Source organism: Dermacentor variabilis, chromosome 7 (assembly GCF_050947875.1).
Source record: "Dermacentor variabilis isolate Ectoservices chromosome 7, ASM5094787v1, whole genome shotgun sequence".
Classification (NCBI taxonomy): domain Eukaryota; kingdom Metazoa; phylum Arthropoda; class Arachnida; order Ixodida; family Ixodidae; genus Dermacentor; species Dermacentor variabilis.
Window position 1 is genome coordinate 102364666 of NC_134574.1, and position 64960 is coordinate 102429625.

At 48.6% G+C, this 64960-nt stretch overlaps 1 protein-coding gene across 1 annotated transcript; it reads right to left on the reverse strand.

The window, feature by feature from the left end:
- Positions 1–31705: 31705 nt before the first annotated feature.
- On the reverse strand, positions 31706–59447 carry LOC142586989 (prolyl 4-hydroxylase subunit alpha-2-like). Its single transcript, XM_075697858.1, has 7 exons — positions 59179–59447; positions 45493–45726; positions 43495–43743; positions 41023–41182; positions 39715–39906; positions 38107–38382; positions 31706–31981 (listed from the first exon to the last, which is right to left on the reverse strand). Exons 1-7 carry the CDS (start codon positions 59436–59438, stop codon positions 31748–31750), a joined length of 1605 nt encoding a protein of 534 aa, XP_075553973.1. The 5' UTR covers positions 59439–59447; the 3' UTR covers positions 31706–31747.
- Positions 59448–64960: the final 5513 nt, after the last annotated feature.

The window sequence follows — 64960 nt, forward strand, 5'->3', positions numbered from 1 at the left end:
GGTTCTTCGGAGGATACGCCATCTTTCGAAAGGACCATGGCGAGGCTCAAGGCTCATACGGTGGTGTAGCGATCATGCCAGGCAAGTGTGTTGCTTGTCATCATGTAGTCCTTCGGACAGCCCTTGAAAGCAGTGTCAGTGCGGGTAGTTATTTATAATCATTCGGTTACTGTCTGTTCCATATGCACACCATTTAATTATCAACTCATGAAAACACACTTCTGTGACCTCATAGATCAACTGCCAGAGCACTACATACTCATGGGTGAATTTAACGCTCAGAACACTTTGTGCAGAGACCCCGTTGTGACGCAAGAGGCCGGCACATTGAACATTTTCTCCTTACCCTGTGTGCATGCCTGTTTTATAAAAAGTATATCAATCCTTACAACTTCCAACATAACTTGTATTCGTCGATATAGATCAAGCAATCGGTTCTGCCTCTCTTTTGCCTGACCTCGATATGAATGTCCTCTACAATACCTTTGTAACTGACCACATTCCTATCACATCAAACTTAATAACACAGCACGAAACTCCTCCCCATATTCGCCGGTAGAAGTCGGTATCGGCTGACTGGGAGAATTTTAGAAAATCAACTTGGCTACGACGAGATTTTACAAACAATTTTAGTAGAGATGATGCTGTAGAATATTTTACCGCTTTAATTATTGATAAAGCTGAGCAGTTTATCCCACAAACGAATGGTGTTTGATTTAAAGTACATGTTCGCTGGTGGATCGAAGACTCCAGAGATACGCGAAAGAGGTACAAAAAGCTTGGAGCGCACTGCGTTGATCGCCAAATGCAGAAAATTTTATCGCATTTAAACACACTAAAACGCAGGCAAAGTGAACATCACGTCAGGCAAAGTGATAAAGCTGGGTGAGGTTTCTCTCGGGTATAATTTCATGCACACAGAACGTGAAAGTGTGGAATGGCGTAAGAAATTTAAACGGGCAACAAAGCCATGGTTGCCCCCGGCGAACGACTAAGGGAATACTTTACAAGACCAGGCATACTCTCTTGGGGAGCACTTCGGACGTGTGTCAAGTTTGATACATTATTCAAAATCCTTCCAGAAACACAAAGAAAGAGGAATGTAAGCCATTTGTACGTAAATAACCGGCAGAACGAACGACATCAGCGTTCTTTCGGTATTACCGAGTTGAGAGCTGCCTTGACCAGATGCAAGAGCTCTGGTACTGGACCTGACAGAGTAATGTATGACAGGATTAAAAACGTGCACACTTACACAACTGACACTATTCGAACTTTCCAACACTATGTGGGCTGCTCGATGCCTTCCAGTCCCATGGGAGGAAGCTATTGTTATTCCAGTTTTCAAGCGGGGTTAAGAACCTTATTCAGCGGAGAGTCCTCACCCATTAGCTCTCACAAGGTGCATTTGTAAGCGTTCTGAAAAAAAAATTAATCGTCGTTTTCATTATTTCCTTGATGCAACAAAATGCTACGTCATTATCAATGAGGTTTCAGAGAAGGGCGGTCTACAACTCACCATCTCGTGCACATCTAAGCGAACATTCGACACGCGTTCGTAGATAAATAACTCTTTTTATCCTAATTTATCGATATGGAATAAAGCGTACTGCACAACGCGGCGTTAAGGAATCCTGCTCAACGCTCAAGCATGCTCAACGTACGAGAAAGCTACTTGGCCGATCGTACTTTTCGCGTCAAAATCGGCAATGTGTATGCGTCTCTTCACGCAAGAAACTGGTGTATCCTAGGAAGGCGTGCTGAGCTGTACGCTTTCATCGGGAATATGAACACGCTCCCAGCTTCCCTACCATCAGCCATTTTTTATTCCGTCTATGTCGGCGATGCACAAATAGGGTTCAAGTCCTGTAACCTCAGTGTGCGAGAGGCTGGTGCAGCATGACTTGAACAAGTTGTATATGTAGGCAGGTCGTGATCGACCTGCAGAGAGAGAGAGAGAGAGCCTTTCTGCTTACGTTTGCGAATTCTCAGCGATAAAGTGGGGGTGCCACTCCTTGAACATCGTCTGATGCCTGCAGCGAAGCTGTTACCACCATGGCAGTGGCAGCACATTGGATGTGACACATCATTTGTTCAGGTCAGTAAGCACACTCCAGATGAACATATTAAGATGCATTTCCTTGAACTTCAGGCGAAATACTCGGGCCCCGAGTATTACACTGACGTATCGAGATCACATGCCGGCGTGTCTTATGCAGCACTAGGTACATCCTTCTCGCAGTCTGATGTTCCGAATCCGCAAATAAATATCTTTACTGCTGAGGCCTATGCACCATTGTCGGCTGTAGAGCACATCAAGCAAATAATTATACCAAAGGCAATTATATTTACAGACTCGCTATTCTTGTCAAAGCTTTAATGTCTATGCGAAGACATAGCAATCCTGTATTCAATGGTCTATTCTCGTTTTTGTGCACGATGTATGCGTCTAACCAGCATGTCGTTTTGTGCTGAGTGTACGGCCATATAGGCATGGCGGGTAATATAGTTGCAGACAAACTTGCTACGTCCGTAACAAAGGAAGCCTATGAATCTTCTGTAGATATTCTTGCTACAGATTTGCAGTCATTTTTATAGAAAAAGTTCAGACGCTTTTGCCAATTCATCTGGGACAAGGATACCGTGAATAGGCTCTATTAGGTCGCATTTAGGTAATTGGCCGTGCATAGAAAAAGCGCGACGAACAGATGTCCCATTTTGTTGATTGAGAATAGGGTACACATATAGGAGACTGACAGTGAACCTCCCATTTGTTGTGGATGTACTCCATGTCTTGCTGGAATGGTGGGAGGCAGGAGCTGAGTGAAGAAAGCATTTTCCTGCAGCTTATCAACAGCATACTCCTCTCCATCCAGCAATGTTCCTTAGTGCGGAACCGTCTTTCAGTGCCAACGCTGCTTTAAATATTCTAAATGAAGTTGTGTTGCATGTAATTAGCCCACGAGATTCTTACCGCATCCTCTCACCAGAGGCTTCTGTTGCGATAGCAGAGATAGCCGAATTTGGTGGAGTATACGCGCCTCCAGGTACATGCACCTTGACGAGGCATCAGTGCTATTGACAGAGATTTTTTTCAGAATTTCAACAAATTCAAACAATATCTATCTTGCCAATAGCACACTTTACCAGGCATTGGCCGTATTTTAACGCGTATATAGTTTACCCACTTTACAACAGCACTTTTTTGGCCTCTAAACAGTCAAGCTACATCTAGGAGATAGAATGGTGAATAGCAGGCGGTGACCTGACGCGCTGAATTGTACGCGAGCGTCACATACGGTAAGTGAAGATCCCAGTCATGGTGGTCGGTCGCAACGTATTTCGAAAGCATGTCGGTGATGGTCCGGCTGAGGCACTCCGTGAGGCCGTTGGTCTGTGGGTGGTAGGATGTGCTGAACTTGTGCTTTGTCGAGCAGGAGAGGTAGATGTCCTCAATGACTGCCGAGAAAAAGCTGCGGCCACGGTCAGTGAGTAATTGGCGCGGAGCACCGTGCGCTAAAATGATGTCGTAGAGAAGAATGTCAGCAACGTCAGTAGCCCAACTTGTCGGGAGGGCTCTGGTGATTGCGTACCGCGTAGCATAATCAGCAGCGACGGCGACTACTTATTTGCGGAGCCCGAGATAGGAAATGGTCCAAGAAGATATAGACAAACACGGAAAAAGGGTTCGGGCGGGATGTCGATCGGCTGGAGACAAGCAGCTGGAAGTATGGAGGGCTTCTTCCGGCGCTGAAAGGGCTCACAAGCGGCAACGTAGCGCCGCGCGGAGCGGGCGAGTCCCGGCCAAAAGAATGGACGGCGTACACGGTCGTATGTGCGCGAGACGCCCAAGTGTCCAGCCAAGGGAGCGTCGTAAAGTTGGTGGAGGACAGTCGAACGCAGGTGTGATGGAATGACGAGCGGAAGGTCAAGGCCATGTGGATCGATGTTGCGGTGATATAATGTCCCCTCCTTGAGGGAAAACATCCGGAGAGAGGCGTCGCCAGGCGTTGACTCCAGACGGTCGATGAGGGCTCGTAGTGGAGGATCGCGGCGTTGCTCGTTGCCGATTTGAAGCAACTGGGAGACAGAGAAAGCGCAAGCGATGGCGTCCGCATCTGCCGGTTCGTCGCTGGGGTAGTGGGACAAACAATCGGCATCCTGGTGCAAGCGTCCCGTCTTATATACCACGGAGAAGGTATATCCTTGCAGGCGTAAAGTCCTGCGAGAGAGTCGTCCCGTGGGGTCCTTAAGCGAGGATAGCCAGCAGAGAGCGGGGTGATCAGTGATCACACGAAATGGGCGTCCGTACAAGTATGGACGAAACTTCGCAACAGCCCACACAAGAGCGAGGCACTCGCACTGTGTGATTGAATAATTGCGCTCGGCTGGTGATACAAGTCGGCTGGCATAGGCTATAACGCGATCATGTCCACGCTGTCATTGTACTAACACTGCTCCTATGTCGTGACCACTGGCATCAGTTCGAACTTCCGTTGAGGCAGACGGGTCAAAGTGGGCCAAAATTGGAGGCGTGGTAAGGAGAGTAGTGAGCTGCGAAAATGAAGCGGTATGGTGAGGTCTCCAAGAAGAAGGGGCGCCTTTCTACAAGAGGTCGGTAAGGGGACGTGCGATGGTCGCAAAATCCTTCACAAAGCGTCGGAAATAAGAGCACAGTCCTACCAAACTACGAACGTCCTTGGCAGACTTTGGAACAGGAAAGTTCGTAACGGGGCGAATTTTGTCCGGATCAGGTCGCACGCCTCTGGCATCCACGAGGTGTCCAAGGACGCCGAGTGAAGTGACATTCTGACGAGTTCAACTGGAGACCGGCGCGGTGGAACACGTCATGAATAGCTGAAAGACGGTCTAGATGCATGCCGAATGTGGGCGAATAAACGATGACGTGTCCAGATAGCACAAACAGGTGGACAACTTTAACCCCTGAAGCAGAGAGCCCATCATTCGTTCGAAGGTGGCGGGCGCGTTACAGACACCGAAAGGCATCGCCTTTAACTGCTAAAGACCGTCAGGGGTGACAAATGCAGTCTTCTTTCGGTCCATGTCGTCGACGGATATCTTCCAGTATATAGCCGGACCGTAATTCGATAAAAGAAAAATAGGTGGCACCGTACAGGCAGTCTAGAGCGTCATCAATACGTGGCAAAGGGTACACGTCCTTTTTGTGATTTTATTCAGGCAGCGATAATCTACAGAAAAGCGCCACGTTCCATCCTTCTTTTTGACAAGTACGACGGCAGAAGCCCAGGGACTACAGGAAGGCTCCATAATGTCGTTTTCAAGCATTTTTTTACTTCCTGCTGGATAACAGCTCGTTCCGACGCAGAAACACGATATGGACGTCGGCGAATAGGGTTCGCATCGCCAGTATTTATGCGATGGGGGACGACGGACGTTTGATCGAAGGGTTCGATCGACTAAGTAAAAAATTTCGCAATCGCCTTCAACAACGCGGCAAAGGACTTCAGCTTGAGCAGGTGCAAGGTCAGAGGAAGCCATCTTTTCAATGTCGACGTCAGTATCGTGCGATGACGTCACGGTATGGGCTGAGCTGTAACGATCTGTGAATGGTTCAACCTCATCATCCTGCAAAGCGCTAATTATAGCCAATGAGATCCCCTGAGGCAGAGCTTGCGCGGTTAGCGCGAGATTAACGAGGGGAAGGCAGGCGCGGTTGTCAGAAATTGTCAGCACAGTGTGTGGCACGGTAACACCATGTGTAAGTATAACGGCCGGAATCGGTGCAACCACGTAATTGCCGTCAGGTATAGCTGGGGAGGACAATAAGTCGACGTGTGTCACAGATTGAGGCGGTACACGAATAAAATCCAAGCAGGTAAAATGGCTTGGAGGTGGGTCCACAGGGTCGGCAAGAAGATGCAAGTCAAGGCAAAGTGAGCCGGCCGAAGAGTCAATGAGGGCTGCGGAATGATTGGCAAGGAAATCCAGACCGAGAATGAGTTCGTGAGGGCAATGCTCGATGACGGCGAAGAGGACGACGGTGTGTCTCTCAGCAATGCTCAGTCTGGCAGAGCACATGCCAACAATAGCGGCAGTGCCTGCGTCGGCGACTTGTACAACTCGGTTCGAGGCGGGCGTCAGAACTTTCTTGAGCCGACGGCGAAGAACAGCACTCATAATGGACACATGCGCCCCGGTGTCAATAAACGCGCACACAGGAACATTGTCGACGAGAACGTCCAAAAGATTCTCCGTGGATAAGGTGAAGTGAGGATTTCGTTCCAATGTCGGTCATTGCAGCTTCACCTCCAGAAGCTGCACTGTCTAGTGCAGCGTCTGGAGCGGCGAATAAGTCGGAGTAGGAGCACGGCGTGACGGGGGCGAACGAGATTGACGGCGGGAGGGAAAAGGCGAGCGGGTGTAGTGGGTTCGTGTCAAAGGTGTCGCAGGGTCCGATTATGGGTTGGGGGCATAGAAGGGGCGAAGGAAAAGGACGCGCTGGAGTGACGAGGGTGGTAATCAGGAGAATGTCGCGTCGGAGAAGTCCAGCGGCTGTGGCAGAGGCGAGCGACATGTCCAATGCGCCGGCAGTTAAAACAGATCGGCTTGTCGTCCATGGTTCGCCATTCGGAGGGCTTGCGCTGTCCATAAGAGGAGTAAGAAGAGCGGACTGGGGACGTGCGTACAAAAGAGGTTCCGAGCGTACGGAACGAATGGATTGTAGGCCGACGTTGGACAACCCTTGACAGACGACGGCCTGGATCAAGGAGATTGTCACCGGAGAAGGATCAGGTGACGGGAATGAAGGGGCCGCCAGTTGTGCTGCTTCAATCTCACGAGGAATGATGCGGGTCAAGTTGTCACATCACGACGGCAGGTGGAAGAGGTCGTTACAAGATGACGTAGCAGCTGTGTTGGGAGGTCGCGTGATGTGCTGGCATACCCGGCGCCTTTTAGCATGCTCGAGACGACGGCACTCCTTGAGGATCGTGTCGTTACTGGTGACGTTCGTAAACACCAGTAAATTGAAGGCGTCGTCAGAAATGCCTTTGAGGGCGTGATTAACCTTATCGTCCTCAGACATGTTTGGGCCAGTCTTGGCACAAAGGCCCAAGACATCGAGAATGTACGACACGTAGGGCTCGGTCGACGTCTGTACACATGTGGCAAGGGCTTTCTTGGCATTGACTTGGTGACCGAACGAATTTTTCCAAGCAGGTCGCGAAGCTTCACTTTGAAGAGATCCCAGCTCGAGATCTCCTCTTCGTGAGTCTGGAACTATACCAGTGGAGCTCCGTCGAGGTAGAGGAGAACGTTGGCAAGCATAATAGTCCGATTCCACCTGTGACTGGTGCTGAGACGTTCGTATAAGCGGAGCCAGTCATCAACATCAGGACTGCCGACTCTGGTGAAAACACCAGGATACCGAGGGGGAGAAACGGCGACGTAGGGGGGGGGAGGGCTGCAGGCAAAGACGCTTGCCTAGATGAAGTGCCGCCAACAGGAGCCGAAATTACACTGTCGTCATTGCGACCGCTGCGGAGGTCCTTGACGGGTACGGGGAACGTTCGCTTCCACCAAATTAATGTTACATGTAGCTGATGTACAAGTCTATTTACAATATATTTACACGTAGACCAACGGTGGCAAAGATTATGATGATGATGATGACGATGAAGCTTCAATGAATGGCACAAATGGCGACGCTAAATCAAGCGGGGTACACGTCGTCTTCTTCTTCCTCGGTGCAGCCACGCTGTGGCGGCATTTCCGTATCAATATACACCCTTATGTCAGTCCGATTCCACAGAATTTTTATAATTACTAGACACCTTTATGTTGGAGACTTACCTGGCGTCCACCGTCAGACCCTTCCTTAAACGAACGCCAAGACGCTCGGAGACCCGGACGCTCCCTTCGAGGAACACGGGCGTTACGTCGCCTCGCTCAGCGGTTCCGTGTTTTCAATGTGGGGATACGGCTGAACGATGACGTATTGAGGCCAACTTTGGAAAGATGCTGGTCAGCAAATAGACTGGATAAATTCCTTTTTCTCGCAGAATTAAGTTGTAACTTTGAAAGTGGCGAATCCCATACCAAGACTCGGGTACCGCCCGCATCTCCAACCATCGTACTTAGAGGATGATGATTGGAGTGGCCAAAGAGCGCCAACCATCGTACTTTGTCGGGACGCCTTGATCGCGGCGAAACTGCATCGAGAAGCGATTTATGGCGAATGGACTTCAGTCTTCTCACAAATTCTGAAAGCATCACAGCGATGTGGGTGCTTCATTAGAATCCTTGTGCGAGCGTGAAGTGCACTACTACTTCTGTTAGGATGATTTCAAGGCTGCGTGGCACCCGTTACTCACTGGAACTCGACGCGATAGAAAAACGCGGATCATGCAACCACGAAATAAATGAAATATTAGACGCATACAGATTGTCCGCAACGCAGACATGCTCACGTTTGCAAAGCAAGTTTAGTTGGGCTTGTTGAAAGCTAAGTACAAAACCTTGCTCATACGGCCTTCCAGAGCTAACGATAACGCTTCCTCCCAGGGAATACCTATGTCTGATATAGCCGTGCTCCTGTACATACGAACGGGTCGGTGGAGGCGAACGGCTCTGCTCGAATCTCATATGTCATGCTTCCTTATGGCACTCACTGTGACTTATCGTCAGACATCAGCGCTGTCTTTAGCGAGGTGTTCACTGCCGAAGAAAGTGGCTGGGCCAGGAATGATTACTAGGAAGGACTGAGGGAATTTTACAGAAACTTGCCCACGTATCAGATAACATCCTACAGCAGCTATGTGAGCCATCGACGCTCGAGGAACCGGATGTAGTGATTAAAGATATGAATACCTCTTCTGCGCCCGGCCCAGATCGCATAGCGTGCGCTTTTTGGATACTGTCAACGAAGCTCTTTCGTCCAGTATTGGTAAGTTCACAGTAGATGGCGCTCGGCCAGATTACTTCCGCGATAGCCGTATTGTCCTCTTCCCAAGGCCAGGCGGCCAGGCCTGAAACCCACTTTCGTGGCGGCCGATACAGTGTTAAATGTGGATTACAAGATAGTCTCGTCAATTCTAGAAAAAAAAATCCAGAAAAATAAGGAGTGTCCTTCTAGACATAATCGACAAAAGGCAAATGTGTAGCATGCCAAGGCGATCAAGCTTTTCATATTTAGCATTGACAAAGGATCGTTTTACCTTCGCTTCTAGGACACTAATTTCAGACTGTTTCCTATTGCTCGACCAAGTGAAGGCTGTTGATCCTGTCGGGTATCGTTACATGTTTAGCTTCATTAATAAACGTAAAACGAGACATCCACCCAATCAGAGGAATCGCTACATTGGAAACCCGTTCCTCGAAATAATAGCCTCGCAGTTGAAGGGAAATTCGTCCTGGTCTGGGACTCGAACCCGGGACCACCGCCTTTCCGGGTCAGTCGCGCGATCGAACACACCCATAACGACGGACGCCTTGAATGCATCGTGCTTTCAGAGGCAGCATGCGCCTGCGCAAGTAGTGAAATTCGAGTGCGTCTTATGCGCAAGAAAATTTACTTCCTCGTTACCCTGTAGCCGCGGATGGTCGAAGGCTGCCGGTGCAGCAGGCAACCCAGCGGAGCGCGAGGTGTGCGTGTTCCCTACAGATCTTTGGCCTCTTTATTCAAGGAAGAAGCCAGGCCGTATCCATGGTCACGAAACCCGCCGATATGCGCAAGGAAAAGCGTCGCTTTTAAAAGAAAGACATGGTTGGTGGCAGCAGCTGGTGCCACTAAGAAAAAATAAGGCAAGAAAACAAGGTATTAAAGAAACAAAAAATTGAGCGAGCAAGCAATAGGAGCCTCCCTGTCAGAAGTACGAAAGGTCATAATATAAACAAATGATTCAAGCTGTTTAAATAAAAGTCTCTTTGAGAGCTCTTACATAAAAGACTACTTCGCCGCACCAAATTCTTTCACAACTTCTCTCTACATTTAAGGCTGCAAAGCATCATTAAAATTACATTGCAAGATACCACTGAGAAACCCAGTACGAGAACGGTGTTTGCTCAAGATAGCATGCGCGCGAAACAGTGAAGCCTTGGCTCCAACAGCAGTCGAATGATCCTGCGCCCTAGTGTATTGCGTTCCTAATATACGCCTTCATGAACTGTTCCAAACCTTTGTAATGCCATTCTGCAATCAGCCTTCCATGATTAGTTCGTTGTTCCAGCGGCCGAGTGTATTGCGTTCCTAATATACGCCTTCATGAACTGTTCCAAACCTTTGTATTGCCATTCTGCAATCAGCCTTCCATGATTGCTCAAAAAATTTTCGGACCAGCCCCGCTTCGCCTGTCTGTTTCGCGACGTCACGAAAACGCCCATCGATATCATGTGTGTACACTTATTATGCATGATTAACCGAACGAGAGAGAGAGAGAGTGAGCTTTAATAAGAACCAGCAGTTTAGTCGGCTGGGCTTAGGCGTCCCAAGATGGGACGTCGAGGTCTTGCCTCTTCGCCGCTTCGTAAGCCTGCTGGGTAGCCCAGTCTTTGGTCATCCAGATGGGAGATGCGCAGGGCGCCGTGCCATCTCGACGAGAGGGTCACGAGATTAATGTCTGGGTATTGATGTTTGCACTCCCATAGCATGTGGGGTAGTGTGGCTGATTGTATTTTACAGACCTTGCACGTGTGGCTTGGGTAGATGTCGGGGTATATGATGTGATAGCGTGTGAGGGAGGGGTATGTATTCGTCTGTAACCGGCGAAGGGTGGTTGCCTGTGCTCTGTACAATTTGCGGTGAGGGGTGGGGAAGGTTTTTCTTTCGAGATAATATGACTTCACAAGGCCGTTGTATCGTGCTACGGAGTGCGTAACCTCGTTGAGGTTGCTGAGACGCGGGTGGACATCACCGGCGTGTGCTGCGATCCAGGCGAGGGTGATTTGATTTTCAGATGAATGCGGGGCTTGTTGTAAGTTACCGAGTGATTGTTGAGAAATACGACCCTTGATGTAGTAGTTGATTGCTGTGAGAGAATCGCTCAGTATGGTGTAATAGGCTGGGTCAAGAGTGGCCAGGGTGATGGCCACTTCCTCGGCCGCCTCGGCATTATGGGCAACGATGCTGGCAGCATCTCGGAGCAAGCCGCTTGCTGAGTTAACCGCCGCAAAGCGACGTCAATCTTGGTATTCAGCTGCGTCGACGAATGTGGCGCCCGCGCTGTTGGCATAAGCTTTGATGAGGGAGGTAGGTCGTGCCTTCGTGCATTCTTTGTTGTGGTCCGCGTGCATGTTTTTGAGAATAGGATCGGCGTGTATCTATTGTTGAATGTCACGTGGTATCGGGTGTCTTTCTCCGTGTTGGCGGTGGTAGGTGATATCAAGCTCGGCTGGAATGATGCGGCCCGTTTCCGTGAAGGTAAGCCGCTCCAGATGGGATCGACGTTGCGCTTCGATTAACTCGTCCAGCGTGTTGCGGATACCTAATTGTAGTAGAAGTTCCGTCCTGGTGTGGGTGGGTAGTCCTAAGGCCTGATTATAGGCTCCTTTGATGATTATGTGCAGTTTAGTCTTTTCAACTTTGTACCAGTTGAGAAAGGGCGCAACATAAGTAATGTGACAGATGATAAAAGATTGGACAAGGCGGATGAGGCTTTCTTCCTTCATACCCCCTCGTTGGTTGGTCACTCGTTTCAGCAGTCTGGATGTATTAGCGGTCTGTCGAAGGATCTTGGAGACAGCCGTAAAGTTGGATCCATTGGCTTCTATGGTCATACCAAGAACGTGGATGCTAGGGACCACAGGTATGGGTCTGCCATCCCACAGGTGGAGTTTGATTTCTTCGTATTGGCGTTTATTCGTGGAGCCCCGTGGGGGGCGTCCACGGAGTGTGGGGTGGTATAGGAGGAGCTCCGCATTTTCAGGGGAACTGCGGAGTCCCATTCCTTGAAGGTAATTTTCTAGTTTAGATTTGGCCGTCACTGCACTTTGCAGCTCAGATTGTAATGTCGTCGGCGTGTATGGTGTATTCAATGCCGTCGAGTTTTTGTAGTTCTTGTGCTAATCCGAGCATTACCAGATTAAACAGTGTTGGAGAAATGACAGAGCCTTGCGGTGTGCCCCTGCTGCCGCGGGAGAGTTCCTCCGACCTAATGTCTCCGACCAAGAGTAAGGCCTTCCGATGGAATAGAAAGTCTCTTACGTAGTTGTAAGCGCATTTTCCAAGGTTGAGCAAGGAGATGCGTTCGAGGATGGTGGAGTGCCTCATGTTATCGAAGGCGCGCTCGAGGTTGCGGCCCAAGATCGCCTTCGTGTGACGGGATTTTCCATCTAGGATGTGATGCTGAAGTTGGAGCATAGCGTCTTGGGTGGAAAGATGCTGTCTAAAGCCAATTATTGAGTGCGGGTAAACAGATGTGTCCTCGAGGTGAGTGTTTACACGGGTTAGGAGTGCGTGCTCTATGACCTTTCCTACACATGAAGTTAGCGAGAGGGGCCCGAGATTGGCGAGGTAGATGGCTTAGCGCGTTTGGGGATGAGAATTACTTTGGCTGTTTTCTATGTCGGAGGAATGGATTCTTGCCGCCAACAGTTGGTGATGTATTCGGAGGCTTGTTTCACCGAGGGGTGATCTAGATTTCTTAGTGTTTTATTCGTAACACTATGTGGGCCTGGCGTCGAACGGCTCTTAAGCTTGTGCAGGGCAGCATGAATCTCTGCCACGCTGAAATCTTCATCAAGGGTAGGGTTGGAGGTCCTCGTGTATGGCCCATGAAGTTGAGTGGGCCCAGATGGGATGTACTTCTGGCATAAGGTATTCTTAACATGGTCCTGGCCATGCGTCTTGCTTTCTGTGAATAAAAGCTTGGTGAGGCAATGTTGTTGATATGAGCGGGTGGTGGTGCTATCAAGCAAATGTTTGAGGATTTTCCACGAGCGGGGGTGGTGGAGTTGCCCGTCTAGAGAGTGACCGAGCTCTGTTCATTGCTTTTGACTTAGAACGCAGCAGTGTGCTTCAATTTCCTTGTTGAGAAGTGCGACCTTTCGTCTGAGTCTTCTATTGAGCCGTTGTCCCTTCCATCTAGAGAGGATGGATGGTTTGGCCTCGATAAGGTGGGCGAGTCTGCTGTCCATGTGCTGGTGACTGATTTAGTATCAGACTCTAGATCGCATGACCATGATTCTATGTCAGTAATGGGAGTGTCCGTTGTTGCTGTTACACGGCGTTTACGGAACGCATCCCAGTCCGTCCAAGTAAAGTCCCTTGTTCTTATCGTAATGGCTGTTAGGTGTGAGAGAGTAATCACGATGATAGAGTGATCATTCCCGAGGTCGTGTTGGGTGTTGTGCCAATGGGCGTTGTCTGCGTTTTTGGTGAAAGTGAGGTCTGGTGTCGTGTCTCGTTCAGGGGAAGTGCCGAGGCGAGTGGGGAAAGCTAGGTAAGTAATGAGTGCAAGCGCGAGATCATGGGAGTCTTGCCATAAGTTACAACCTGCAGCAGAGTTGTGTCTGTAACCCCCTCCTGTATGCGGAAGATTGAAGTAGCCTCCGATGATGAGGGGGCTGCTGCCTGCGATGTTCAGGGCATTCTTGAAGAGGGTTAAAAATCGGCTATGGCGTTGAGATGGGGTATTGTATATATTGAGGATAAAGATTCCTTCTTTTCGTTTTCTGTTCGAGATGAGCTCAATAAAGAGGTGTTCGATGTGCCGGTCGTGGAGATCGTGTTCGATTGCGGTAACTCTTTTTCGGACGAGTGTGGAGACTCCGTGTGGAGCGTTGTTCGCGGTGAAAGGCTGATATCTGGGAAGGTTGACCGGAGTGTCGTGTGTTTCCTGGAGTAAAATTACGTCGGGTTGACGTGAAGTAGTACGGAGGTGTTGACGGAGATCGGATTGTTTGTGGAGGTAGCCTCGGCAGTTCCACTGCCAGAACGTTGTATCAGTTTTAGTGTGGGGCCATGATGAAGGATAGGGGATGCCACAGGTGGCAGGGTGGCGGCGACGGTTCCAGTTGTGTCCATGGCTTCGGCTTGAGCGGTGGAAGCGGTTTGTGTGAAAAGGGTTTGAGTATTAGCTTACATGGCGGGGACTCTGAGCATAAGGGCGATTAGAGAATTGTGTAAAGTTTCTACCGTACTTTTGAGTGTTACGAGCATGTCCTTGATTTCGGAGCGTACTTGGCCCTGAGCCCCTTCTTGGAGGGCTCGCTTTTCATGGGCTAGTCTTGAGACTTCGGGATGGCTGTTGCTAGCGGGTTCTGGGGTTTTGGGTGTGGGTTGGGTTTTGGGATGTTTAAGGCTAAGAACCTCCTGAGTAAGCTTTTGGATTAAATCACGCTTACCTTCGTTTTCTTTCTTAAGGTGTTCGATGGCTGTGTTGTATGTGTTGGGTTTAGGCAGTGGGGGGATTTTACGTGACGCTTTCGCGAGACTCCCGTCAGGGCCTCTGCGAAGCTCACCTTTTCTGAGGTATGTCTGGCTCCTGGAGTCGATGTTGATCTTGATCTGGAACGGCCCACTCTCGGTTTGGAGAGGGAGCGGGGCCGGGACCGATGCTTGGTCTCCAGGGACGGGAAATCTGATTGAAGGGCTGATTGCTGTGCTGTTCGGCGTTCTCCGAGGCATCTTCATATATCATACGGCTTTTTGTATCTGGCAGTACAAGCTTTGTCCGCTGTGCGGTGGGGTCCCCCACACAACGTGCACTTGGGTGTGCACTGAGGATTTTGATCGGGGTTGCGAGCTCCGCAGTCCCAGCTGATCCCTTTATTAGGGAACGGGCAAACGTTTTGGGGTTGCGCCCATTTCGCCTGCCTGTCACGCGACGTCACCAAACCGCGAAAATTCATAGCGTCAACGTGATATGTACGCGTTAAAGACGCATTAATATGCCGAGCAGAACTGAATTTTTTTCTGAATAGACGGAGGCTGCCCTGTTCTGACAGGAATAAAAGATGCCTGCCAACCGATTGCTCTGGCACTAACTATACTGGGAGCGGCCGCAGAGCACGTATTTATTCGCGTATAATAAAAACATTTTCAATGGCACTATAACGTTATTGATCCCTTTCGGCACGTATATGACATCACATTACAAACTCTTCTTTGCTGAGAGTCCATTCTGGTGGCATTTTTGACATTCCGTTGCACGCCGCCGTGAATTCAGCTAGCGCCTGCAAGATAAATAAGAGGAAGAGGATCAAACACAGACGGACGCTGCCACTTCCCTCTTCAGCCGGTTATTCACCGTCACTGTGATGCTTCGGCCCCATTGAATCCCTCTCCACTTGAGCGTGCTCCTCGCCTCTTCTCAGCAAATTAGATAAGACAAGCCGCTTAGTGTAGCCAATGTTATTCGTTTTTCAAGCAGACAAAAGTCTACTCCTAGGAACGAGGAGGTCACGTTTCATTGGTCTGTTCGGACAACCCTACAGATGACCGCCCGATGCTTGCGCCGGCGTTTACGCAAATTTCACGTCAGCAGATTGGAATAAACACATATTGGAATAGTTTTACGTTATAGGGTCCCAGAGCACTTCAGCGTTTGTAAGATTCCGGCCCCCAAAATTTGTTCAGTGACTCAGCAATGAAATGGAAATAGGTGTAGCCACGCTGCAGCCTCTCCGCTCGAAAAACCCGGTAAACTTCTAGTACCAGCTGGACTGCAGTACGTTACAAGGCAGAATTTTATGGCCGTACTTCGTGCACCCCTTTTTGTTGTCAAAGCAATATTACGGACACTTCAGGGTCATTTCCGCCATCGGCATCATCAACAGGAGCCGTATAAGATCCAAAGGCAATAAAATCGTCTCCGAGTGCCGTGTGCTGTGAGTGAAAGCGTGTGAGGGTTAGCAGCATATCGTGGCTCAATCTGACGCACTTAAGTGAGGAGAGAGGGGAGGAAGTGCACCGTCTTCCGTCACGCGTTAATCTCCCGGGGAGGGAGGGCGCGTTCTACTTCCATCGGCCCAGGGGCATATTTACAATTGCTAGAAGGTACAGCGGGGCGCCGCGTTTCTTGAGTCGCTCGCCGTTTTTGCGCAGGCGCGACTAAGAGCGGATGCGAGAGAGAAAATCTGTTAGCATTTGCACCTTGAATATTGGACTCTGCCTAGGAACTAAGGTGGAGAAGTTTCCTTGCGCGTGTAGCGTGCGTTTGTCCCTTGGCCTTTGTCCTTAGGAGTGAGGTCGAGTTTGTTTACGCTCGCACGCTGGCTGCCGGCGCGGTAAAACAGGCGAACCAGCGTCCACTGACGCCCCATTTGGGGATCGCTTTGTACGTCGGACAGACTTTCTCGCGCCTGCGGCCCTGGTGTTGAACCAGTCATGCCGGATTATAACTTTGTCGTGCCTTACGGCACTCTAACTTAAAGAAAGAAAACACTGATTTTTTGGGGGAGCAATAGGGGCCGAAGTATAGGCCAGGCCTGCTCTCCTGGACTTTTCACGAGCATTTTTGAGCGATCCCCTTGAGCGAAATGAACTCACAGCGTCTTAGGAACCACGCTTGGGCGCGAGTGCCTAGTATCACGCATTGAGAATTATTGCCTTTGCGTCTCGTCCACTTTAGGCTAGGTTAGCTTAGGTTGAGATTACGTTAATGTTAGCTTAGGTTACGTTAGGTTAGCGTTAAATGCGTTAGGTAGGCGCGGCGTATTCTCACAGCGCTTACGCTGTGCTGATTATTGTCTTTGCGTCTCGGCCACGTTATGTTCTGTAAGGTTGGGATAACGTTACCTTAGGTTGGATTAGTTTCGATTAGATTTGGTTAGGCTAGTTTAGCGTGAAAGCCGTCAGGGTGGCGCGGCGTATTCTCACAATATTTACGTCGTGAACATTGCCTTTCTGTCTCGGCCTCGTTAAGTTAGGTTAACGTTAGGTTAGCCTAAAACACGATAGGGGGCGCGGGGTATTCTCATAGTGGTTGCAGGGGCGTCGAGCATCACCGGCGCCCTTTCTATCACTCGAGTTCAACCGCGATTGCTAAAGCTCTCTGCCTCCTAGATTTTCAATATATGCGGACCGGCCTCTTCCACGGTCCCTACCTTTCCCACGATAACATCGCAGATGTTATCGTGGGTTATATTACCTCTTTCACCGCACCGGCAGCCAGCGTCGGAGCGTAAACAACCTCGACCCCACTCCGCAATTCCGCGACGCCTAGAGACAAACGCATAGGAGACGCGTTAAGAAACTCCTCCGTAGCGTTTAGGCAAAGTGCAAGGATCAAAAGACACCACATTTTCTGTATCGTGCCCGCTCTTACTCGCGAAAAGGTCCGGTGCCTCCGCAAGTGCCACGTCCCGTTGTACTTACTAGCAATTGTAAAGTCGCGGAATGGCTCAGGGAGGTAGTGGGCGTGAGGCCGCTGCTGGTGAGCGACCAATGTTGGCGGCTAGCTCGCGCCGCTGAAGTCGCTGCCCGGCCAGCCACGCTCACCCACCCGGGCCGCTCTATCTTGCAAGCCATGTGCGACGGGCACAGACTTGTCCGCCGTGCAATGTGTTTTCAAGACTTAGTTCGCGTTGATGTTAGACGCAGCACGAAGGTCAATTCGCTCGCTGCTGCTGCCACGCTTCCTCACTCCGGCGTTTGACAGCGACATCCGGCGGTCATCGTGCGATGTGTGTTTATCATGCGTGTGAGCGCGTGATAACGAGCATATTAATTTAGTTTGGCGTACTAAATTTACAAGTTCATACGGCCGATAAAACTCATATTCTTGCTTCGTATAGCGCTCCGCTAATTTTCTATCGCAATGGATGCTTCGTCTTTCGGGAGGAACTGCTACTTTCTTTAGTTTCATGTCGAAATGGACAGTGACGAACAGTCGACAACTAGTCCAGTGCGAAGATTGAAACATGTCGATGGTGTGCATGTGTTCTCTTGTGTTCAGTGACCGCCGAATGGCTGTTTGAATTATATCAGAGGCATCTGGTTTGATAAAGTCGTCTACTCACCGAATTTTGAGAGAAGTCTTGGAAATAAAAAAAGCACTTCCGCCAAAATGGTGCCGAAACTGCTGAAGCAAAAGGCTGCGACGAAAATATTGTTGCATTGACTGGAAAACTTCCTACGAAAATGATAAATTCTTGTAAGGGTTGGTCATCGGGAGTTCCTCGTGAGCTGCCTTCGATGCATCCCGGGTTGCGCGGAGAGCAGGCAACTGAGCACATCGATGGAGCTCATCGACACGTGTGTGTTTCGGCAGCCCTGCGATGACGCGTGGAGGTGTTCTGTGAAGTACCTAGCAGCGTCCAGGACCGAGCAAGCAGATCCTAACAGCGCGCTCCATATATACCGCTCGGGATGTCACCAAAGCATTAACCAGTTTTCGGCATACGTCGGTACTTGCACGACTCCTGCGGAAGCAGATCGGTTTTATGCGGTGCATAGTCTTGTGCGAGGTCCGACGAAGCTGAGTGAGCCCCGCACGCAGTGTGCCTGTGTGGTCAATAGGTATCCCGAGTATGCGCTCTGGCTTTTCCACTACTTTTCACTTCCACTTTTCCATTCCACTACTTTTCCACTTCCGATAGCAGAGATAGCAGAATTTGGTGATGTACGCGCCTCCAAGTGCTTGCTCATTTACGAGGCAACAGGGCTATCGACATTGATTCTTTTCAGAATTTCAATCATTTCAAACCATATCTCTGATGTCAATAGCGCACTTCACCAGGAATTGTCATTGTTTTAACACGCATATACTTTACCCACTTTAACACAACAATTTTTGGCCTGTATACCGCCGCGCTACATCTATAGATTTACCATTTGTTATTGGACGAAACCATCTACTACATTAGACCATTGATTGGCTCTCTTTCGCCATTATTGTCCGTGGCGCCATAAAACCACCTATATCATCATAAATTACAGAAATGTAAATATTTTAGAAAAAAAGGTTTCGCAACCCCACTCGCGGTTTATTCGAGCGCAAGGAAGTTTATATGTACCCTTACGCGACGCGCTCCGATCAGTGACGCCTGTCTCAGAAGTTCATGAAGTGAGTCATCAGCAAAAGTGGGACAATGAAACCGAAAAGTGAATCGCAACAGATACTACGAGTTGGAATTCATATACAGCGAATCTGTGTCTGAGTGCACATGGGTACATACGCACAAACTCACGCACACACAATCACACGAGCGCGCACACAAGCGCGGGGTAACACGCCTTCAACGACGGACGTCCTGAGCGCATCATGGTCTCAGAGGCAGCATTCGCGTACTACGTACGTCGCGAAATTCGAATCCATTCTATCCGCAAGAAGCGTCTACTTAGTCATTGCAATGCAGCCGCGGATGCGGAGAGGCTGTTGGTGCTGCAAAGAAGCCAGCGGACGGCGCGGCGTGCTTGCTCCGTTGCGATTGGTTGGCCTTTTCATCAAGGAAAAAAATCGCCTGTGGTTTAGCTCTGGTTAACTCTTGTTGACTTGCGAAAGCAAGAGCAGCATGGCTGCGCTTGTGGTGTTAGCTTGTGGTTAATGTTTTGTTTTAGCTCTATTGTGTAGACACGACAAGACACACTGTTCACCTAACGACTAGGCTAGGTAACAACTAGGTAACATCTACGCAGCGTCGCATTCCGACGCTCTCGAGAACTGAAAGCGATCTCTTCCGTTGTTGAGGAGTCACTCCAGGACGTGGCACGACTTCTTCTAGCCTCATCTTCGTTACGACGCTTCTCGAGTCGTGCGGAGCGGTCTTCTGGCGGGTCTTGAGAGCGTTGTCTCTTCCTCGCTTCGTTCTGTCGTTATTGCATCTCTTTGGCGCTCTCCATAACGACTAAACACACTGAGGCGAAACGCATATATATATATATATATATATATATATATATATATATATATATATATATATATATATATATATATATATATATATATATATATAATATCCCCCGCGGAGCGACACCTTCTTTCCCTCTACCCCAGCGGAACACATCTGGTGGAGCGAGCGGCGACGGCGGCATCCGTTGGAGCGTGGCTGCGGCGTTGCTAGGAAACGGTGGCTCAAGGTCGTTCGTCAGCCACGGCATATGGCATACGGCATACGGCTGCCTGCATACGGCCTGCGGCACGACGAGCCGAAATGGCTCGCTGGCTCGCGTAGTAAAGCTTTCGCTTTACTACGCCCCCCCAGGCCGCTTATCTTGGAAGCCATCTGCGACGGGGACAGGTCCATCACACACTGTGTTTTCACGGCTTAGTTCGCGTTCATGCGAGACGCAGCACGAAGATTAATTCACTCGCTGCTGCTTCTTCTTTTGGAGCCGCAGGTCACCGGCGATGACAAAAAATTCTTGATCTACGCATATGTATGTGGAAGAAGCTCGGCAGTGTCGGGACCCCCCAGGGCTCGGTAATCTCGCCATTACTTTTCAACCTTGTAATGATAGGGGTGGCCGAGCACCTCTCGCAAGTCCCGCGGGTCCGACACACCATCTATGCCGACGACATAACGCTCTGGGTCCCAGGAGGAAGCGACGGACACATCGAGAGTACACTGCAAGAGGTTGTTGACGCTATCGAGGAGTAGCTGGACGGGTCTGGGTTCGTCTGCTCCCCAATCCAGTCCGAGCTTTTGGTCTTTCCTCCGAATAGAGCAGCTAGGAAGACGAAATGCAACGAACCTGAGAGAGAGCAAGAGACAATAAAGATCAAGACTAGCGGCGGTCACACGATCCTGGTTTTCAAGAAGATCCGAGTGCTGGGGATGCTGATTGAGCGCAAACGAGTTCTAAACGAGAGGACTAACCAACCGTGCCGCTGCTACTGCCGTCGACCCGTTGTGGTGGTGGGAAACCAAGGACAAAATGACTTCCTACACGAAATTGTGAAGTGGTACAGACTAGAGCGAAGGACTATGCCGCCACCTCAACCGGGCTTGACCCGCAAGCAAGGGGTTCTATACCGACAACTTCGAACGGGGTCGTTATTCACCCCGGTGCTGATGAGGCACGTGTGTCCAAGTGTTTATGTAAGTGACCTGTGTTGTGTGTGCCAAAAGGAAAGAGCCACTGCAGCTCACATGCTTTGGGACTGTGCTAAGGATCCGCACGAAGCTGCAACGATAACAACGGTCCCGCCGCGGCTCGAGACGGCAACGAGGTGCTATGATCAAGATGTCCAAGCCCAGGCCGTTCAGCAGATCTCGGCGGCCCTCGAAAGGCAACGACCGAGTGAAACCAGAGGGAGGCTGCCACCCCAAAAGAGGGGCAAGCGCGGTCGACCAAAGGGAGTAATGCGGCCGCGGCCAAAGTAGAGGCGCCACACGTCGCGAAGACGTCATGGCCGCGTCACGGTGACGCCTCCCTAACAGGGGAAGGCTAGCCGTTCTGCAACCACTCATAAAAAAGTTTTTTCACTCAGTCACTCGCTGCTGCTGCCGCGCTTCCTCCCTCCAGCGTTTGACAGCTAGTTTCCGCGGTCATCGAGTCACAAGTGCTCAGATTTGCGTGTGCACGCGTAATACCATGCATGTTAATTTAGTTAGGCATACTATGTTTACAAGTTTACATGGCCTATAACACTACTGCCCTTACTTCGTATAGCTCTCCACTAATTTGGTACCGCAATGAATGCTTCGCCTTTTGGGCGAAACTCCTACTTTTCTATTATTTTCATGTCGAAATGGAGATCGACGAACAGTCGCCGACCAGCCTCGTGCGGAAATAAACAAATGTCAATGGCGTGTATCTGTTCTCTTGTGTTCAGTGACCGCCTAATTGCTGTTAGAATTTTATAAGATGCATTTGGTTTGTTGAAATTGACGATTCACCGAATTTTGAGAGACGTTTGGGAAATGAAAAAAATTTTTGCCACAATGGTGCCCGAACTACTGTAGGAGAGGAAGCGACGAAAATATTGTTGGATTGATGGGAAAAGTTCCTACGAGAGCGAAAAATTTTTGCAAGGTTTCGCCTTCGGGGAAGAAACAGAAATGTACTAATCGAGTTGAAGTAGCAGGGCAATGAGTGGAAAAATGGAGATGAGCCATAAGCAAAGGAAAAGAAAGGACTGGTGAATAGGGGAAGAATCAAAAGATGTTGAATATGTCTTTTTTTTTTTTGCTGCCATAGGGTTCTGCACTACGAATCTGTACTTTCACAGCCAAATTGTCAAGGCTCCTTTCTATGTTAAGGTTTGAGGTAATACGTTAAGATCCCATGCGTCACGTGTGACCAAACTTCTTGCAAGCGCAGTGGTGGATCCAGTACACCGCAACAATGCCTCTACGCATTCTGCATTGATTGTGAGTGAGTGTTTGGCCCACAGTTCAACCACTGTGCTGTACCTAGGAACAGCCTCCCCAATTGATTAGTTTAAACCCCTGCACCTTTTTTTCTAAATCGAATAGCCTTCTTTGGCTATTCGACTAGCTATCTGGCTAGGTATGTGGTACGAAGGTGGTCAGACTTGGGGAAGGGATGGCGAAAGAACACACAGAGGGAAAGGTCATGTGCTCCCGGGCAACCGTGCTGCGAGGAGGGTTAGCAGGGGCCGTCGTGCGTGAACTCTAGCATAACAGAGTGACTGGTAGGGAAGTAAGGGGTTGAGAGCCCTGTCACTCGATAGTGAGAATGCGATTGTGAAGAGGAATCTGCACTATTTTCTGCAGCCCTTTAGGGGGCACGACTGAGCACTGTGGAGAATGGGAGGGTGACATAAAGAAGAAGAAAAAAAAACAGAATAGTGAGGCGATTGCAGCACCCCGTACTTTTAGGTACCGCAGTCAGTGGTAGCCAAACGGCGCATTTACAATTTACACTACAGCCCCGTGTCCTCCAGGAACGTAAGAAGGTGTATGAGGGCGGAGCCATTGTGCCGTCGGGGATAACGCGGGTTGGGGTGCCCAGAGCGCTGCGAGTCCATGGCATCGGAATGAGAGGTGGAGAGAAGCCCTGTCTTTCGAGAAGGCGAGGGAGAAACAATGTAGATGGTGGTTGGTTTCGTCCTGACTGCACGCTGAGAAGGCCGCCAATGATACCAGGTCCTTCCTGTTCCTTCACGAAAAAGCCCAGGAGGAGTCGATCCGAAGGCGCTGCGGGAGAGACCGCTCCTGCCTTCCGACGCCGCGATCAGGAAGTGAAGGGGGAGGGTTACCGCTGTGGATTGGCATTAGGCGCCGCTGCACCGTGTACCTTGTATAGTTGGAGGCCGTTACAGCGGTGCTCACTGGTACAGTGGCACGGTGTACGGCCTTTGCCAGTGCGCCAGCCTCCTAGTTGGCCTAGACGCCGACGTGAGAAGGGAGCCACTGTAGCGACAGCTTCAAGCCACCCGAAACAAGGGCGCGAAGCTTTTCCACCAGCAGGGCAACGCCAGGGTGGGTGGTCCCCGGTCAATGAAGCGCTAGGAGCACCGCTGGCGACTCGCAGATGATCGCAACAGTAGAATCCGAGGGGTCCTCCACCAGCATGCGAACAGCCAGAAAAAGGCCAGCCACCTCAGCAGCGGCGGAGCTTGCCACGAAAGGCTGCCGGCACACTCCCCAGCACATAAGGGCCGGGATCACGCAGGAGGTAGTGGGAGATTCGGAGCGTGCATGGACGGAGCCGTCCGTGTAGGTGTGGAGATTTCTTTCCATCCGGTTCTTCAACAGGAACGCCGACGCCTGGTCTAAGGCGCAGGATGGGGATCGCCTTTTCGTAATGCCCTCCAGGCGTAGTAGGGAGCTGTAATGGCTGATGGTGTGGAGGAGAGGGGAGGTGGGGGAGGGGGTACGTGTAGCGTGGTAGGGCGGCCGACAACATCCTCGTACAGCCAACATAAGCTGTCCATGCGCTAGTGAGCTCGGCTACGCCACCCTTAAAGCAGAGCCGCGCTACCCTGGTCGCGATGTAGCCTGTCAACGTGATGGAGGCTACGCTGTTGGAGCAGCATGGATAGCGGCCAAGTCTGCCTCGGCTAGGGTGGCAGCTACGTACGATGTCCCTGGAAAGCCAGAAAACATTCGGATGGCATTCCAGGGCTGGAGTTCCAGGCAGTCTACGCGAATCCGTGGGAGAGCCACGAGCGGGAGTGCTTAAAGAAGCCTTGACGTAGCCGCTGCGGCGTATAGACGGATAACCCATTGTGGTGTGCATCCTCTGCCGCGGAGCAGCAGACGGTCAACCGCCTTTTGGACCTTCTCCACGTGAGCGATGAGCGCCTTGGCAGCTGACGCCCACGAGAGCCGGTAGTGTGTCTGCATGCCCAAGTTGGTCACAACCCGCTTCCATGGTATGCGGTTGCCACCCAGCTCCATCGGGACAGCTCGAACGCTCACTCACTCGTTCGTGGTGGGAAGGCGAGGAAAAGCGCTCGTGCTCGCAGGACTGTGGGTAGTGGGGCAGAACCATGGGGAGAAAGAGAGGAGGCGGTCGGTCGGAGGTTCGTCCGTTCGTTCGGGCTATTCACTTAGATTGGCAATCATAGTTGATGGCTTCTGCATAATTTTCTGTTCCCCAAACGCACGCTGGTGCTCAGGGGGCCACATTTTGTGGTTGTGACGACAAGTTATCCTGGGCTTCCTCGGATTCCAGCAAACCACATCACCGCATCCTTACTTCGCATTCAAGCACCTTTGCCGGCCGCCAGTACTCAAGTTGTTAACACTGCGCCATGCTACACTGTAAACAAAAAAAAAACACCCAGATGGGCGTTTTTTGCTTGTCCTCTAGCGCATTCCCTTTTGTACATCTTTTTGCTCCCATTGAAAAGGCGTACGATAAAACTCCCATTCACGTGGGCATTAATTGGGCACACAACGGGGGTACCGTAATACGCCCACTTCACCCCCATTTGACTGGGAGGTACAATGGGACTTTTGTGAAGGAATTAGAGGCATCTTAGTTTAGGTGCGGCAAGCACGTAGCGAAATGCTTAGTGGCGCGGGTCACGCGCTTACGCAGCACCAGACAGAACACCGCAGGCCGAAATGTCGAACGCCGGCGATCAAGGCTCAAGGGAACTCGGCCGTCCGTGAGCTGCCACCCGAGCAGGCGTCGCACCTGCTCGGAGCGAACGCCGGCGTCCGACACTCCGGCCTGCGGTATTCCGTCTGCTGCTGCATAGGCGCGGCGTACCGCCGATAAGAATTTCGCCTCGGGTTCGCCACACGTGGTCCAATCGACGGCACAGGGCCACCGCTGAATCGACCAAGTCACGCGCAGACGTGGTCCAATGGCGAATGACCTCGTCACCGCACGTCTTCATCTTTTAGAGCGCAGCTCTTTGGCGTCCGTTCCTGGGTTTCGCGTCGTCGTCGGCGTTGTCGTCGGCCTCGTAACCAGCTCCGCCCCCCTTTCATCCCCCCAGCGCTAGCAGCGACCGACTGATACCGCTGCATGCCGCTGACGCCGCTAGAGAGTCAAGATAACGTGACTGCATAGAACACCGTCGCCGCCATGCAGAAAGAGGAGGAAAGGGTCCCCCCCCCTGTTCTTGTGTGGCGGATAGGGTGCTCTTCAGTTGCCGACGCGCCGGTTATTTCACGTAGGCCCCGGCACGTCGACGAATACGTGACCACCTTCCCACGGCTAGACCTGGTTCTTAGCGCTGCGGAAGCGAGGGTATCATATTGTTTGTGTCGGCATCGGCGGCGTTGTCCCTGAAACCAACTCCGCAGCTGGGGTTGACTCACTATCGGCGTCAGCGGCATCAGTCAGTCGCTGCTATCTCTTCCCTCCTCCCTTTATCGTGTTGTCCGCTTGCTGCGCGCGCTTCTGCCCCCATCGTTTGCCGCTGGGTGTACACGCCGCCCCCCTCCCCCCTCTTCCTGCGAGTCTCCGGTTGTCAAAGCGCCGGCTCGAACTTAATTCCTTTCTTCGCTCCTCCTCCAATGCAACCCCTGCGCGGTGGCAATCAGAGAGCCAGATCGGTGGCGGCGGATCTGTATATGTGCACCGCCCGAGCCGAAATAGCCGCTGCCGTTCGCCCTGTGCGGTGGCAATCAGAGAGCCAGATCGGTGGCGGCGGATCTGTATATGTGCACCGCCCGAGCCGAAATTGCCGCTGCCGTTCGCCACTGCGAAATTATCTGCCAGTTCTTTCTGAGCCATGAGCGAGACGACCGATGGAAGTCCTCCGTCTGCTGCTGCTGCTGCTGCTGCTGCTAAACGAGCTGCCAGAGCAGAGGCCCAGCGCCGTCGCCGTCAGAATCCAGAGGTGCGTGCCGCCGAAGCAGAAGCTTACCTAGTGGAGTCTTTGTTAAAGGAATACGTGTGAAAAATAAAAAAAAAATTCTGTGATAGCGCATACATGTGTTGCTCGATTTCTTTGCCTCAATCTATCGAAAAGATGAAACAGCTTATTTGCTGCGCTCAAATTTCGCATTGGGAAGTAACGTAATCGTCGGTAATTTTTTTTTTCCTTTCGCTGATCACAGAGTCCCTCTTTGCAAAGCTTTTATGCAGTCGTCCTAGCTTATGGGCAGTGCCTCCGAGGCCAGCAAACGCCTTCGAGAGCAGTTGCTACATGCTGAAAGGGAAAATGCACGAGACACACACTGACAGTGAAGAAAATTTATTAGGACACCAAATGTAAGAAATATAATATGTTCACTTCCTGGCCCAAAAGAAAGCACATTTCTGCCCCAGTAAAGCAATTGTCCTGATTTTAAAAAAGAACACTGTACATTGTAAACATGCCAGTTACTAGTATTCTACATGTCCTAACACAATGAAATTATTAAATGAAACAAATGCTAAGAAATCTTATCTCGTTTCATACTGAACTGTAACTACAGAGCCATGTGTTTGAACTGTTACTTTGTACTGACACTCCACACTTTTACACAGACTACATATTGAGCTCGCTTGACTAACAGTAAAACTTCATTTGGGCCTAAGACGGACCACAAAAGGCAGATACGAAACACGCTGGCGCTAACTGACAACTTCTTTATTTCTTCGTCGTCGATGCATATATAAGCCCTAGGCCACACAACTGCACAGGCGCACGCATTACATTACAGAGATCTACCAAATTATGACATATGCAAACGTAGGAAGTCAAACTCAGATGGGTGCAGGGACAAAGCTATGTCACTGATGCAATTATCACCTTGCCTTTGTATGTAGTAGGCCTCTAAGGCAAGCCGCGCAAGCTCATTCATGCTTTTGCCAAGAATCGACGTCCCATCAAGTCGTGCCTCACAATTTATGCAAGAGTTTATATACGCAACAAGGTGCACTCCTCTATCTACCTTTTTGTTTACTTTTTGCACATGTTCCCTGCGTGGTCCCTCAAACACATAAGGTCATCTATCAACTCAAGAAAGTTGCTTGCAGACATGGTGTTCCTTTGGCGTTTTCTGCACCGAACAAGCTATTAAAGCTATGCTCCCGCACCTGCGGAGAGAGCAGAGGAGGATGCCAAATTCCGCATGATGCTTCATACGTGTTGTGCGCTGTCGGCGTGGTTTATACCATTCCACTCTCATGTGGTAAGACATAGCTTGGCTAGAAGATAGGGCATTGCGTCAATGAGCGACTCAGGGAACATGCGCAAAAAGTAAACAAAAATGTAGATAGAGGAGCGCACCTTGGTGCGCATATAAACTCTTGTAACAATTGTGAGGCACAACTTGACGGGACGTCGATTCTTGGCAAAAGCAAGAGTGAGCACGCGCGGCTTGCCTTAGAGGCCTACCACAAAAAAGGCAAGGCGATAATTGCATCAGTAAGATATCTTTGTCCCTGCACCCATCTGAATTTGACTTCCTACGTTTGCGTATGTGATAATTTGGCAGATCTTTGTAATGTAATCTGAGTGCCTGCGCGGTTGCGTGGCCTAGAGTTTATATTGCTTCGACGACGAAGAAATAAAGAAGTTGTTAGCACCAGTGTGTGTCGTATCTTCCTTTTGTGGTCCGTCTTAGGTGTTTTTGCTGTAAGTTTAAGTTGCTTGACTAAGCCATTCCTAATTAACAGTGGCTTGTATAATGAGGCCGATCAGTGGTATTTTGCATGGACTAGCACACGCATATGATAAATGTCAAAGTACTAAATTAAGAAGTTGGGACTCATCACACAAACAAGCTACATCATTTGGTGTAGTTATTGGGCTGTATTTCTGAGCAAGCTATTAAAAATTATCGTATTTTAACAACCAAAACCTACCTTCTGATTATGAGACATGCCGTAGCGAGTAACCCCGGATTAATTAGGACAACCTGGGGTTCTTTAACATGCACCTAAGTCTAAGTACACGGGTGATTTTGCATTTCGTTCCCACTGAAATGCGGCTCTGTTTACGACTAGATTTGCGAAAGTTTCAAACAGGTTCCCCCCTATATTTTTACAGTGGGCGCTCTTTAAATGAAGCCTCAAGGTGCCAGGGAAATTAGTTCCATTTACCAGGCGTTCTATTTACTGAGAGACATTGCAGAGAGCCAACCAACTATCAGGATGGTGTCCTATTTTAGCGGCAGTTTCGCTGAAGCGATTTTCGTCTATCGAGATTCTACTGTAGTCCATAGTAATGGATGAGTTGTGTTCTGAATGGACACTTTAGCATGGCTACCATGTTTAGTTGAATGTTGTGCAAGCAGCAACATTTCACTGTACCCAGTGCAATATCTACAGCCAGCAATATAAAATGTTGCAAATGCAGCCATGAACAAGTACCTCCCCTGATCAAATCCAATAGCAGCATCTTTAGACGAAATTAGTCATGCTTTCTCATGTTTAAGTGCCTCGTTTTCAGAAATCAAATCGTCCTTATCACATTGGCCTCCAATCGTGTCATCCCCAGAGCTGAGGTCATTTGAGATAGCATTTAATTGTCCTTCAAATAGCATATTGGTCTTATTTAAAAAGCACATGGCATCACAGTCACCACCTAGATATAAAATTCGAGCTGCAACGCTGTAGCAGACATTCTGAGGTAGAAGCCTAACTATTCTTTTGAATTTGGATGCACACTCAAAACAATTACAGACAGGGCTGATATTGTAGCAACCAGGACAGATTTAAAGGACATAAAGGAGCAGAATTGTGTGAGCTTCGAAATGTTATTCTCTCTGAGGAACCATGCTGTCCAATTATAAAATGGGGATCAAAATAAAGTAATTGGATAGCAAACCTGCATTTCATTAAGTAAATAAAATACTGTTCGTGCTACCTTCCATGGTGCACACTACATTCCCTTTCTTTGAATGTGAATTTGTTACCTTGCCATGGTTTGCCAAATGTATAGGTGTATTGTTGGTCAAGGGTGGTGGAACGGATATAGGTCTCAGGCTAGAGGAAATATTTCGACAAGGAGACTTGCCAGGTTGAACAGCCAATGTTCAAGCCATTTCGTTCCCTCGCAAAGACGTTGGCTCCAGCTTGAGACTTCCTTTGTTGGACAACTGTTGATGACTAATGTCGCCATCTTTTCACTTACCCTCGTCTTTTCAACCTATTGCTCCACGCAGGAGCTGCACTTTCTTTAAAAAATAAAGATAATAATGAGCTCAAAGGCTTTGTGCATGGCTGCGTCCCCAAGGGCAAAAGTTTGTTTTCAATGAATGACAGAGTTGGTGCCTTTCTTGAAAATCTATAGATGGGACGTCAAGACTGTTGGGGTCACTTTAACGAATTTATGTTGTGAGAGGCGCACATCGAAAACTTGACAGGCAAACTATCCCGAACTTTAGGTACCGAATTTTAAGAAGATTTCAAAACACACTGTCCTTAAAAAGCTGAGCGGCTAATATATTTTGCTTTGTTTCAATCCGGCACCACGAACTTTCACCTGGTGTGGGGAACTACTGCGTTAACAAGCATGAACAAATTAATAACATTGCAAAAAAAAGGGAGTGTTGGGCTATTGCCAATACACCTTTTCTTTAGCTCCTTCGGTACCGCTATACTCAAGTTTACGTGTTAGGAAAGTAACCGGTTTTATCTCATGCGCATTCTCTGCCTGCACAAGTCGCAAATTACAAACAGAATTACTTTTTATTGGAAACTGTGAGTTCACAGAGAAACTCAAATCAATATACAACATGTTGCCATGAATTCTGGTTTGTGCCAAGTCCTCGCACAAATTATGGAATTTAAATATAAATTATGGGGTTTTAGATGCCAAAGCCCCTTTATGATTATCAGGCCGGCCGCAGTGGGGTACTCGGGAAATTTCGATCACCTAGGGTTCTTTATCGTGCACCTAAACCTAAGTACACGGGTGTTTTCGGCCCCATCGAAATGCGGCCGCCGTGGCCGGGATTCGATCCCGCGACCTCGTGTTTAGCAGCCCAACGCCATAGCCGCTAAGCAACCACGGCGGGTAAATTATGGAATGCAAGCATTGAAACATGCTCTTCCGTCAACTCTAGATAACCATAGCTTAAATGGTTTATGTGATTTCTTTCTGCAGTTGCTGTGGTAATGAACATATTTAGACTTCACTTCCGTTACTATATAGAATTCGCTAAAAGTACTGTTTGCTATATTGCTATCAAGTTGATCATTCGCGTGCATGCAGCTGCCTGATGCACTTACGGGAGATGGAGCTTTGTCAAGTGGCGATACAATGGCCTTTTTTCCCCATCTCCTCAACCATGTGATTGTAGTACATGTCTGGAACAATAAAAAACTAAAAGATTGAAAGATTTAAAAGCAAACGACACCGCTGCTGAAGTGCTTAGCAGAAGCGGACTTCCAATGGGCTTCCAGCAATGGAAGAAGAGGAAAACCAGTGTATTATGTGTAATGGGGTGTTTTGAAGACGACCGCACTGATGTATCGTAAATGTTCTGAAATGATCTTTTTTTTAAGTGTATGCAGGGACGTTTGGGAAAGACGCCTCTGATATCAGTCTTTGATGTTACGCAAGACATTGAATACACTATGAAGCAAAACACACCGGTGTACTGTGATTTTGTTGTTAAAAACTACTGTGCTCCGTGCGTTGAAGACACATTGAATTACATTGAGTGTCACCTGTGGGCTGCACTACAGCAGCGTGAACTCTACCCGTTGTGGTTGAGGGACCAGTGAGCAATTAGTATAGCAAGGTTTGGCAAAGATACAGGCCTGTGTGGCAGGAGTTATCCACGGATGATCTGTCCTGTACAGCCTGCTACCGGGGTCTAACAGGGAAGCCATTCAAGTTCCGTCTTTTCTAATATCGATATTTTCTTGGGTTTTTTTTACGTCCCATAACCACGATCTGATTATGAGGTCCGCCGTAGTTGGGGCTCCGACCTAATTCTGACTACCCGCGGTTCTTTAAAGCGCACCCAATGCATGGTGCACAACGCGTTTTTGCATTTCGCCCGTATCGAAATGCGTCAGCCGCAGCCAGGATTTGAACCCAAGACCTCGCGCTCAGCAGCTTAACGCCAAAGACACTAAGCAATTACGGCGGTTCGTTACTTTAAAGAGCTGTTGGTGCAGATTTTCTTTTTTCTTTTCTTTTTGTCCGAATTAAGGCGCCTACCACTTTGCAGTCTTTTGCGCGTTTTGTAGCTAGCTAGCTGCATGGTTGACCTGGATAAATTACTTCGTGGCGATGGCGGGTTACTGCACCGCTAAAGCAGCTACCGAGGCTGTGTTTCTCTTTGTTTAGTTGCCTTATTTGGAAGCACGCACTCACTGTCACAATAACTGTGTTTCGGGACCCCTGTATCTCGACTTTGTTTCTCCGACATCGGCAACAGTGGCTGCTTCAGCGGTGTGAAGAAGCCACGATGTGAAGTATATGTATATAGCGCTCCGTCAGAAAAGTGCCCAAGACACAGTGCTCTGTAGCGCACGTTTAATACGGCCGCTGGCGGCTCCGCGCACTTCCTACGTGGCCAGCGCGGCGGGCCAGTCGTGGGGTATCCTGGACTGTCCCAGTTCGTGAATCCACTTCGTGGCGATCCACTTGGAGCCCACGAGAACGGGACACGCCCCGTGCTTCGTGCGCTCGTCGCCCGGGCTGCGCGTCCTCAAGGACGGGTTGGGCTCGAAGCGACTGTCGTTGGACGGTTTCGGCAGCAGGTTGATCCAGAACAGCGCGCGGCCCTCCTTGGCTTGCACCTGCGTGGAGACACGTCGGGGTGCGTGATAGGTATACGCTACGACACCTTCTGAAGGCGGTAAGAGGCACACTAGGATACGTGGACGATGCTGTAACGAATATGCGAAGTATATAATACCACTGCATCCAGCACGGAGATCACCATCTCGCACAAAAGACAGCTCTGTCTCACCCTTATCGCGGCTTTCGAAGCCCTCTCAATTGCGCCCCGTCAATGACGTCATCGACCGCCCGTCGGCCAATAGACGCATTCCATCGGGCGATTGTTCGTGACCACGAGTTACTCCCAAGCGCGGTGTAAGATGTGCCCGCGAGTGAAAGCGAGCGTACGCGCGCACTGCCCCGCTATCTTCTAGCTAACGCGCAAGGAGCGGGTCTTAAACGTGTATTGCCCGACCTGCAACCACTCCCGTGTTTTTCTCGGACTCCTAGCTTTTGTCAGACGCCAGGCTCGATGCGTTAATTGCACATTGGAAAGAAGAAAGATCAAGAACCTAGGAGTATATAACTTTGGCTTTCTTATCGACAATAGCAGCAACTTGGAGGAAATATTTCGTTGAGGGGGAAATTTAAATTGCACTGTTTATATTTTCGCTATTATTACGTCATTTTTCTTTCCATTTCTCCGTAACACATTCGATCATCCAAGGGCATCGCACTCACTCTGCTGTAAGGAAAATAAAGAATCTGGAGAAAAATGAAGCGATGGGCCGATCAACGAGTGATGGAACGACAAATCGTAGTTGTAACGTTAAAATAATAGAAGCAATAATAGAATAAATACTAGAATAATAGAGCAATAATAGCATGTAATATATAGTTTAGGAGGCAAATGGGTTTAGGTGATATTAAGGAAGAGAAATATCAGAAGGAAGCAAGGGGCATAGAAATACAAATAGAAAACAGAATAGAATAATAATAATAAGAACAAGAAATAATTCCCAGATCAATCAATTGCTTGTAAGGCAAAAGGTCTTGTTCTTTTCCGTGAATTATTAGCTAACGTTGTGTAGCTAACCATCAGTTTTCTCTCATTGCTGTACTTCTAAAATCTATCACTTCCGCCTGCAATGCATTCGGGCCTTTAGGGTACTGATGCATAAAATATTTCACCAGTGATTACGATACTCCCTAATGCGAAATTTTAGTGTAGTTCACGTGTCACGTGTCAATATTTTGTATTATGATTATATAAATACACGGTCTGTATTAGGAAGGGAATGCTTTGAGCAGCGTGGCTGGCGCGGACAATCTATCTCGTGCGACACATTACAAACGGAGCGAAGTGTGGCGCGTCTGCCGCTCTAATCGGGAGATCGCGAGTTGCGGCGCATGGCTGACGGGTGGGCGCGATTCACAGCAGTCGCCGCAGGCAGACCTGCACTCATGCAGCGCTTTGTTTCCGTACAGACGGCACGTGCTACTTTGGCGTCATATCGTAGCCATCGTATCGGGAGTCCCCGTGGCAGTGCGCTTTTATTTTCACGCTTTCGTTCCACCAACGACAAGAGCGACCCTTAACTCGCGGGGAAATCGTGCCACCATCGTTAGCGGCGACAACGCCCAACGAAGCGTCACATCGAGCCTAACTCGTAGCCGCTCGCCATCTCCCCTTGCAGGAGCAGTGATCCCCATCGCACACGCTGGTACCGCGGACAGACTTCAGCAGCTGACGCCGCGAACGAGCATAGGCCTCCCCACATCGCGGCACCCTGCGCCCCCTCTTTAGAAGCGCAGATGAGATCGCCCACGCGGCTACGGATGCCGTGGCCGTTGGCAACTCAGTGCATGCGCAGGCAGTTTCTCCTCCGCTCCTCCTCCACTTTCAGCCTCATGCTTTCAGTGTAGCCTAATCTTCCAGTTTCCTCCTTGCGCTCTCTTCTTCCCTCTCCCACTGCGCTCCGCGTTTACTTTGATCTTTCGTTGAGCTTATTAGTTACGAGGTACGACGCCGAGAAATGCCGACGCTCGCCGCAGGAACGAGTGCCTAAAAGCCCTACCGTCGGCACGCTTCGGCAGGCGCCGACAAGCGAACGCGTCGCTTCGCGTCAGTTGGATTCTTACATAGTAGCCAACTATGTGAGAATTAGGCGTGCGAAGTATCACTTAAAATTAGGTGTTAGAAATATTGTCACGTAGTAGTGACGGTGAAAAATTATGCAGAGTCAAAACTGGGATTTACAAATTTAACTCTTTATTGCGCGAACTTGTGCCCAGCAAAAACAACACTCATTCGCAACAATAGAGGCGAACAAAGTCGGCGACCGTCGAAAATCTCATCTGCGGCTCAAGCGCGTCAGCTTTCAAATATCAGTCGACAAAAGTTGCAGCGTGTTCGCTGGTGCCCGGGCGCCTTTCAAAAACTACTGCACAGTTCGTGTCGCGTATGCAATCAGACTATACAAGATTCGTTGACAACAGACAACCGATAAAACCATCGATAACATTCGCGAAACTTCCGATACGTGCAGGCGCCGTCCTGCGCCGAGCGATAACGTTTAACATTTGTTAACCGGTGAAATACGGTCACCGGATACAGATAAAAAGTATCCGTGCCAATATAATTATGCTTGTTGGGGCATGAAAAAAAAAACATGAAAGAGTGAGTTCTGAGAAAATCAGGAAGAAGAATTGAAACACCTGTACCACTCACAAAAAGTTCTTGGAGTGTACTTTGACAAAATGCTAAGGTTCTCTTCACACAGATAATCACACAACGTGCCCTTCATGCTCCTGGAATTGTATGCCGTACATTGCATTATTTCCACTCACCTGTTTTGTTTCTGAAATTGTATTCTGCTGTGTGCCTCCCACTACTAGACTAAGCCTCTCTAGATGGGGGTGCAATGTGAAAATCTAATGACGAGCTAATTGAATGCGCCCACAATAAATTGATATCTATCTTCAAGCACCACTTTTGCCATTCTGGCAACCATAGTTCAGCCTTCTCAAGTATATCTCAACTCGCAGCTCTAGACTCGAGACCTAATTAATCAGATGTTTTGTTCCTACATAATGTAGTCCATGGTGTTATGCATTCCCCAAATCTTCTTGATCATATGCAATTTTTCATGCTGCAACACTATACCAGGTAGCATTACGCATTCTCTGCCTGGCCTTATTGCATTAAAGACTTTCCTGTATATGGCTCGACTGCAGTACAGCATATAATAAGAATTGTGCTTTTATTGACATATTTCAGTGTTCATGTGTTTTTATATAGGCAGATAATCATGTTGTACGACTAACTCACCTCTTATGCTTCCTCCTTTTTCTTTTTCCCTATTCATTTCTCTATCTAGCATTGTTTTGTCTGCCACATTGGTGTTTTCCGTACATAATGACTGGCATATTGATATTTAAGTACTCCAGTACGAAGGCTTTCCAGCTGTTCATGGGCAGCATAATAAACATTTGATTGATTGATTGATTGATAATTGCAGTTTAAAATTGTGTTATTTAAGTATGTGCTAGCATATTATTTCAGTGCAGTAGCTTTTGTGCACTATTGTTATAGTCTGAGAATTAAAAAGTAAAGCAGAAATTAACTAAATGCAATAAAATGTTATGTGCCTGATAATATGCATTGTGCGATTAATTTAATCTGAGTTTTAATAGAGGTTGGCTAACTTATCCCATGTTGTGCAATAAAATAATATGCCACAGCAACTATTCCATGCCTAGAAGAAAAAAAAAAAATTCAATATCTTTCGCACTCAAAACGGCATAGTAGGCTGAAAAGAGTAAATTGCCGTTTTTGTGTGGTGATTTGAAGTGTATGCATGCGAAAATGACTTTATATATATATATATATATATATATATATATATATATATATATATATATATATATATATATATATATATATATATATATATATATATACATATAAATAAAATGAACCGCCTCTATACATTTTATTAAGTGCGTCAGTAGTACGACTTGGCAAAGGGCAACGAAAGACACTTGTTAAAACCGTCCTGTTCTCAAGTTTGTAATATATGACGGCATCTCATTCCTTTAATGTCGAGTAAGACAGACATAACATGTTGAAACCAGTTACAATTGAACATGGCCTTTACATAGCGAGAAATTCGCTAGCAATACACTCAATGCGCTCAATGTGGAGGCCTCCGAATGCGGCGTTGATGCTTCAAGGCAACCTAGAAAAATAAATAAGGTGCTCCATGAACAAGAATAAACATAAATGGGAATCGGGAGGAGGCAAGCCACGAATTACGTACATTTTGGCTGTTCTAGAAGTCATTTTTGTGAACGCTACCGGCGTTCGTCAATTGTCAATTCTTTTAGCTGATTTTCTGAGAACCCGCTTTACCACGGTTCTTTCATACAACAACCAGAGTAATTATATTGAAACGCATACTTCTTTATATACGGTAACCGTATTTCACCGACCCGCCGTGGTTGCTCAGTGGCTATGGTGTTGGGCTGCTGAGCACGAGGTCGCGGGATCGAATCCCGGCCACGGCGGCCGCATTTCGATGGGGGCGAAATGCGAAAACACCCGTGTGCTTAGATTTAGGTGCACGTTAAAGAACCCCAGGTGGTCAAAATTTCCGGAGTCCTCCACTACGGCGTGCCTCATAATCAGAAAGTGGTTTTGGCACGTAAAACCCCAAATATTATTATTATTATTATTTCACCGGCTAACAAATGCTACACGTTATCGCTCGGCGCAAGACGCGCCCGCACGTATCGGAAGTTTCGCGAATGTTATCGATGGTTCTATCCGTTCTCTGTTATCGACGAACCTTGTCTAATCTGATTGCATATGCGACACGAATTGTGTAGTAGCTTCTGAAGGTCGCGCGGGCACTGACGAATACGCTGGAACTTTCGACCACTGGTATATGGAAGCCGACGTGCTGGGCCACGGAATAAATTTTCGACAATCGACGGCTCCGCCCGACGCCCTCGTTGCAATTGAGTGTCACTTGTTTTGCTGGGCACAAGTTCACCCCATAAAGGTTCAATTTGTAACTCCCAGTTTTTACTCCATCATTCTTCACCGTAAGTGCAATGTGACCATGTTTCTTGCAGAATTTTCAATGATGCATTGCACAGCTAATTCTTATATAGTTGGCTGTGCAGTGAGCTACCAAAAATGAAATCGTACGACAGCTTTTCGTATGATGTAGCATGGTTTTGTAAGCACTTGCAAACTATCTTGTAGACAGACGACGAGAGCCCAAGCGCTGATGTTGATATTTTATGCACTACTGTCACTTCAAAAGTAATTAAAAAAGCTTTTGCTGCAGGCGTACATTCATTATTCAAACGTGTTCTTTAAATCTCTAAGAGCATACAGATCACTAACGCATTGTTTCAAGCTCAGTTTATAGCAGGCAGCTTTAGGCCGTGCTTGGACAGTCGAAGACAAAAATTTGGAGGACGCTTAGGCTTCTCCTTTAAAAGCGGAACACGATAGCATTCAAAGATCCCTGAGTGCTTCTCACGCTTCCCGGCAACTGCATCGTATGTAACCGTAATGTTTACAGGGAAACACTGGCGGCGAAGGCACTGGCACGAAGGCGGGCTTTCTGGTAGAAACGCGGCCTCTTGCGTGGGCCGCGATGCGGTGGAGGCGAGTGCCGTCTGGAGGTGCTGCACGAACCGGGCGCGCCGCTCTATGGCCTTCGAGATTTGCGCGCGCCAGTGAACGTGGCCGCCCTATGAATGGTAGAAACGCTGGAAAAGGGGCATGTGTGTTTTCTTTTAATTTACTCACAACAGAGCTACGTTTTCTCGTATATTCAACTTATAATCGGACGCCTCCTGTCTGTGCGTTGTGTGTAAGTCTGGCTTTACGATTTTTCTGACGCATTTTACCTCGAGAAATTAAATTGGTTCAGTAACTTCCTTGTGCTACATCGAGGACCTGCGCGGTTGGGTATGCGTGGTACCAAATTATTTTTGCCGAAATGACGGACGACGCTAGACGCGGGACGGTGACAGCTGTTTTCTGCGATACAGGGCCTTTAACGCCATTGCGTTAATATAAAGTGTTATGGAACTAAATTTTCGGCGGGCAGGATTCATTGCCGCCTGTAGGGTATGAAATGGACTGATGACGATCACGATGACAATGGATGTATATGCATACCTCGAGTCCGAGGCTGGGGAAGATGGTGCTGCCCCCTCTGCGCACGTCGGACAGGTACATGAGCCACGTGGCCGCGCGCTGGCCCAAGGTCATGTCCTGGTCAGTAGTCGGCTCGTGCGGCAGTGTGTAGTCGGCGTGTGGCGAGTAGTGGCCGCCCACGCCGTAGTTGACCACCTGCATCTGCTCGGCGCTCTCCATGCGGAGGCCTGTGACCGCCGACACGGCGGCACTGACACGTGCCACGAACGCGTAGTTCTCGTCACGCAGCCACGCCACCTGCGACCGCCACGGGCGAGAATAGGCCGTTTTATGCGCTGGGTTCAAAGGGTTCTGAAGAGGAGCTTTCTTGTTTTCCCCAAAGAGAACAACGTTCCCTAAGAACAACGTCGCAATTGGCATCGACAACGTCAGTGCCAATTTACCCTTTAAGGACGAGACATATGAATAGCCAGAAAAAATATGTTGGTTCTCTAACCAACATCAAGAATAAGCGCAATCGACAAAAAGATGAAAAAAATATTTTGAGGAAATTTTTGCACCAATAGGGGAGAAAACCCCACGCAGGAAACTGGAAGTGGGCTTCCCCGCAAGCCACATTAGGCTTCATTTGAAATTTGTACAGGCGGCGGCAATAATATGTGAGCTACAGGCTACATTTCATTCGCTTTGCATATCACGTGCGTGACACAACTGCGGCAGGAGACCCGGCATTGGTCGGACTCCTCTGACCTTGTTTTCAAAACACAGCGAGTCACGTGCCAAACTTGTTCTTCATCCCGTGTTTCTGCTCCAAGCCAACAAATAACGCTTGCTGCCTGTCATTCAGTGTTGGCCGAAGATATTGAGCCAGAAACTTCGTACTGGACACTGAATTTCGACAAGACAAAAAAAATTAGTGCCCTTCCACTCTGTGAAGAAGGATAACCAGCGAAACTGCGTTGGGATGCCTACATTGACAACTATATTGATTTGTATTGTTAATATATGGGATTATATGGTTAATTTCATAGTTGGAAGTGCGTCATCTCGCTTGAGACATCAGTTGCGGCAGAAAGTTTTAAATTCAGAGTCTACGGTCCCAGGCGAGAGCTTCGAACGGGCCATCGAGCCTTAAAATCATGAAGCCTTTCAACACAGCCACTGCCTCTTCACCTGCGGCCTAAGTATTGTTTTGCGCAAAAACTGAATATCGAAAATGGTGTAAGGACGCGACAAATCTGAAGGTCACCTCAAGTGCTACTCTGCAGTCACGTCGGGCAAGTAGGTGCTTGTCCCACTAAATGACGCTTTTAACAAACGCGCAGATGCACGCACGCGCACCTGCTAGCCTTACGAAAAACACGCTTGTTCACAAGATTACTTTTAGAAGAACCCCAAACGATGCCTGACAGCCAGCTGTAGCGGCGTAGCATCGGTTAACACAGTGCGTGGGATCTGCATCTTTTTCTTCTTTCAATACACTTCAATAGCATCTTTACCATCCCGCGCTACGTCACGGCTGTGAGCGGGCATACTGAGACACAGTGCTTGTGGATTTTCGCGTCAACTGGATTAGCTTTTTTTTGTGTGTGCTTCCTCTCGGCCCCAAGTCTCGGGAGCAGAGCACACCTTGCTGATGCGTGTCGACGCCGTTATCTGCCTCCTGCCATCGCCGAACACCAGCGCTCGGTACAGGAGAGGCGTGGCCAGATTCCTCAGGACGCGGGTCTCGCTCCGGGTGAGGAAGTTGTACACCAGCGCCACCCGCGGAGCTTCGCTGAGCAGTTCCACATGTAGAGGGCGCCACATCAGCATGATGTCCTGCGGCGAGCAACAACGTCTCTCTCAAAGCATTCCCCTGGGGCCTTCGGCGGCTTCTCGTTGACACATCGTCCGCGTGACTAGATAGAGACTCCTTCTAGAGCAAAAGCTGTAATGTCAGGCCGTAACCTCGTATTAGATACTGAGCTACGGAGCAAGTAGTGAAGAGAGGGCTGGTGAGAGTAATTATGCAGTCTAAAAGCATGCCATAGAGTCACGTATCTAGCTGGTTATTAACAACCCATATATGTGAGATCTGCGCGCTAATCTGAACTGACAAAGTCGTACAGAGTGAACACAGTTTCAAAATGACACTAACAAAGAACATTAAGACAAGCGATGTCATCAAATTACGCTATACTTAATTAGCTATACGGCCGTCTTACTGTGAGAGCAGGCTTGGTAAGCCAGAAGAAAACTAAAAAATATATAAATGAAAGATGGGCACTGGCGCCTCCCTAAAACGCCCGCCACAGATCGCCTTGACCTCACGAATTTTGACAGAATCTCCTAGGTAATATATAGTAATAGTCATTCAACGGTCAAGGAATTTGAGCACATCGAGTTCTTAAGAAAGCAAGTACCCGATCTAACAAGTCTCGAGAATTCATTCTGCTCTGAAACTGCACCAATACAAGAAGTCTTCCTGTTGAAGTCGTTACACTAACTTCTTTATCCCGTTTTCAGGAGCACCTGCATTCTTCTCTCTATCGCACATAGTTTATTTTATCTTCTTTTCATGCATTTCGTCCTTTTTGCCATGTTGAATTCAAACGTCGCCAAGATTGCTGGCGATGTATGTTTGTATGAGTGTACTTGCATGTTCCCACCTGGCTAAGATCTTGTAAAAGATCGCAGTATATATAAATAAAAATAAATAAAATAAAATAAGTTATTTCAAATCTCTGACGCCACACCGATGCGGTGGCGCTGGGATTCTTTCTTGACTCACGCCAAAGCAGAAGTAAAGGTAGTCGGACAATCCCTTTTGAGAATACGTGAAGACATGCATGCATGCAAGACGTCGTGGTCTATCACCTCTGGTACGTGGTACTGTCCACACTTCGGACTGCGCACGAGATGAACGCGTTTAGGCAATCCGGCAGCTGCACTGACCGTGGTGATGTGGAGAACGACGCAGCGCAGACCGGGAGATGCGCCTGAGCGGCTCGTGCGATTCGAGGAGCACAGACTCTCGAACCGGGCCGCGTCGCCTGCTAGGATCGAGTACTTGAGCCGCTCGTCGGCCTGCGCCCTCGCCACCAGCTTGGCACGCCTGCGGTTGTTGCGTGACGTCAGCATCACCCACCGCGTGACGACTAAACTCGTTTCAGCGGATCCTAAGCCAACTCTCGGTGCAGGCATGTATCAACAGCAGAGCGTCAGATGACAGCGAAAAGCCTTAAATGTCGTGCGACAATTTCGAAAGGCAATGTTTACTGCCGATGCCATAGTCTTCAAAGAGGCAACTGAAGAGCTTGCACGGAGCCCGTTGGAAACTCTGAAGAAGCACTTCGCCGGCTATGCTGCGGAGACAACACCCCGTACGAAGGGTCTCAGATTCTCTTTGCTGTCCCGGATTATGTGCGTTGGATTGCGCGACATATTGTACTTACGTCAACGGTATTTGAATGGAGTACGCGCTCGGGCACTTCTGGGCAAGACCGGGATGATAAATTGAAGAGACCGCTTGAGTTTCACCCTGAAGTTTGCTGTAATTAGTCGAAAGTTTAACCTGTCCGTTAATTAACGCATTACAGTTTACGGAACACCGGAGCACCGTAAGAATTGACGGCAGCCGGCAGTGCTTTTATACCCCTGTTGAGACGCTTCATTAAACAACTATGCGTCAGGGGAGTTATTGCGTTTCGGCGTTCTTCTCGCGGAAGGAAGGAAAGAGATCACCAATCCACTTTACACTAAGTATTGTGGCTGCCGACGCCTCCTGCAGAAGCAGACCTGTAGGGCCCGGTTTCTGCATTTATCGTTTTTCGGGCTCATATTGACATCACCGTCGCACGGTGGTGGCGCCACTAGCGCTGCTGCACTTGTGACGCACACGTGTGCCTCCTGTCCGGTCTTCCAATACTCGGCAAACAGTGACACGTTTACGGGCACGTAAAACTCTCTAGTTAGGTGATCTAGGATTTTACGAGATGGTCTTTGGAATCTCAACACTACACAATACACAAGGTCGATACTGATTACAACTAAAAAACAATATGGATACAACCAGACTCGGTCGCAAGATGAACGCGCTTGCCCGGTGTCCTATTTTGTTGGTGGTAAGAAAACTTTTTTATATATTATTTTTTCGCTGCGATAGCTATACAATCCTAACTAGCTCTGCCATCTGTTTATTTTGTTGCAGCACACGAGGTCTACCAGGTCACTTCGATACGGCTAATTGTTTGCCCAGGGCGACGGCTTGAAGGTAGCCCGAGGGATCTTTATACAGAAGTGTGGATTATCCCTTAGCAGTTGAAACCGCCACGTGGAATAGAGGACGCGAAGATAAATAAAGCACACTTGGACTCACTGACAAGATCCATTTTTAGCTGACGGCTAATTCAGACACACATTCGCCAAGATCACACTCAACCGAACTCACTGCCCACCGCGGTGGCGTACTGGATTCATCGTTGCGCTTCTAATCATGCGGGTGCGGGATCAAATCCCGGCCGCGGCTGCCGCATTTTGTAGAGGGCGAAATGTTAAATCGCCAGCCTACCGTGAACAGGGTGCACGTTCAAAGAACTCCAGATGGTCAAAATTGATCTGAAGTCCCATACAATGGCGTGCCCCATAATCATATCATGCTCCTGGGACATAAAGCCCCAGAATTTAATTTTAACCGAACTCACTAGGGCCGGCGCTCACCGAACTACTAGTGCCTTACTGTAGGTCACGAGTTAGCATTATCGGTTTGAGCTCACACATAAAACAGACGATATGCTTACGCACCGTCTTTGTGTTCTTCGACACCTATGCAGACGTTTATGGGGACTGACTAGTGCCACGTGTTGTCACCGCCCCTGCAATTTATTTATTTATTTATTTATTTATTTATTTATTTATTTATTTAGTACATACTGCAGACCTTCCGGTCCAAGCACAGGGGCAATAGAATGCATACAAACAAATTAGAACAAATTATCAACAAGCAAGTAGAAATTTATAAAATTTTTAGTCACACTGTGTCTGTAAACTCTCGTTCCAGTCTGATATTGTTCTGGAAAAAAAAAAGAAAATTTAAACGTGTCAGTTCGAGCATAATAAGGCGTTAGTGAGTCCGCATGATGCTGCCTTGTGTGCCGTGTTATTGCAGGCGTTACGTAAGTCGATGGTTTCGTTTCAAGCCTGTTGTTGAGAAGAAGGGAAAGGAATTCACGCCTTAGCAGCTTTCGGCGTGATTCAACAGTGGGTACGGAATTTTCTGTCATAATTTTTTAGAGGGAGAGCCCAGTCTTGCAAATTTATGAAATATGAACCTGACTGCCTTTCTTTTATTTTTTTCAAGACGCGCGGTATTTGACTTAGCGTAAGGATCCCGTGATATACATGCATACTCCAACTTGCTAGGCTCACAAGTGGGCGGGCGCTCCGTCTTGGTAGGCAAGCAGGAGCCGGAATGCGGCCGTCTTGTCTTCCAGGCGCATCGTGAGGCGGGCCATGGACTCCATCACGGTCGGCCGGTCCACACTGGGCTCGTCGTCCTCCAGCTCCAGGGTGTCCATGCTGGACGCCCACCAGCCGATGGCGTTGGCCACGTCGCCCTCGTAGAAACAATGTCGGCCCACCTCATGACGATCGTGAGCGGACACGTTCAGCAACGGGCTGAGGTGGCGCCGTCGTAAGCATCATCAATAATAGTCGCAATTAAGCCCACTTCGCCCAACGTACTTTAGATACGGTCATTTTGATGTCTCTACATTCTCATTTGTAGGCAGCACGAAGGTAGCGACATGAAGCGACAACATGAAGGTATGTATATTTTCTTTCTTCTTTTTTTTTCAAGGAGGAGATTCGCGCAACACAAGAACGTATATAGCGTGTTATGCTTTATCACAACGTCGAAAAACACATCATCCCTGCGATTGCTCTGCCGGATGCGACCTCTATAAGTGGTTCTGGTACTTTCAATCCTTTCTGGTGCAAGCTGTATGGTAAAGCATAGCCTTCACGATCTGTTTCCTTTACTCTAAGGAAGCTGTCGCTGAAGGTTTCGGCGTGAACACCAACCATTCCGGTGTATACGTCCCCGCTCGTACGTCTCCGATACGTGAAAACTCACGATGTTATTGCGATAGAAATTATATAGCCACTCCAGGCGAATTTATGCCGTGAGCGTCGGCGTCGGCGTCGCCGTGAGGTTCTGTGTAAAATAACATTGCGATAAGGCGGCGGCCGTGCACCGTGTGTTGCAGGTGTGAGGGAAAGCATGCGAGGGCCAGTCGATGAGGATGGTGGCTTGGTGCAGGGTGCGTGCGCGCAGGCAGACTTTTCGCAAGGAGGGGAAGTGGGGTAACGAGCGCATGCTAAGAGAAGGGGGAGGGGTCGTGCGCGTCACGCACTTCTACTCCGGCTGGTGGTCCTATGCGTGGCTGAGCTCGCCTGCGCACGTCGTATCTTGCAGGTAATCTGTGGTGGGTGCGAAGGCTAGTTAACCCGAGAAAGTTGACGGCTTCGTGTGCGCTCTGTTCTCGCGCGTCTAGTTAGCGTCGAAGCGAGACCAACAAGGAGGGGACAGCAGCTCGACGCTGCCGCCGCTCTTGATCGCGCCAGCATTCTGACAGCGAATGTCCGCAGCCATCGATTTTGATATGTGTTTATGCTTGCTTGTGCGCGCGTGACACCGTGCTTGTTAATTTAGTAAGCGAATGTTTACAGCAGTGTATACAGCCTTTAAAACTACTAACCTTACTGCACACAGCTGTCTAATAATTTGCAATAGCATTCAGTGCTTCGCCTTTCCGGCGAAGCTACGGCTTCTAGAGTGCAGCTTTTAGGCACCCGTTCCTGCGTTGAGCGTCTGTGTGCATCGGCGCCCCTCGGCCTTCCCTCGGCGTAACCGAGTGAAAGAGCACAGCGAAGGATGAAAGAGCGAACGCGGAGCGCAGCGAGTGATGAAAGACGGCGATAGTGAAGAGAGCGCGAGGCGAAAATCACGGGAGTATGACGAAAGGATGAGGAGGAAAGCGTAGTGGACGCGCAAGACGGGCTCTGCGGCGACGACCGCTACGAGATTGCGCCAGGGAAGCGCACCGTCGTTCGTTCACCGATGGCATGCAGCGAGAGCGTCGACCGATACCATATGTGGAAACAAAGGGCTGCATGAGCGGAGGTCTGTCTGCGGCGGCTGCTGTGAACCGCACCCACGCGTCACCCACGCGCTGCCTCTCGCGAACACCCGATTGCCGAGGCAGTCACGCCACTCTTCGCTCCGTTTGCAAAGCGCCGCACGAGTCAGGTTGTCCGCGCCAACATATTATTCGCGAACTGAAAACTCGTACAGACCTGCGCTCAAATTTCGCATTAGGGAGTATCGTTCTCATCGGCGAACTCTTTCAGTACGACTTCTCTCACCTCTTGAGCTCGGCCATCTGGTGCACGTCCAAACCGTAGGTGTGCTGCAATCTGCACAGCCCCACCGCTGCACCGGACAGGTCCTCGTCGCTGGGCCATTGTCCAAAACGCGGCGTAGGCAGTTCCAGGAGCTGGCCGTTGCCATCGCTGATCTCGACCAGGTCGGCGACAAGCTCGGGCCAGTTGTACAACAGCCACACGTTCGTGAGGTACTCGCGGAGGAGGAGCTCTCCACTGCGCAGACGCGGCGCGCAGCTTCTTCAACTCGCCTATTCACGTTAATATCATTTCTGAGAGAAAACATTAAAGAGGGTTTGTGAATGGTAGTTACTGAGACCGAATCAAACACGAATCGAACAGTGCCAGAAGCGGATCGAATCGAATAGTGCCAGTAGCGATTCAAATCGAACATTTTTGGAATAGTTGTGCGAATGATATACAGCCTTTTGATTTTCACAATCTCGTATACCCAACATTACAAAGCTTGTCCGTACACTGCAGGTTATAAAGCACGTTCTAACAAAAAGAAACATCTGAATGTAACTCAGAATGAAGTCTAGATAGGCAACCTTGTTGGCCAACTAATGTATGTGTATACTTTGGCGATCAAGTCAGAAATGTGCGCCAACTGCGTCGGGGGCGAAGTGAAAGATAGCACTTATTTCTCTCTAGTTCGAAAGGTCACGACAGATTATTTAACAATTATATCAGGTATGCTGTAATGAGACGTATCGAAACTACAAATAGTACCAAACAATACCCACCGCCAATAACCCTGTCTAACCAACGTTTTATTGCGACCGATCGCGTTTAGCAGGTAAAAAGTCGGGCTCACCCGCCGTAGTTGCTCAGTGGCTATGGTGTTGGGCTGCTGAGCACGAGGTCGCGGGATCGAATCCCGGCCACAGCGGCAGCATTTCAGGGAGGGCGAAATGCGAAATATATATATATAGATATATATATATATATACGCACACACACGGTATACTTAATTTACAAGGTGTATATAGACAGCAGCCGAGGATCTTCATCTCTTTTGCCACCGTAACAATATATATATATATACATATATATATATATATATATATATATATATATATATATATATATATATATATATATGTGTGTGTGTGTGTGTGTGTGTGTGTGTGTGTGTGTGTTTACTAAACAGACATACAGCACGCCGCGAGCCTTACTGCTTTTAATGCTGCGCAAAATATCGCAGTATTGCGCACTGTATTACACGTCGTTATCGGCAACGATTGAAACTGAAGCGCGCACTTATACCAACGCCTGGACAGCTTCAAAGCACTTTTCATTAGGCTGCCTAAAACGAGCTATCAGAGCATAATACCGAAAGCGTGCTTCACTGAGATGCATTAGTGTTCGTTGACAAAGCGTGGCACCTTTCTTTCAATCCAGGGCAGTTTGAGAGTGCCAGATGATGGCTCTGTTCGTAAAATGGCACACAACGATCTGAAAATTTTGGAGGACGCCTAAGCTTCGCCTTTAATAGTGGAACGCGACAGCATTCAAAGATACATGTCACGCTTCCCGGAAACTGCAGCTTTCTTGCAGATGTGTGGAGGCGAGCTCCATCTGAATGGTCGTGTCGCAAGGAACCGAGCGGGTCCCGCCGCTCTATGAGTGGTAGAAACGCTGGAATATGGGTTTGTGGTTGAGTTTCCACGTAACAGAATTATGTTTTCTGGCGTATTCAAATTACAGTCCGACGCTATAATGTTTGTAGGTCGTACTTTACCATTTTTCGGACACATATTTATTTGAGGAATTCAGTTAGTTCAGTAACGCCCCTGTGCTACGCGCTAGGCCTGCGCGTTTGTCGTTCGGAACTATTTTTCGCGAAACGACGTCCCTCGCCGACACCGGATTTTTTGGAACACGGAACTCTTAGTGCTATCGCATTAAAAGTGTGCATCGATAAGTGCGCGCAAGTTTTGTTTAGCTTGTTCTTTTATTGCGAAAACGTTATATGTGTCATGGGGGCAGAAAATCCGGCGTGATCGAGCCATGTTACCAAAAACGTCCGACGGCGCAGAGACCGAAAACACGTCAATAAATGCCTGCATCGACGTCAAATTTCTCAGGCAGGTTTCTGTAAACAGAGTAAATTGCGGAAAATATTCGGTACATTTTTATAGGAGTCGAGCCCGTGCCTCCCAGGTGCGACACGAGCACGCTTTCCCGACGCCACGGAAGCTCCTAGAGGTGCGCCTAGTCCGTGCGTCATTGCACACGTCACATCGAGCCATCTGGATGACTGAAGGTGTGGCCTAATGTGTGCGTCATTGGGCACGTGACGGCGCAGCCAATGAGGTGGAGGGGGCGCCACGTCATGAGTGTATAAAATGAGCGCGCCGCTTCCCAGTCGAAAACATGAATCGAAAATATTTCACTAAAAGGACTATAATGGTTTCGCATTGCCACAAATAAGCAGTGTTCGGTGTCTGTGCCGAATTTATTTTGCGCTTCAGTGGTGTACTGTCCATTTCTCTCTTGTTTCTCCTATTCTTTCTGCTGTGCTTATATATATATATATATATATATATATATATATAGGGGTTTTCTTTAAAGTTCAGCACGCAGGACCCGACGTAACATACGCAGGAAAGAGACGACGAACTTTTTAGATTTAGAAGACTTCTTTTACTTAACGTTTTCGGCTGGTGGACCAGCCTTCGTCAAAGTACAGTCATATATATACCGCAATATATATATATATATATATATATATATATATATATATATATATATATATATATATATATATATATATATATATATATATATATATATATTGCGGTCCACGTTGGTGCGTAGTCTGCGATCTACACTTCCGAGACGTTCCGCCTCTAGTCTTTATATAGGGTGACGGGGAATCCGCTTCGGCGGCGGTGGATCCCGCTGATAAAAAATTCACCGACGATTACGATACCCCTTAATGCGAAATTTGAGCGCATCTGTATACGTGTTTCGCTACATATTGGCTGGAGCAGAAAATCCGTCTCGTAAGGCACATTGCAAACGAAGCGAAGTGTGGCGGGACTGCCTCGTTACTCATTAGATCACGAGAGTCAGAGCGTGAATAACGCGTGCGCGCGATTCACAGTAGCCGCCGCAGACAGACCACTGCTCATGCAGTGCTTTCTTTGCATGCAGACGACGCGAGCTACTCTGGCGCCATCTCATAGCCATTGTCGCACGGCACTACGCTTTTCTCACGCTTTCGCCATACCCTCCTCCTCCACTTTCCGCCTCATGGTTTGCTGCAGCCTCCTCCTCCGATTTCCTCTTCGCGTTCTATTCATAATCTCCGTCTTTCGTCCCCCGCTGCGCTCCGTGTTCGCTCTTTCATCCTTCGCTGTACTCGTCCGCTCGGTTACACCGAGGGACAACGCCGACGCGAAATGTAAGAACGGGCGCCTAAGAGGTGCGCTCTAAAGAGCCCGCTCCCCGACGGTCTTTTGGAGGCCCATTGCTACCACCGTTTCCGTCGTAATTCCTCGACGCGGACCAATCAGAAGGCGAGACGGAGACTCCATATCTCGCGCGGCACTCCTCAAATGTTGGCCACCACGTTTGAGCACGGCCTATCGCTGTAAAAAAATCTGCCAGAGTTGTGCAACGACAACGGCAATGTTAATAATAATATTTGGGGTTTTACGTGCCAAAACCACTTTGTGATTATGAGGCACGCCGTAGTGGAGGACTCCGGAAATTTTGACCACCTGGGGTTCTTTAACGTGCACCTAAATCTAAGCACACGGGTGTTTTCGCCCCCATCGAAATGCGGCCGCCGTGGCCGGGATTCGATCCCGCGACCTCGTGCTCAGCAGCCCAACACCATAGCCACTGAGCAACCACGACGGGTAACGGCAATGTTAACAGAAGCTCTGAGAAATTGCCCGATGTTGCCCGAAAAGTGCCGCTGCAAGCACAAGGATAATGCCGTGAAGGTCGACTTATGGAAGAAGATTGTGAAGCGTGCTTAGAGATGAGGGTAATTGCGGAGTGTGCACTTTTGTTTATTGCGCGTGTTGAGAAACTGCGCGCGCAAGCGCGCGTGTAAGTTAGCGCATACTCGGCAGATGGCGCTAGTAGTAAGACGTCGCGCAGTCGTCTTGTTTAAGATTGTTCTATTTCGAATACTGGCAGCTGCATGCAGTTTTGGTGGTGAGAAGGGCAAACTAGATGAACGGTGCCGCATTCGGCGCGGCAGATTCTTCGTCTCTCAAAACGCGGAATGCTCCAGCGTGAACGAGCCATAACGATAAAAATTATGGGGCTTTACGTGCCAAAACTACTTTCTGATGATGAGGCACGCCGGAAATTTCGACCCCCTGGGGTTCTTTAACGTGCAACTAAACCTAAGTACACGGGTGTTTTCGCATTTCGCCCCCATCGAAATGCGGTCGCCGTGGCCGAGATTCGATCCCGCGACCTCGTGCTCAGCAGCCCAGCACCAAAGCCACTGAGCAACCGCGGCGGGTGAGCTGTAACGATACGGCATCCTGCGTTTTCGCGCTATACCATCTAACCCAAGTCGCAATCTCCCTCTCACTAAGTGTCAATAAAGAATGAAAGTTATTCAAATTTGTTGCTTAGCTATTCTATTGGAGATTGCCAAACGAATGGTGATGTCCACCGCTGCCGTGAAAATTTCAGTCGAAGTTTAATTTCGTCACGAATCATCAAATTTGTTATACCGAGGAACTCTTCGCCGAAACACGCAGTGCAACTTTCTTTGCCATAAATAATGGTAAAAGCAGTTGTGTTTTTTGGACGCTTTCATTTCCTTTCGCTGGGTGTCGAGATAACTTCAATGTTGGTAAATCTTAAGGGGAGAACACAAATACGACCTCTGTGTCATAACGCGATGCTAGTGGCGCAGAAACTAAGGCGCATAAGTAACTCGCTCGTAAGTTTTGCTCCGACTGATCTTATCTTTCGGACAGGAATGAAACTTGCAGCGCGAAAGAACGCCATACAGGCGTTGACACACGACATTCGCGTCTTTCCTGTCCACATCGTTTCTTTCCCCCCTCATTCCGCTCGACGCCGCAATGCTAAACTGGCGCCGCCGAAGACCCGATACGTGTCGTGTGTAAGAGGCTGTCCTGTGTCGTCGCCTTGTACTTGTCCTGTTGTGTTACTCTTTTATTCCTCTGCGTTGCGAAACAACCACTTCAAGACAATGTCTTGTCTTTCGACTTGACGAGTAATGTCATTTACATCTACGTGTGCGCGGTTATCACCATTAATTCAAGTTGAAGAGCACCAAGTAGTTTTAAGTCTATAAAAAGACAATTTTGCTTTTATGGAAGACATGTAGACAGTGTTTCGAAAATACTATTATAACGCAAAGCTTTGTAAAGGTACACATTTGAAATAATATTAACAGCCATGCTAGTTTTTATGATTTATTTGTCTTCTGTAAATTCTTGCGGTGGCACAAATATGACAGATTTATAGGAACAATCAACAAGGTGCTACGGCGTTACACGTTGTGTTTATGCAAACTATAAAATTATGCCTGGCACAGCAGTCTTGTATTAAATATTCCTGAACAATTTTTTCGATCGCCTTTTCCTTTAGGCCTGATGAAAAAAACTAGTCAACGCCAGCGCGGCTGTTGTCTAGGGAGTGATCCTTTTTGATCTTTATGGCATTTTTTTTAAAAAAAGGCCGACGGCAGATAGCATGATTCTTCTCCTTGAGACGTAGCAGTCGAAGGGACAGATATTATTAGCATGGGAACTTGAAACATATATTCAACTAATTACCGAAAATGCACTAATTCACGTCTTACTTAATTATTTTAAGGCCCATATTGCAATTTGCGAGTAGTGCGCAGCCAATGAATTTGCAAAATGTATCCGCTTGAAATGAACTTCCAGGAGCACACCAGTTTCAAGATATCCTTTCCCAAAATCCTGGACGAAAAACATGAGCGTTCTGGTTACTTTTGTGCTTGGATGTATAAAAGAGCGTTTTGTGAAAAACTTAAGTAGAACAACAGTGCATTTTACGGCGAGTTTAATTGCGCATATCTCCGAGTTGGTTTCATTCTGGAAATTAATTCCAAATGTATACGCCTCGCAAGCTCACCGGCTACAATTCGTGAATTGCAATATGTGAATAGAGTAGTCAATTAAAAAGTTAATTTGAGAGCGTTTGTCAATTAGTTGACAGTGTCTTTCGATTTCTCTAGGAAATAATGTCCGCCTCTCTGAATAATCTACAATTCTGTTACCTACAACAGCGATTTTTTTTTAATTTCCACACAACTTAATGTTATCGCCCTGTATATTCACCTTGAGGCTACATCACGGGCTACACCACATCTAAAGAAGTTATATGTGCGCCTTTATAAAGTTTGTTATGAGAAGAGCCCCCGCCCATGTTCATACGAGCGCAGCTTGCTTAAGATTCGGGAACAACTTAATTGCGACAATGAGCCATGAGATTTAGCGTACTGTCGAGGAAGCGTCTCCCCTGCAACTCAGCTTCACACTAGAATGATTTCGTTGAAGTGAAATTTATTTTTTAGAAAAGCAGTCCTGCGATTTGGAAAGACGCAAGAAGGAGCAGAATAACAAGGCGCTGTTGTATAATCTAACAATGAAGCAGCGTGACATGTCTGCCACTGGTGTTAAACGCTGTTTCTATATGAGGAAGGCTCCAGCTCGCTCATACAAAGTGTCTCTTCAAGTGTTATTCACCTCAGTTACATATCGGTAGTACGTACTAGATAAAGTTAGAGTTGCTCGTTCAAATAACAGGTTGTATGCCCTTTCCGCAGGTAGAGTAACTGTAAACAACTTTTTTTTTTACATGCGGGAGCATTTTCTTTTTTGGCTACTCTTCCCCACTTTCATCAGTCAGTTCCTCCGATACCTCCGATACGACGACTGCGTACAATTACGAAAATGTAGCCCCTACGAGGAACCGGACCGGACCTGCAGAACGGTATAACTGAGTGCCTATCCTCGAGTGCCACGGCAGCAATTGAAAAGGGGGCGCGGAATATTGGCGGCTAGGAGTTACGGAGTCGCCATCTATCGGAAGCGCCTCGCTGGCGTAGTATGAGGGATCATGCGGCGCGCTCCTCATAGGTTTTGCTGTCAGCGCTCACTGAAAACACCACGCGCGAGCTCTCCCGGACATTTCTATAAGTACTTTCGAAACGAGAGAAGTTTCCTACTGTCTAAATAACATCTTGGGCAAACTGAAAGCACACAATCGTTTACAGACGCAATCTCCTTACCGAATACGTACAGTGAACACCACTGCGCGCGGTCGCCGCGATGGAGTCTCCCGAACCGGCTTCTTGCGTGAAAGGTAGGTAAACGCTGGGAGCAAACTATGTGAAATATGTTCTTATAGTGTTTGTATAACTAAATGGAGCGTAATAGAACGAAGCCTCAATGCAGCGATCGGGCAGATTCGCAGCGGCCGACTGCGCGTCTGCATGCTTGTCCGCGCACTGTTTCGCTTTCTCCGCGCGCGCGTTTTCGCACCGTGCCATGAGCTTTAGGCCGCAGAATATGAGCATTTGACAGTATACAAGCAACCATTGTTGCGTGGGCGCTATCAGAGCTGTTCAAAAATAATTTCATTGTAGAGACTTCGACGCCTACGGGGACTGTGATGTCCCGTCACGACGATTCAATCTTTTTTTTTCTTCTAAATTCTTTGACCTTTCAATATTATTTCTCGAGTTGCGTCGCACTGTATGTTTATCGGTGTTCTCAGCGTGCAATTTCCCGCTGCTCCTGTTTAGTAATCCAGTGCATTAATTCATAACACAAACATGACCATATGCCATGCTTTTTTTAAATGTGCTTCTTGCCGCTGCCTTTCCACTCCACTGAACTTGCGAGCATCTATAGCATCGACAAGTTCATAGACCAAACCGTCATGACATTAGTCGGGCAGCGGACTCGCGCGAGTGTCTCAGTGCGCGTTTTCATAACATCGCAGACCGGGCGCCGTAGCAGAAATCTTCCTCGCGTCTGTGCTTGCTGCATACCCGAGTTGTAGCCGATGACTGTTTGCCGGTTTTATGTTTCGCGAGCCAAGCTTCACGCAGCTTCTTGTCCAGCGGCTAATAAGGCTGACACCGGCCTCCGTTACGTGCGTCCGGCTCTGCGGAACCGAGCAGTAGCCTACCATGTTGCGCACCTTCAAAGGCAGCCACTACCTATTGTAGTACTTTGAAGCGTTTTAAGGGAGACACTCAAAGCGGGAAAATTTCGCCACTTAATAAGGACCGCAGCGTACGAGGGAATTTAAACTCGTTTTCAGCTCGCTTCGGCGCGCCCGAAGCAGCCGACGCGGCCGCTATGTCCACGTGATCCCTCCTAGCACGTCACGCCGACGGTGGCGCCAGCTTTTCCAGTGGTGGAGCTCGAGGCCAATATGCGACATTAGAGAGCTTTACCTTGTACGGTATTCCCGTACACGCCAATGAAGCGGTGGCGCCACCTGGTGTTGCTACCACTATCTCACGCTATCGGAATGCCGGACGCGCTAAAACTCTCCAGTAAAGCGAAAGAGCACCGTTACGGATCGTGCGATCACGAGGCTCTTGCATAACTTAGACAATCACCTTAGATGGGTTCTACCGCATTGCACTTTTTTTATCCCTTTCAATAGCAGTATGTGCGCACCAAGTCGAAAATAGCTTTTGAATATCCCGACTTGTGACGGAGAAGTAAAAAGAATGCAGCGGATCCAACGTGCCCTGTGGGAATCTATGTACAGCGAAGCTTTCCGTAAATGCATGAGGGAGTGCCTTCGGTGTCACATGTTCGGGTGCCCGACCTCCCCTTGGGGGCGCAGATGCGACTATCCAAGCGTTTGACAGGCGGCGCACGCATGCGCATCGTAAGACCATCTCCACCGGTATTCTCTCTCCCACGTCTCATCGCCGCTCTCCGCATCGCAGCACGCGGCACGTTTGCCCTCTCCACCCGCGGCCAGCTTCCCCATACCTTACACTGATGCGGGCGAAACAGTGTAAGCCATCGCTCCTAGATGGCACCGCTTTCCCGAGCCGATAGTGTCAGCTATTCGGCGGAGAAAAGACGAGCAGCAGCAGTAGCAGGCGGACGCTACGATCAGCAAGAGAGGCGCAGGGGAATGCACACAGAAAGCTTCGCTTTAACAAAGCTTGAGCAAAGCGCTAAATGTAATTGCGACCCTCTGTTCACGAAAAGCCATGTCACAAGTCACTTTATCACGGAGAGTTGTGAAAAATAATATTATTTTAAATGGGCTACCAGGTGTGAGGAGGAGTTCAACGTGTTTCTTTGTGTGACTGGTGGTAATTACTGTTCTATATTGCATCAGAAGGCTCTAAACTCGATATAACCAGCGTATATAATTGTGCGGTGACTTCCACTTTTTTTTCTTGATGTAACGCACCTTCTGCATGAGCATAATATCTGTAATTACTTTTTTTAATTATAACGACTGGCCTCACGCCACTAAATATTCAGGCTACATGCTAAAAAAATTCCGCAATGTTTGAGCAGTGTATCTAGAAAATACCCATAAATTTCGACGCCTTAACAATATTCAGTAAGAAGTGTGGTGACTGGAGATAATATTATTCAAAGCGGAGCTTTCTTTTTCTTTTTTGTGAACCCCACCGGGTTTTGTGACCATGGCTGGGGTCTGGCTGTTCCTTTGCCGAACAGGCCAACCAGTCATAGCGGAGTATGCACGCCGCGTTCGCTCGGTTCCTTGTAGTGCCACCAGATGGCATTCGCCTCAGCGCATCCGCGGCAGCGACGGCTCCGGCCGTGCGGGGAAAGAAAAAAAAGAACCAGAAAGCTCGCCTTCGCCCTCCTGAGAAACGAAACCAAAACTGACCGTAGAAAGGCTATTGTAATAAATTATTAGCGGCGTTTTGAGGAGTTCCACGCGCTATTCGAGGTAACGTGGGGTCAAGTCCTATATTATGCGCCGCGCAACTCACGCAACATGTGTGTCACGTTCGGGGCCACCCAGAAAGCTCTACGCGTTAATTATCATTCAATTGGCGTCGCGCATTTAATTAGGCTGTTCTCGAGAGCAACGACACGAAAACGTGGCGCGATCCCTCTAGGTCACGACTGCTTTCCAGCGTCAGCAGTGCCGTTCAGCCTCGGAAGCAGAAGTACATAATAGCAGACGGCGCGCAGACAACGCCCGACGGCGCCCGAAATAAAAGCAGGAACGTTTCACCCGTTCGCCGAGTTTCAGTCGCTTGACCGCAAAGCATGTGCAAGACCTCCCCGACAGAATCGCATATATATTTCCGCGCGGGTTTATTCCATTGCGCGGGCGACGGGGCATCGGCCTCTAAAGCCTCGTTCATTGCATGCATGGGCAACGCCTCCGACTCGGTGTCGTCTGCACTCACCGTGGCAATGGCACTACGTGAATGCGTGCACAAGACGAGGGTATAAAAAGAGAGGAGGGCGTCCACGCGTCGCCGCGATAAACGATCAATCATTCCTTCAGCTCGGCGAGCGCGAGGCTGTCGCTCTAGGCGTGCCCGCAATAAACATGCGCGCTAAGGAGGGCTTCGCCTCATTAAAGCTGTACAGCGTTGACTGAAGCTGGGAGGCGCCTTCGTCAGGGCCCCCTGACGAAGACAAGCCCTCTTCTCGAAACGCTGACTCCGTAGTGAGACATCCCACGTTAGACCTTTGCTAGTTCATTCAAAGTCATTCTCGCGACTAAAATCCATTTTAACCAAGTCTATAACCATATCCAAAAGCCATCACTTGTTGAGAAATTGTGTCCTGTTACTGCACTTCGACTTTGAGCAGACGCCGCAACTGCATCTCCAAGTGTCGTTTGCAGCCCACCCTATCACGACCGGGTGTCACACGGGTGTCGCACGGCGCACTTTTGATCGCGGTCAAGTCCGGTCCGCATCGAATTCCTCGGTCGCGATTGGTTCCTTTGCGCTAGCTGCGCGACGGAGCGCGGTCGAGAATTTCTATCCGGATCGGGCATGATCGCGATCGAAAGTGGCCGTGTGACACCGGCATAAGTATCCCTTCTTTCTTTTTATCCTACAACATACTGTTTCCTTTAGTTCAACAAGTGTATATTTGGTTATCTGATTATTCTAATAATGGTGCGTAAAATATGAAACAAATAAGAAATAACGTCCAGCACACATTTGCAGACGATTACCCAAATTCGCGCTATTCTGACAACACGTGAAGTTGACACTGATGTCTTCACTATGGAGAAGAAGAAAAACGTGTAAGTACATTTGTTTTGTGATTGACTGACCCCAGAGCTCTCTTGCACAATTTTTTTCTACACAAGGGTAAAAACGTTGCGCTCAACGTATCTGCAAGTTGTCGCAGAGTTAACGTTGTCGAGTCAGCAGGGAGAAGATTTTCGTTCAAATGCGGGCCAACTTTCGGGCAACTTCCTCCCCACTAGCGGAACACTTCTTTTTTTGTTGTTGTTGTTGTTAGCCGTGCGAGAAAATTACCGGCCGATGAAACGCTTCGGGGCTTGCGTGCTCAGCTCTGGCTTGCACGCACGATGCTGCATGGATTTGGCTAGACACAGTAAGTGTATACGCGACGGCGAGAGGGAGGGTTTAGGTGCTGGCGGGCTGTGCAATCTTTGATTGTCGCCCGTCGCGGTCATCGACTGTTGCCCTCTTTAGGCTCGAGGTCGCAACCGTACGCACGCACGGGTTGCAGGGGGATCAGCGGCGAATTCGTGCGCCCGCTGCGACAGATGCGGGGCAAACGAGAAGGTGCAGCGACGCTTGTTGTTTTACGGGCGTGGGTGCTCAGGCAGCATTTACGAGGTCGAATGCGGTGACGTCATCGACACGCGCTGCCTTTACACTTGGGCGCGTGAATGCTGCAGTTGATAGGCCGTGTACGTGCGTGTCGGCGTGTTTGTGTATAAAAAGAAACTAATGAGTAAGTTAAGTATAATAGCACGCGGGTCCGCTGAGTAAAGAATGCAACTGCTCGACGGTTGTCTAATTGTACCTAAATCGGGGATCACGACCCAATTTCCATATTCGCATAGCCCCCGTAGTTGCCGTACACGTAACTGTTCCAGTGTTTCTCGCATAATGACCCGCTCCTATCGTGTGTACACTGATTTGACATTGCGTAATTCCGAGTATATCGATACAGTTACGCACACGCATATATATGTATGAATTTGATTTCTCTCAGGGCGATTTTTTTCAGTTTTGTAATATGCATCAAGCTTAATTTGTGTGCGCTCATTCTTGTTCCAGCAGTTTTGCTAACTTATTGGTAGAAACTAATATAGATGGTAACTGTTTCAAGCTGTGCGGTTGTATTTTTATTCCGGATGTGCCAGAATCTGTCTGGACGAACTGCTAATTTCCAAATTGTTGCGTATTTACGTAGAGGGGGTCGCGACCTCTCCAGGCATTGCTTGACCCTTGTCTCGACCTCCTCTTCGACCATGTCAGAGAAAAGAAATGACGAACAAAACAAAAAAAGCTGCAACTGTACCGATACGCAGCGGCAGAATGAATTAGTGAGCAAAAAGAAGGTATGTGATTGCAGGTTGTAAATTACGATTAAGATGGGCGCGAAAGAATTAATATATTCTTTTCGCACTTTCGGAGGTGTCGCGTGTTGAGAAGCAACGCATTCACGGTTCCAGAGTGCTTCTACGTATAGGGCGTGGTACTGCATCTCGAATTTCGAATAATGGCATCACGTGTCACGTGACATATATTTGAGTTTGTTGCATATCACAAGCTCTTGTTCTCCCGCTTGGCGTCAGTGCTTTGTGCCGCCTTTCAGGCGCGTTCCTTGTTCCCCGGCCGGCGTCCTCACTGCCCGCGTGAACGTGACACGACGCCTCCCAGTCGCCGCGGAGCGAACCGGACAGTTCACCTGGTCGCGGCCGCTCGATAAGGACACAACTGAACCACCGTGAACTTGTTATATTCGTAGAGTCTCCCGACTCCGGCGCTAGTGCTTTGGAGAGCTACAACAAGAACGGGCGGTTCAGTGAGCACGCGTGATGGTCAACACATGGATTTGCATTAATTTCGTTCTGGCTTCGAATGGCTTTACGACTTAGCAAATCGACCATTCCCAATAATATATTCCGTCACAGACGCAATCGTTTGCAGTGATTAATGTACGTGCGCAGAGTGTTGTTGCCTTCTGCTTTTAGGAAAGTGAATGGGATTTCTTCTAATGTTTTGGGACAGTAAAGGCAGATACAGCGCCCTAGATAAATCCACAAGAATGTCTCGAGCCAGAGGCACGAAGATCAGACAGATTTACGTGCTAGCCATCACTGGGCCTTCCCCGATTATCCGTCCCCGACTGTCCAGGACTGCCCGAGACTGTGCATATACGGACCGCTCATTGGCTGAAAGCACCGCCTCCGGGATCCCGGGTCTGCCGGGGACGGACAATCGAAGAGGCTCACTGCCGACGCGGCCGATGAGCTCATCGCCACAGTTCGCGCTAGTAATTTTAGTGGGCAACGTTACGAGTTCACCGGTGGCCTCCGAGATGGTGCGCGAGCTTGCATGCAGGCCAGCGCCGAAATCTCGGAGGCCACGCTTCAGCTATCTCTCTTCCGTCTCTAATTTTCCCTCTTTGTTTTTTCTCTGTATGAGTGAACACTTACGAGTCGTAATCTCCTTCGACGTCGTCGTCGTCGTCGCCGTCGTCGAGGGCGTCCATGTAGCCGAGCATCTCTTGGCAGTAGTCGAGCCGCTCGCGCTCACGGTCCAGATAGTGCGCCAGGCTGCGCACCACGTTCGCCTCGGTGTCCTGCAGGTTGCGCAGGTGCGTGATGGCCGTGAACAGCTCGGCGCGGCAGCAGACCGCGGCGACCGCCAGGACGACCAGGAGCCAGCAGCAGGAACGCCGTGCGAACGTCGCCATGATGCCCGTCTTCTTCTTCTTTGTCCTTTCGGTCTTGACCTGTCCTTGTTTTGTTTCTTGGATTTTTCTTTTGGGGGGGAGGGCTTCTTCTTTTTTTCTCTACTGATGGATTATCTATCCACAATGAGGTATCGGCCAAAATTCCGATGGAATTAAATGAAAACGTCTGTAATTAAGGACAACTTTCTGGAAGAATGAACGGAAATCAGCACGGGGCGGAGCTTCTGCACATGTTCTGCACGGTTTCCGTCGTGGACACGCTGGGCAAAGCCATCAACTGTGCTTCCGTCCGGACGACGAAACCCAAGGTGGCCGAGCAAGTCGCCATTGCACTCGCCATGCAAGACGGTCGTAGAGACAGGGCGTATAGCGATTCGAAAGCAGCCGTAAGGGCATTCCAGAAAGGCCGGTTGGCCCGGCAGGTAATTCAAATTCTGAAAGATGCCAAACACGGCGGCACCTTCATACACTCCATCATTTGATTCCCTGCCCACGTAGGGGCGATTGAGAGGGTTCCTCTGAACCTCAACGAGTCTGCTCACGAGGCTGCGCGTGGCTTTACTGACCGCGCTGCCCTCGGATCGGGCGACTCTCTCCCCGGACACAGAGAGTCATTACTCTTCCTACAACAGGGGCTACGACACATTGATCGCCTACACCATGCCGCAGATGGTCAAGCACTCCTGACCCGCCTACGCTCCCGGCCAGCATCACACATGGGACGGCTGTGTGGCCTCTATAAGAAGGTCATAGGGGACACGCCTGCAAACGCTGTACAGCCTCGTCCACCACATCGACCACCATTTCCTATCCCGACGGAGCTGCCAGGTGTCTCGAAGAACCGTTCCCCAACATGTGCCCTACAGCAGACGGCAGCCTCTCTGCTCCAAGAGAGACTTGGGGACCACCTTCACATCTTCGTCGATGGAGACGCTCCTTTCACGCACAATGAACTTGCTACATTCTTTTACTTAGAGAGAAGGGTTTTCCCGCCGCCTCACTCCGAGCTTTGCAAGAGTCTGGCGGTCACGCTCAGACTCTTGCAAACGAACTCCTACCCAAACCAGGCGTCCCTTAACAGCATATATCCAGAGATTTATCCGAATTGTTCTTGTGTGGCCTGTGGTGAGGTTGCTACTTTGCCTCGTATGCTCTGGGAGTGCGGGTCGCTGGCCCCGAAGTTCCCCAAGGAAGAGTGGGATGCGCTTCTGCCAAGTCCCGTCTTTGAGGACCAAATCCTGGCCGTCCAGCGCGCCCGCGATCGGGCCGACAGGCTAGATATGTCAGTCCCGTCGTGGGATTAGTCGGGTGCGCCTTTTTTCGCGTTTTGCTGGACCCAATAAAAGTTTATTCACTCACTCGCACCCTCTGCACATGTGTCACTTCGCCAAGTAGACCTACCGAGCTTGACGTCGCTTCCGCTTTTTTTTTTTTTTACGTATACTGAACTGACGTTGACGTTTTCCCCAAATGTGAAGAATAGAGCAGCAAAATGAGTAAAGTTTAACACTCAATTGGGTATTTTGTGTTATTTTGCGGTTGTAAATAACGTGCTTATGTTTTCTCTTCCCCAGCTTAACCTAACGTGAACGAGAATGTGGTACTATCTTCAGGAGCGCTTTCACTTGTGCGCGTTTTGCTGTGTGACTGCTTTCTGTGCCTTCACTGCCACAGAAAGCAGTCACACCAGTAGAGTACTGACAAGAACACGAACAAAACAGAAATGTTTTAGAAAGAGTTCAAAGAATGAGAAGAGCATAAAGTGCTAAACATTTGAACAAGAGAATCGCCCTTTAAACAATTCTAAATCCTTCAGCGGCTCAGCAAGCGCCCTGTGACAGGAGACTCCCTGATAAAGAATTCAAGGAAATGTAAAATTCACTCCAAGTTGTCTAAACGTTCCTTCTAAAATATTTTTTCTTTGCGCAGCATATGTGCGAAACCGCAACGATGTTAAAAAATAAAGTTCAACTGTCTCATCTTCTACATAGAAGCTTCGGAGTGGAGAGGGCGCCAGACGAGACCTGCGCTAATGAAAGTTTAAGAAAGGCATCCGACAACGCAGCCGAGTGAAAATGACTTCAAGTTTTCGGGAATCGAATGAATTTCTGCGCCAAAGGAATAGTCCGTCTCCTCCTTCTTGTCCTTCTCGTATTGACCTGCCCTTATTTGTCTCGAAGCAATGACGCTTACCCAGCACCCGGTATCTACAAAAAAAAAAAATTGGCTGGTATTAAAAGTGTGTGTTTTTCTTTAGTTCGTAACTGCATAACACAAAATAAATTTAGAACAATATAAGTGTGCGTGATCTGTAGAGAGATTTAAAAAATACGGCCATTGCAACTTGCTTTTTTTTTCCTTCTTCAAGCGAAGACAAAATGGCATGCTGACGCACGTTCTCGTGCGAAAACGTCGTCTACTCCCCGTTATCCCAACTGTGCCCTTTCTGGATACGTGCGCTGTTGCTTCCGCACACGCCGTGCAAAGTCATGCCACACTAGATGAAATCAGTCTGTTGCTCGCAAAACTGGCAAGCGAGACGACGAGTATATGACGAGTGAAATATTTTTTCACTGTCAGTTAATAATGTGGGTCTATTATGTTTTTATATGTTCTATATACTCTGTTAATCTTATTGTAACGCCCCCCTTACCCAATGCCTCGTACGAGGCCTGTAAGGACCATTGTTAAACAAAATAAATAAATAACTGTTCTCCGAGTGCTGCCGAGGCAAGAGCGGGTGGCCGACGAAAGCGTGATAAGCACAGGTACTAAAAGTGACGTCCTTCGTAATATGTGCTACAGTCTCGCACAGAATTTTGCGTACCACGGAATCTCAGAAAAAAAAAAAGCTTACTAACATCTCCGCAGCGCCACAACGGATCATTTCCATCCGCTGCTATGGTAAATGTGAATAACACAGCGATGTTTGGTTTTACTGGCTACTTTACGGTCTGCTCGGAAATTCAACGTTTCACGAGAACACATGATCCGTAAACTTTTGTGGTCGGCTGTACCAACTGACAGCTTTTAACCTTTAACGCTGGTGACATATACTGCCTATATATATATATATATATATATATATATATATATATATATATATATATATATATATATATATATATATATATATATATATATATATATATATATATATATATATATATATATATGTGTGTGTGTGTGTGTGTGTGTGTGTGTGTGTGTGTGTGTGTGTGTGTAAACGCGTAGAAAGCGGGTTAACCGAGGGGCCCGAGTTTTATTAGTCATATCATAAGAAGCCAACAAACACTGACACCAAGGACAACATTGGGGAAATTACTTGTGCTTAATAAATGAAAAAGGAAACGATAAATTAATGGAAATTAAAGTGTTTGAAAAAATAACTTGCCGCTGGTGGGAACCGAACCCACAACCTTCGCATTTCGGGCCCCTCAGTTAACCCCCTTTCTTCTCGTTTAATACATAACGAGGGTCTGGAATCCGGCAACATTGATGCCTTCAGCTAGCATATGTGGGTTTATTGACTGGTTGCCTTCCCCGAAAAAGATCACGTTCTCGTGACGCCTGCGGCAATAAAGGACGTTCCACGTCCGCCGCCAAGATCTGTGAGTGGTGGCGCTGGCTAACACACCCAGGGTTCTACTAGGACACATAAATGCCCAAGAAAGTGCATGGGAAAACAGTGCCGCGGTAGCTCAATTGGTAGAGCATCGCACGCGAAATGCGAAGGTTGTGGATTCGGTTCCCACCTACGGCAACTTGTTTTTTCATCCACTTTAACTTCCATTAATTTATTGTTTCTTTGTTTCATTTATTAAGCACAAGCTTGGTGTCAGTGTTTGCTGGCTTCTTATTATATATATATATATATATATATATATATATATATATATATATATATATATATATATATATATATATATATATATATATATATATATATATATACATACATATATATATATATATATATAATCTTTCAAAGCGAAGGATTTCTTGCGAACACTGCGCGATTTCTCTGACCACGGCTCCTGGGTGCTGTCTCACCGGACAGCTCATAGTAGGAAGAAAAAGAGAAACAAAGAATGGATTGCGTTCCCGATGGTGGGATCGAAACTGGGTCCCCCAGCAGAGAACCGCGATGCGTTTGGGCCACCCTACATACACATCTGCGACGGCAACGCCGACTACTTCCTCGAGATGATATATATATATATATATATATATTATTCGTGGTTTACCTATGGCAAGCAATCCTGCCACGTTCAGGAAAGATGATCGTCACAGCTTTTGGAACAGGACGCGTGAGTGTGTTTAATCCAAATATACTCAATGTGTCATAACTGCGAGTCGGCCTAGTTGGAACAGGCCAGTTGGAGAAGGCCGAGTCGGCCTGTTGCTCCTCTTTGTCCCTGTTTGTTTGCGCACAAAAAAAGTTTTTAAATAATCAAAATGTCAGTCGTGGTTTAGGGGGGACCTTTAAGGTGCACAAAATACAACTACTCGCATGCGTCTTCAATGCGGCCGCACACTGTAAAACAATTTACACCTTTAGAGGCCTTTAAAGGTCCTTGAGAGTGTGAATTGGTTTAAAAAATTACACTCTTGGTGTGCGCACACTCCCAAAACAGTTGCACCCTTCGGGATTGTTGCGACTCGGTGTTCGAAGACGTGGGATCATCTTTCTTCGTGGAGGGGGTAAGTGAACGTGAGGCTGGGACCGATATACAGGACGTTGGACAAACACGTATATATTTACATATGTACAAAAAAATGCAAAGTGCCTTCTGTTGTCCGTGTCAAGCTTGCGCTATATGAAAATAAGATAAAACAGAAAAGTTGATGATGAAGTGGTAGTCGCCGATTCTCCCGCCGTCCGTAGCTCCTTTTATGCCTTGCGTGATCATTGTTTGGTCACTTCCGCCAATGCGGTGTCAGGAGGCCGATGACGTCAGGTCCCACCAATACGGTGTCTGGAGGCCGATGACGTCAGGTCCCACCAATCCGGAGGTAGGTTGCCCTTTTCGCTGACTCCGATCGTACTCTGACAGGTGATGGCCGGATCATCGCACTGACGGCCTCTCCGGCTTGGACACGCCAGTCTGTGCTGCTGACAGGTGACAGCCATGTCATTGCTAATTGCTCAAACCTAGCTCTCCTGAACGAGGTATTCTGGCGCGGGTTACAATTCATCCGTGTCGAGAACCATTTTGACGAGGTCGTCGGCTCGTTCCCCATAATTGTGCGAGCCGTGGTCGAGGGGTGTCGCAGGGTGAACGGCCGATCACAATAATAATTAATTGTGGGGTTTTACGTGCCAAAACCACTTTCTGATAATGAGGCACGCCGTAGTGGAGGGCTCCGGAAATTTCGACCACCTGGGGTTCTTTAACGTGCACCTAAATCTAAGCACACGGGTGTTTTCGCACTTCGCCCCCATCGAAATGCCGCCGCCGTGGCCGGGATTCGATCCCGCGACCTCGTGCTCAGCAGCCCAACACCATAGCCACTGAGCA

Excerpts from the sequence above, each read along its gene's own strand:
- LOC142586989 (XM_075697858.1), bottom strand. The coding sequence starts at position 59,438 with ATGGCGACGTTCGCACGGCGTTCCTGCTGCTGGCTCCTGGTCGTCCTG. Across the intron at positions 41,183-43,494 it reads GACGGAGCGCCCGCCCACTT|GCGTGCCAAGCTGGTGGCGA; the intron begins GTGAGCCTAGCA and ends CAACAACCGCAG. Across the intron at positions 31,982-38,106 it reads TCCCCAGCCTCGGACTCGAG|GTGCAAGCCAAGGAGGGCCG; the intron begins GTATGCATATAC and ends GTCTCCACGCAG.